The 70,169-nt window shown below is 48.3% G+C and overlaps 3 protein-coding genes across 12 annotated transcripts in view; 1 reads left to right on the plus strand and 2 right to left on the minus strand.

Moving 5' to 3' along the window:
* The first annotated feature begins 4,816 nt into the window (after positions 1-4,816).
* TMEM161A (transmembrane protein 161A) lies at positions 4,817-22,000 on the plus strand. The gene is made up of 12 exons (XM_035120576.2): positions 4,817-4,941; positions 7,061-7,164; positions 7,678-7,758; positions 7,996-8,093; positions 9,430-9,586; positions 11,795-11,946; positions 12,837-12,897; positions 16,739-16,882; positions 17,004-17,117; positions 17,707-17,881; positions 18,288-18,384; positions 20,621-22,000. The coding sequence occupies exons 1-12, from the start codon at positions 4,939-4,941 to the stop codon at positions 20,896-20,898; spliced, it is 1,464 nt and encodes a 487-aa protein (XP_034976467.1). The 5' UTR covers positions 4,817-4,938; the 3' UTR covers positions 20,899-22,000.
* A 6,137-nt stretch (positions 22,001-28,137) lies between these two features.
* Positions 28,138-57,982, minus strand: SLC25A42 (solute carrier family 25 member 42). Of its 9 annotated transcripts, XM_060275421.1 has the most exons (10): positions 57,922-57,982; positions 53,983-54,275; positions 45,332-45,432; positions 38,971-39,096; positions 37,955-38,066; positions 33,881-33,906; positions 32,407-32,573; positions 31,699-31,815; positions 29,494-29,645; positions 28,138-28,591 (listed from the first exon to the last, which is right to left on the minus strand). In XM_060275421.1, exons 4-10 carry the CDS (start codon positions 39,055-39,057, stop codon positions 28,266-28,268), a joined length of 987 nt encoding a protein of 328 aa, XP_060131404.1. In that variant the 5' UTR covers positions 39,058-39,096; positions 45,332-45,432; positions 53,983-54,275; positions 57,922-57,982; the 3' UTR covers positions 28,138-28,265. The 9 variants fall into 9 exon arrangements, with proteins under 9 accessions (XP_060131404.1, XP_060131405.1, XP_034974448.1 ...); XM_060275422.1 differs by lacking the exon at positions 53,983-54,275 and having other exon boundaries at positions 57,922-57,979; XM_035118557.2 differs by lacking the exon at positions 57,922-57,982 and having other exon boundaries at positions 45,359-45,432; positions 54,113-57,915.
* An 11,091-nt stretch (positions 57,983-69,073) lies between these two features.
* Positions 69,074-70,169, minus strand: part of ARMC6 (armadillo repeat containing 6) — a 14,250-nt gene continuing 13,154 nt past the window's right edge. The window contains exon 8 of one of the 2 annotated variants that reach the window (XM_035120408.2): positions 69,074-70,169. This exon is cut by the window's right edge and continues 952 nt beyond it. The gene's annotated coding sequence lies outside the window, so the exon portion shown is untranslated. The other variant, XM_035120409.2, reaches the window with a different exon arrangement.

Raw genomic sequence — 70,169 nt, forward strand, 5'->3', positions numbered from 1 at the left:
GTCTGTTCCATGACCAAACAACTCTTACTGTCAGAAAATTTTTCCTAAAGTTTAGTCGGGGTGCTCCTTTCTTGTGAGTTGACTCCACTGGTTCAGGTCCTGCCTCTGGGAAGTCCACAAGGAAACAGCCCCCGTTTCTTATTTCTTCCCCTAGCAGCCAGGATACAATGTGGTAGACTGTCTTGGGCTAGGGAGGCTCCATCTGGGTCGAATGGCAAAGCGCTGCTGACAAACCTTTCCAAGCATGTAAGGCCTTGCCTTTGAGGTGGTGGGGGGGGGGCGGTGATGGGAGTGCACGGAAAGTGAAAGGAGGGAAAGGAAGAAAGAAGATTCCAAAAGGAAATTGAGGCAGACGGCAAGAGGAAGCCCAGAGGAAAATGGGGGTGGAGGGACGGAGGGAGGCAAACCCTCCAACATTTCTACAATGAAAATAGGGACATCCCATTCCATCATCATCATCATCATCATCATCATTTTATTATTATTTATACCCCGCTCCTCTGAGTGGGTTGCCCCAGCCACTCTGGGCAGCTTCCAACATATATAAAAATGTAATAGAACATTATACATTTTAAAAAAAAACTTCCCTGTGCAGGGCTGCCTTCAGTTGTCTTCTAACGGTTGTCTAGTTACTGGTTTCCTTGGCTCCGGGGTCACATAACTAATCATACCCTCCAACATTTCTCCAATGAAAATAGGGACGTCCTAAGGAAAAGCGGAACATTCCAGGATCAAATCAGAAACCGGGATGGCTTCTGTATACCTGGGATGTCCCTGGAAAATAGGGACACTGGGAAGGTCTGGGAAGGAAGGGCAGAAACCAAGAGGGAAACTGAGGCAGATAAAAGAATTAACAGGCTTCTGGTAATGTTTTCTAATTTGCCATTCTTTCACTAAAGTTTTTGCTAAACAGTCCTCTTGAACTCTTTCCTATTTCTCTCTCTCTCTATTGCTTTGGAAGCTTTCCAAATACTAGATAGATGGCATTTAATCTTGATATTAAAGAGAGATGGAAAATGGCCACTCCCCCAATAAATGAAACCCTGTGCCCATATCGCGCATTGTCCCAGATTCCTGTACGAAGGGACCCTCTTCTCCAGGGCTGCGAGGAAAGGCCAAGGGTGTGTGTATTTGTGTGAGGAGGCCGACAACGACATGTGCCGGTTTGTTATGCTAAACCCTAAAGGCCCCCATTCATCAGGGCTCTCGGGCGGAGAGGTCTGGAGAGCAAGGAGTTCACAGGCCCTCTGGCATTGTGATGCTAAGTACCTCCTGCCCGCAGACGTGCGCAGGGCCGCACTATGCTCTGCGCCACAACTCTGGCCAGCTGCTCCTCAGACTGCGAAACCCTCGCCGGCGATCCGGGACAGGCTGGTCTCCTTGCTGTCGCCACACACACACACAACACACACACACCTCCGAGTCCCCGACTGGAGGAATGTCTGAGAGATCCCGGACAAAGGTGCTAGGCCTCCTTTGGGACGCCAGAGCAAAGACCTAACTCAGACCCACAGTGGAGAAGGGGTCCCTCTTCAGCTAACAGCTGCAGAGGGGGAAATGCAGCTATAAGTCACCCCAACCTCTGAGCAGCAAGAGACTCCGGAGGGGGCCAGGTGCTTACCCAGAGTTCAAATAGAGGTCAGCAGAGACTGCGGTGGCTTTAGGGTTTATTTACACATCTGTGCAACCCGAGCATAGGGTGGAAGGGCTCCTACTTCCTACCCCAGGAAACACAATCCCACTACTGACACCAATGTTGCACATGCCCCGGTCTCTGAACGGTGAGAGATTCCAGGGGTTCCCAGTGTTTACCCAGAGTTTGGTTTCCTTGCAGTTAGGATATATGGTCTTATTTGAGTATATGCACAACATAAGCCTAAGATGGAGGGGCTCACATTGGCCTCCCCTCCCAGTTTGGTGCCATCTGCAAATTTGATCCTCAATTCCCTGGTCCAAGTAGCTTATAGAGACGTTGAACACCAACGGGCCCAAGGCAAAATGTTTAACACGATAACATTAGCAAAGCCTGTCAGACAAGAAGATGCCCTAGTGAGAAGCCAGCTAGCAGGACCTGAGCAGAGCTGCAGAATTCAAAAAAGCTTATAGGCTTCGGTGAATAAATGATATATAAATGTTGTTAAATAAATAAAGTGAAAATGAAAAAAGAAGGTGGATGTTGAACCGTTTTGCTTCGAGTCTCTCCTTCCTTGGAGGTTTTAAAACAGAGGTTGGGTGGCCAACTGCCCAGTATACTTTAGCTGAGATTCCTGCATTTCAGGGGGTTGGACTGGATGACCCTTGGGGGTCCCTTCCAACTTTACAAGTCTATGATTCTATCATTCACTCTACCTCCATTGCATTGGTCACTGGAATAAAGACATAGGGATTGTCCTTTTACGCCATCCTCACCCCGCATGGAATCGAAACCTGCGTTTCTTGGGGGGATTTTTGGGGGGGTTGGTGGGGGGACACAGGGTAAACCGGTTTCCACAAGCTATTATTCATCCCTGTGATATTAAGTGGATATGCGTTACTAAGCATCACTTTGAATTCATCAGTCTTTTGCATAGCGGTGATTTTGTGTGACACTGAGTGACCAGCAAATTACTTGTTTTCCTGTTTTCCTAGGAACTTAGGAAACTCAGACCATTGCTTAGCCCAGGGGTCAGCAACCTTTTTCAACCATGGGCTGGTACACTGTGGTGGGCCGGACTATATTTTTTGGGGGGAATTGAACAGATTCCTATGCCCCACAAATAACCCAGAGATGCATTTTAAATAAAAGCACACATGCTACTCATGTAAAAACACCAGGCAGGCCCCACAAATAACCCAGAGATGCATTTTAAATAAAAGGACACATTCTACTCATGAGTGCTCACTGGAAGGACAGATCGTGAAGCTGAGGCTCCAATACTTTGGCCACCTCATGAGAAGAACAGAATCCTTGGGAAAGACCCTGATGTTGGGAAAGATTGAGGGCACTAGGAGAAGGGGACGACAGAGGACGAGCTGGTTGGACAGTGTTCTCGAAGCTACCAACATGAGTTTGACCAAACTGCGGGAGACAGTGCAAGACAGGAGTGCCTGGCGTGCTATGGTCCATGGGGTCACGAAGTGTCGGACACGACTAAACGACTAAACAACAACTCATGTAAAAACACCAGGTAGGCTCCACAAATAACCCAGAGATGCATTTTAAATAAAAGGACACATTCTACTCATGTAAAAACACGTTGATTCCTGGACTGTCCGTGGGCCGGATTGAGAAGGCGATTGAGCCGCATCCGGCCCACGGGCCTTAGGTTGCCTACCCTTGGCTCAGCCCTTCTGCATGCAAAGCAGCTGCTCTGCTGCCATCTGTAAACTTCACACCAAAAGAAATTCTGAAGCACCACCCAGTGGACAAGGACCAGAAGGAGCTCTCATCGCCCAGAGGCGTATCCATGGCAACCCTGCATCTCTCCCAGCCAATCAGAACCCCAACACCAGAGCCCTCTCCCCTCCTGTGGTTTCCAGCACCTGGGATTCAGAAGCATTGCTACCCTCTGGTGGTCTGGCGGTTAGGATTCAGTTCTCTCACCCCCCCAAGTTCAGGGAAGTTGCTTTTGGGAACATGCCATGCTCCTTCTGGGATCGTTTGTCCACCTTTGCTCCCCACCTCCACCCAGCTTTCACCTGTGGCTCCTGGAAGCTGTCAGCAGGCGACAGCGGCCACAATCTTGGGAATGGCTTTTAACTGGCCGGCTGAACCAGGTGAGGGGAGCCGGTGTGCCTTGAACGCTTGGTGAGTTAGGGACTCCCTCTGTATGCAAAGACAGGCTCTGGTGGAATGCAGGGATGAGAGCAATAGCCCAACAATGATCAAGAAGGCAGTTTCTGTAGAGGGAAGCGAGGGGAAGGTGGGGCTCGTTCACCTGGGAAGGGAGCCCATCTAGGAGAAGGAAAACTCTGGTCCTTAACCTCTGCTGCCTTGCCTGCGGTATATCTTTGGGGGAAGAAAAGGCTCAGGAGTGAACCCTGCAAAAATCCCTAAGGCGGTTGGATGGCACCTTACACGCGGCCTCCTTCTGGCAACTCCTGCTGCCCAGCTGGTGCCCAATGTCTTGCTCTGCTTTCTTTTGGACCCCGTCAGCAAGGCCGAGATTGGGGTCTTGTCCTCTGGGTAGCCTGGGACCCCCAGACACAGTGCCCAGGCTTGCGCCCCCCCGGGGAGGTCACTTGGGCGCTGCTGACGCAGCAAAAACAATGCAGGAGGCAGCAGTTACAAATTCACAGAATCATAGCATTGTGGAGTTGGAAGGGACCCCCAAGGGTCATCTAGTCCAACCCCCGCAATGCAGGGGTTACCGGCCTCTGCAGCCGCAGTCGGTGCTCTGTTTCCCCAGCGATTTGACCACCTCCGGAGGTGACAGACAGATGCCAACGACCAGGGGAAGGAGAACACAGCCATCCTGCCTAGTAGTTATAGTAGTAGCCACTGGATTTGTGAAAAAATCCCACGGATTTGTGCAATCCTCTTCTAAAGACATCCATACTGGTTGCAAAACGGCGTGCGTGATTTACAGGGAAGGAAAAACATTGTGATTTTTTGCAGAGGAAAACGTGCAAAAAAAATTCTCTCTCCGTTCCATCTTAAAGAACCTGGTCTGGGAAAGGAAACTACAAGCCCCGAAATGCAACGCGCTTGGCAGGCGACTGAAAACCGGAAGCAGGTGGGGGGATGGCAAAAATCCCCGCCTATCTTCAAACTTTTTTATTTTTTATTTTGCTTTGTCATTGGCTGCCTGGCTGGCAATCACGGGAAGTGCCCGCTTGTGATTGGCTGGGAGGGTCGCACTCCTTCTTTGGTCTGCAAGATCATAAGTGCAGGAAAACTTGCTTGCCTTGCCTGTCTTTTGATTTGGGGGCGTTTTTTGCTCGTGACCCTCCAAGAAAATGGTAAGTTTTTTTAAAAAAATTGCAAGAATGCATTGGTGGGCGTTTATGGACTTAGGGGACTGGAGTTGGGCTTGCGGGGCAAGTGGGTTTGCTTTCTGTATGAGAGAGAAGGTTTGCAAGCTTGCCAGGGTCCTAGGACCACAGAACTGTAGAGTTGGACGGGGACCCCCAAAGGACATCTAGCCCAAACCCGTGCAAGGCACGAAAAACAGCTGCAGAACCCCGGACAGGTGGTCATCCGACCGCAGTTGAAGAACCTCCAAGGAAGGAGAGATTGAGATCACCACCTTCCGGGGTCATAGAGCTGTAGAGCTGGAAGGGACCCCCAAGGGTCATCCAGTCCAACCCCCTGCAATGCAGGAATCTCAGCTACAGCATCCATGACAGATGGCCATCCAACCTCTGCTTACGAACTCCCAAGGAAGGAGAGTCCTCCACCTCCCGAGGAAGACCGTTCCACTGTCAAAAGGTTTTCCCCAATGTTAAGTAGGAATCTCCTTCCTTGAGGAACGGCTTAGGGAGCTGGGTATGTTTAGCCTGGAGAAGAGAAGGTTAAGGGGTGATATGATAGCCATGTTCAAATATATAAAAGGATGTCATATGGAGGAGGGAGAAAGATTGTTTTCTGCTGCTCCAGAGAAGCGGACACGGAGCAATGGATTCAAACTACAAGAAAGAAGATTCCACCTAAACATTAGGAAGAACTTCCTGACAGTAAGAGCTGTCCGGCAGTGGAATTTGCTACCAAGGAGTGTGGTGGAGTCTCCTTCTTTGGAGGTCTTTAAGCAGAGGCTTGACAGCCATCTGTCAAGAATGCTTTGATGGTGTTTCCTGCTTGGCAGGGGGTTGGACTGGATGGCCCTTGTGGTCTCTTCCAACTCTATGATTCTATGATTCTATGAAATTTGAATCCCATGTCCAGGCCACACAGCCAGCCGCCAGCTCCACTTCCTACTCTTAAAATAGAAAGGGACTCAGTATCTCTGCACTAACCTTACATGGGGTCTAGGGTTTTGGTACAGCTGCAGAGAGGTGCAAAGTGTAGGATTTGGGGCGGGGTGGAGCGCGAACGTTGAGGTGGATCCGAAAAGTGGGGTGAGAAATTCACTACCTGTTTCTAAAACTGAACTCAGGATCTCTGCTGGATCAGCCCAAAGGGGTAGAACTGTAAAGTTGGAAGGGACCCCGTGGGTCCTCCAGTCTGCCCAGGATGGGGTTTGAACCCATGACCCAGAGATTAACAGCCTCATGCTCTGCCAACTGAGCTATCCTTCACACAAAGGTATAGACCAGAATCATAAGAGTTGGAAGGGACCCTGAGGGTCATCCAGTCTAACCCCCAGCAGTGCAATAATAGGCAGCTGTCCATTGTGGGGATCGGAGCTGCCTGCAACCTTGGCGTGTGCACCTATTTTCCAGGGACAGTCTCGAATTTGCAGGAGCCGTCCCGGTTTCTGATTTGATCCCGGGACGTCCCACTTTCCCTTAGGACGTTGCTCTTTTTGTCGGAGAAACGTTAAAGGGAATAGTATTATTGGTAGTAATAATAATAATAATAATACTGAGGTCCAGCACTGAGGTCCAGCACCGAGGGCCTTCTGGCGGTTCCCTCGTTGCGAGAAGCCAAGTTGCAGGGAACTAGGCAGAGGGCCTTCTCGGTGGTGGCGCCTGCCCTGTGGAACGCCCTCCCAAAAGATGTCAAAGAGGAAAACAACTACCAGACTTTTAGAAGACATCTGAAGGCAGCCCTGTTCAGGGAGGCTTTTAATGTTTAATAGATTACTGTGTTTTATTTTTCTGTTGGAAGCCGCCCAGAGTGGCTGGGGAAACCCAGCCAGATGGGCGGGGTATAAATAATAAATTATTATTATTATTATTATTATTAATAATAATAATAATAATAATATGGCTGGGTTTCCACAGCCTCTCTGGGTGGCTTCAGTGCCATCCTCTAACCAACTAAGCTATCCGACTTATCATCATCATCATTGAATAGGATGTCTCTATTCTCATTGGAGAAATGTTGTAGAGGATGATGATGATGATAATAAATAGAACTTTGGCGAGAATAAAGCATTTGACTTGACCCAAGGCCTCTTCCTCTGCTTCTGCCCTATAGGCGGTGATGGGGGTGCAGCTTGTGGTCTCCCTGCTAGTTGCCAGCATCATGCAGAAGATGGCCCCTCACTGGTCCTTCGCCCGGTGGATCCTGTGCAACGGAAGGTAGCAGAAATTCCCTTTTTCCATGCTTATAATTCTTATACTTATTTTTCACATCATAATTCTACCTTGAGATCACAAATGCTACAACAACCCTGCTAATGTTTCCAGATTTTTACAGTGCTCTTTAAAGTAATCTACAAAAATTTCCCATTCATGATTAAATTTTTCTTCATCTTGGTGCCTGATCTGCATGGTGAGTTTTGCCATTTTGGCATAGTCTATCACCTTAGTCCTCCATTCTTCTTTCGTTGGGACGTTCTCTTCCTTCCACTTCTGGGCAAGTAACATTCTGGCAACTGTGGTCGCATACAGAAATAGTCTCTTTTGTTTCTTTGGCACTTCATCTCCTAATATTCCTAGTAAAAAAAGCCTCTGGTTTTTTAACAAACGTGTTTGTGAACATTTTTTCATTTCATTATATATCATTCCCCATCAATCCCAATGGGACTCCTTTTGAGTTGTGTCCGGCCCAATTTCTGTTTGGTGACCCCTTTCCCCCTCTTCTTCCGACAGCCTGCGCCGGTTCAAACACCCTTCGGAAGAGGAGCTGCTCGCCCTCGCGGGGAAACCGAGGCCGAAGGGGAAGAGGGAGCGGTGAGTGGAGTTGACGTGAGGGCGGCCATCTTGTCTGTCCAGCAGGCTGAGGGAGCTGGTGGCCGGCGGTGGGGCGGCAGCTGGGGGAAGGAACTACGAATCTCCACCTGCAGCACGGAGACACCTGGGAAAGGCGTGGGGGCAACTTAGATCCACCTTTGCCCCCCTGGCGCTGTCTTTGGACCACACAATTCCCTCTGGTGCCAACCGGCTGACGTTTGTCTGTTTATCTGACAGGAAGATCAACGGCGTCACCGAGGAAAAGCCTTCCTCCGTCCCCCGGGATATTGACCTTCGCTTGGACAGCAGCCCCATCACGGCCGTGGACGCTCTGGGTAAATGCACCGAGGTTGGATCCCCTAAGCCAGGCACCCCCAAACTTTGGCCTTCCAGATGTTTTGGACTACAATTCCCATCAACCCTGACCAATGGTCCTGATAGCTAGGGATCATGGGAGTTGTAGGCCAAAACATCTGGAGGGCCGCAGTTTGGGGATGCCTGCCCTAAGCTCTCTCTCTTTGGCAGAAATGGGGGGCTGTCTATCCTCCCCTCACTTCCCCCAAATAGCTTTGGGGATCAGGGAGGCCTGAGGTGGTCTGGTCTCCTCAGGGACACCCCAAGCCTTTCTTCCTGAGATTGTTTTAGCTTTTGTTTGTCAGAGCCAAGTTTCTAGTCCCTTTGGCGGATAGAGTTGTGCCCAATTTTCCCTGAAGCAAGCAAGTTTCCTGCCACTTGCCATAGGCTGCCCAGCGAGTTACGGGGATCGTAGACAGCATTTGTGTATTATTAGTTTTAGGTACTTGTTTATATATCACTTACATGCCAAAGGAGTTTCTCAGCAGTTTAATTATGATGATGATGATGTTGATGATATTTATATGCCGCCTATCTGACTGCAGCGGCTAGTGTGTTGGACTATGACCTGGGAGAGACCAGAGTTCAAATTCCCCCCTTCGCCAGGAAGCTTACAGGTTTATACTAAAAATAATAATTCATACCCCACCCATCTGACTGGGTTGCCCCAGCCACTCTGGACAGCTCCCAACAAATGCCCTCCCATCAGATGTCAAGGAATAAACAATTATCTGACTTTTAGAAGACATCTGAAGACAGCCCTATATAGGGAAATTTTTGATGTTTGATGTCTTAGTTGTGTTTTAATTTGTTGGAAGCCGCCAGGAGTGGGTGGGATATTATTATTATTATTATTATTATTATTATTATTATACATTAAAAATCTTCAGTGGTGCAGAATTCGGCAGCCAGGATGCACACTGGGGTAAAGACAGTTTGAGCATATTGCACCGATCCTGGCCCGACAGCACTGACTGCCAATTAGTTTCCGGGTCCAATTCAGTACTAAGCTGGGATGGCTTTAGATAAGGCAGGCTCCACGGTTCCTTGTCAGATCAACCATTTATTTGGAATATAACTCAGTCGGCAAACCGTAAGACTCTGAATCTCAGAGTAGTGGGTTTGACCCCCACGTTGTGCAAAAAGATTCCTACGTTGCAGGGGGTTGGGCTAGATGACTCTCAGGGTCCCTTCCCACCCGTTCTAGACCATTCCACGAGGACTGGGAATTTGCTGTTTCTTTTTGGAAGAGGCTTTTTGGGTGCAGCTCGTCAGGCTCAGGAGGCGATAAGAGCATCTTCCTGTCTCTCTTCTTAGTGCTGTGCTATTTCCTGGAATATCAGTGGTATGTGGACTTTGCAGCATATGCCACGGGGATCTACGTCTTCACTGAAGGCTATTACTGCCTGGTTGACCCCCGGAAGGAAGCCAACATCGGGATTCTCTGGTGCTTGCTGGCGGTCATCTTCTCCGTGTATCCTTTGGCCCCGGGGACGTCATTTGCGGCCACCAACTTGGGACGGCTTTAAAAGAGGATTGGGTCCAATTGAGGGACACTGGGATTCCTGCATGGCAAGGGGGTTGGACTAGATGACCGTTGGGTCCCTTCCGACTCTATGATTCTAAACTAGGAGAGGGCTCTCGAGGGCAGATGGTTCCCAAAGTGGCTGGGGAAGTCTGGTCAGATGGGCAGGATATAATCATCATCATCATCTAGGGGAGAGTTGTTCTTCTGATTGGATCCTGTTTCTGGGCTTCCCTTTCGGGCATCTGCTTGGCCCCTGTGACAGCAGGGTGCTGGACTAGAGGGGCCCCTGGCCTGATCCAGAAGGCTCCTCTTAGCTTCTTATGACCGCTTCCCATTTCACATGCTTTCATAAAAAAAAAAGTGTCTGCATATCATAAAATAATAATAATAATAATAATAATAATAATAATAATAATAATAATGATAATAATAATAATTTATTATTTATGCCCCGCCCATCTGGCTAGGTTTCCCCAGCCACTCTGGGCGGCTTCCAACAGAAAAATAAAACACAATAATCTATTAAACATTAAAAGCCTCCCTGAACAGGGCTGCCTTCAGATGTCTTCTAAAGGTCTGATAGTTGTTTTCCTCTTTGACATCTGTTGGGAGGGCGTTCCACAGGGCAGGCGCCACCACCGAGAAGGCCCTCATGATTTATAAGTCTGAGAAATTGAGCTTACGTTTAAGAAATGCGCCAAGTTTCCTGGGCAAGAGGCCTGGAGTCCTGTCTTCAGCTCTGGGCGCTACAGTTTGAGAAGGATGTCGACATGGTGGAAGGTGTGCAGAGGAGGGCAAATGAGATGATCAAGGGTCTGGAAAGCAAGTCTGATGAGGGACAGTTGAAGGAGCTGGGTACGTTTAGCCTGGGAAAGAGGAGACTGAGAGGAGATAGGGGAAGACTGAGATCTTCAAATATCTCAAGGGCTGCCGCACGGAAGATATAACATCTTGTTTTCTCCTGCTCTGGAGGGTAGGACTCGAACCCATGGCTTCAAGTGACAAGAAAGGAGATTCGAACGAAACACCTGGAAAGAACTTTCTGGCAGTTAAGAGCAGTTCAACTGTGGGGCGGAAGGTGGTGGACTCTCCCTCCTTGGAAGTTTTTAAGCAGAGGTTTTTAAGCATCTGTCCTGGATGCTTTAGTTGAGATTCCTGCGTTGCAGGGGGTTGGACTACATGACCCTCGGGTCCCCTTCCCACCTTGCAGTGTTATGCTTCTATGCTTCAACACCTCAGGATTTTAAAAAAAAGTTTTAAAGCATTTGAATATCCAGTTTATAGAGCTTGTGGTGGCAAAACAATCAGTATTTCTGCAGGAGGTGCCAGGAAGCTGACAGGCAGGGGATTAACCATTATTCCTCTTCCCAGGGAACTCTGCCCCGAGCAAACTACAGCTCCCAGAATTCTTTGGAGGGGAATGCCATGGTTGTTAAAGTTGCATCAGAGAGCTTTTAATTGCATAGAGTCAAGGTGGCCGAAGCGATACTCGGAATAGACCCAATGGGATTTAGGAACCCGAGTTACTTGCCGGGAGAGAGGGGCAGATTGATAGAGCACCCTGGGAACTGTAGTTCCGTGAAGGGAACAGCGGGCATGAAATAATCCCAAAAGTGAAGCTATTTCAGGATTGTGTCCCAACCAAGGAGGAGTGTCAGACTAAATGAATGGAAGAATAAGGAACCAAGAAGAAAGAAATTTCATCAAGGAACGGGGAAAATTTGTGGAATACTGTATCTGAATTAAAAATTTTTACACACAATTAAGTTCATTAGCAGGATTAAGGTAAAACAAGCAGTTAAATGTAACTTTAATGAAAAATCAGGGAGTAACTAATAAATGGAATAACGTGGGAAATGCTGTGTTAAAAATTAACATTATAAGAAACCTCAAGGGGGGGTGAAGGGAAGGGCCTCTTTCTCTGTATATATATATGTGTGTGTGTGTGTGTGTGTGTGTGTGTGTGTGTGTACACGCACACACACACGTATATGTGTGTTTATTGGAAAGTTATTTGATTTGTATGCCTGTAAAAAAAACTAAAATTGAAATAAACTGTATAGAGACGAATGAATGAATAAAGTGAAACCCTTGCCTTTCTCCGGAGAAGCGAGGTTTCCGGCATATGATCCTTAGCGCAACCCTTCCCTTCAGCAAAATCTTTTTCACGGTGATGACGCATTACTTCCGATCCAAAGAGGGGGGCGAGCGATCGGTCTGCCTGGCCTTTGCTTTCTTCTTCCTCCTCGTCGCCATGCTGGTCCTGGTCGTCCGCGAAGACTACCTTGAATTTGGCCTCGACGCAGGTGGGTGAGCTGGGGTTGAGCTCACAAAGCAGGGGTTATATAGAAATAATTTTACTTATTTCCTAAAGTGTATGCACCGCTCGATGGTCAGAAGAATGAAAAAATTAAGTTTTTCTAAAATTTTCTAGAATTCTAAAACTTTTAGATACGAAAAGGTTAGAATACCAAATCAGGTTACTACTACTACTACTAATAATAATTTATTATTTATACCCCGCCCATATGGCTGGGTTTCCCCAGCCACTCTGGGCGGCTACCAACCGAATATTAAAAACACAATACAGCATTAAACATTAAAAACCTCCCTAAACAGGGCTGCCTTCAGATGTCTTTTAAAAGTAAGATAGTTGCTTATTGCCTTGACATCTGAGGGGAGGGCGTTCCACATACCCTTCGCCCCCCACAATAAAATATTTGAGGGGCCCCTCCAAAGTTGATGGCCATTGCCTTCCAAATAGTGTGTGTGCACTGCGTCACGTGACTGATTATGCGGGGCTTACCTGCAGCCCCGCTCCCCAAAATTTTATTCCAATTGGCACCTCTGGCATCGTGCCTGCATTTTCATCCCCCCATAACTCAAAAAAATTAGGACCTAGGAGACCTTTATTCACACCAGTGGCTTGGCCTTTGTACAGCAATTTTTATGAAAATCTGAGATTGATTTTTTTTAAAAAAAAAATTGTGATCTGTCATGGGAAGAAGAAGATGACAGTCGTTACTGGTTACTGGTTGTGTTGGGGTCCCCGTGAAAATTCAATTTCTTTGGGGGGGGGGTAAATGTAGGTCCGTAAATGTAGGTCCGCCACTGTATTTTGATAAGGCCTCATTCCTGTCAGCAATCGTGCTGCAGCATTCTCCTGGATTCTCACCTGGCTCTCTTGTCCCCACAGGGCTGAATAGCGTCCATGACAACTTGGAGGTCTTCTTGAAGGGGCAAGGTTGGGACTGGACGTAAGTGTGTCTCTGAAATCTTTTTTTTTTTAATTAAATTTTTATTCACTTTTCTTTCTCTATCATTACATACATCCATAGCTGCCAAGTACCCCGTTTTCCCCGGGAAACCCCCGTTTTTACTTACCTTTTCCCGGTGGTCCCCCGTATCACTTCTTCTCCCGTTATTCTCCATTATTTTCTCCTGCCGGAGGCCAATTTTTTCTTTCCGATTTGCCCTTCTATGGGCACCAAAAATAGCCGCCGCTGGCTTCAAAAGTCGCATCTACGCATGTCCGGAAGTGCATAGACACGACTTCTGGTGTTGGCGGCGGCCATTTTGGTGCCCATAGATGGGCGGAGCAACACCGGAAGTTGCATCGACGCACTTCCTGACATGCGTAAAAGCGACTTTCGAAGCCGGCGGCGGCCAATTTTGGTGCCCATAGAAGGGCAAAGCGACACCGGAAGTTACGTTGACGCAACTTCCGGTGTCACACGGCTGCCGGTCCCGGATTCTGCAGTCCGGGACTTGGAAGGTAAGCATACATCCCATATCAATAACATTTATATTTCATTCCCTCTTCCCTTTCCTCCTGGGCTTCCCCCAACTTCCACTTCTGGTTTGTTCCCCCCTGGTTACATACTGCTGTTTCTTAAAGGTCCACTATACCATTGTCGTTTAAAATGTTCTTTGTTAATAAAGATGTGAGTATTTAAATCTTGCCATCAAGTCAATAGTCTTCCTTTGTTTCTGCAAGTATATTATAAATCAGGCATCCCCCAAACTTCGGCCCTCCAGATGTTTTGGACTACAATTCCCATCATCCCTGACCGCTGGTCCTGTTAGCTAGGGATCATGGGAGTTGTAGGCCAAAAACATCTGGAGGGCCACAGTTTGGGGGATGCCTGTTATAAATGGTTCCCACTCTTTTTCAAAGTCTCTGTTGTCTTTTTCTCGAAGTCTGTCTGTCAATTTTGCCAGTTCTGCATAATTCATCAATTTCTCCTGCCATTTTTCTTTAGTTGGAATTTCTCCAGTCTTCCACTTTTGTGCTATCTGAATTCTTGCCACCATAGTAACATACATAAATAATGTCCTCTTCTCTGAAATCTTAAGCCCCGCCCAGATTTATTTATCTTCGTCCACCTCCTACCGTCAAGTGGAGATCTGATGTGTGACATGAGGCCACTCCAGGACTGTTTTGGTCAGCTCACGTCAAAAGTGACATTCTAGAGCAGGCATCCCCAAACTTCGGCCCTCCAGATGTTTTGGACTACAATTCCCATCTTCCCTGACCACTGTTCCTGCTAGTTAGGGATCATGGGAGTTGTAGGCCAAAACATCTGGAGGGCCGCAGTTTGGGGGTGCCTGTTCTAGAGTTAGGAAATGTTGGCCAAAATGAGCCAGGTGATTTCCCTACAAGGAAAAGTTGCAGCGTTTAGGACTTTTTAGTTTGCAAAAAAGGTGGGGAAGATTGTTCCTAAAATTTTCATTTGGCTCAGCTGGACAAATCAAGGAAAGTCATAGTCCTGCTCTGTTCGGCCTTGGTCAGACCACACTTGGAATATTGTGTCCAATTCTGGGCACCACAATTTAAGAAGGATGTTGACAAGCTGGAAGGTGTGCAGAGAGAAGGGCGACCAAGATGATCAAGGGACTGGAAATCAAGCCTTATGAAGAATGGTTGAAGGAGCTGGGTATGCTTAGCCTGGAAAGAGGGGATATGAGAGCCATTTTCAAATATCTCAAGGGCTGTCACATGGAAGAGGGAACAAGCTTGTTTTTGCTTGCTCTGGATGGTAGAATCATAGAGTTGGAAGAGACCACAAGTGCCATCCAGTCCAACCCCCTGCCAAGCAGGAAAACCATCAAAACATTCTTGACATATGCCTGTCAAGCCTCTGCTTAAAGACCTCCAAAGAAGGAGACTCCACTACACTCCTTGGTAGCAAATTCCACTGCCGAACAGCTCTTACTGTCAGGAAGTTCTTCCTAATCTTTATGTTTACATTCCTCATTATGTTTACATTTCCAGGATTTGTTTGATACCATCAATAGGGATTGCTTCTCAGAGGGTGGGTGGAGGCATCCATTGCTGAGAGTTAAGTAGAGCTTCCATGTTCAGGGGCAGTCCACCACCAAATGCCAGGCGTGTAGTCCTGTCCTGGGAAAGAGAGCCGCAGCTTCGTGGCAAAGCTCCTGTTTCACATGCAGGTCCAATCCCTGAGGGCATCTCCAGGTAAGGGCTGGGAGAGTCCCTTGCATGAAGCCTAGGGCAGCTGCTGCCATTCAGCGCAGGCAGTCCTGAGCTTCCTATTGGCATCAACCTTCTAGGTCACCTGGTTTCGCATTCAGGGCTGAGGGACCAATGGTCTAACTCTAAACTAGGGAGGTCAGTTTGATTTTTGCATGAAACTCAGGTGAAATTATCTGGGGGTCCCTGGAGCAGGCTTCCAAGCAGAGTCAGCAGTGTGATGCAGCAGCTAAAAAAGCCAATGCAATTCTGGGTTGCATCAATAGGAGTATAGCATCTTCTAGATCAAGGGAAGTAATAGTACCACTGTATTCTGCTCTGGTCAGACCTCACCTGGAGTACTGTGTCCAGTTCTGGGCACCACAGTTCAAGAAGGATACTGACAAGCTGGAACGTGTCCAGAAGAGGGCAACCAAAATGGTCAAAGGCCTGGAAACAATGCCTTATGAGGAACGGCTTAGGGAGCTGGGTATGTTTAGCCTGGAGAAGAGAAGGTTAAGGGGTGATATGATAGCCATGTTCAAATATATGAAAGGATGTCATATGGAGGAGGGAGAAAGGTTGTTTTCTGCTGCTCCTGAAAAGCGGACACGGAGCAATGGATTCAAACTTCAAGAAAGAAGATTCCACCTAAAGATTAGGAAGAACTTCCTGACAGTAAGAGCTGTTCGGCAGTGGAATTTGCTACCAAGGAGTGTAGTGGAGTCTCCTTCTTTGGAGGTCTTTAAGCAGAGGCTTGACAGGCATATGTCAAGAATGCTTTGATGGTGTTTCCTGCTTGGCAGGGGGTTGGACTGGATGGCCCTTGTGGTCTCTTCCAACTCTATGATTCTATAATTCTATGATTTTATGATTTTATGATCTGTATGATGGCTCTGTAGGGAGAGGATTACCCCTCTCTTCTGCCTTGCTCAGACCACATATGGAGTCCTGCTCCAGTTCTGGGCACCACAATTTAAGAAGAATGTTGACAAGCAGTAAGGTGTGCAGAGGAGAGCGACCAAGATGATCAGGAGTCTGGAAACCAGGCCTTATGAAGAACGGTTGAAGGAGTTGGGTATATTTAGCCTGGAAAAGAGGAGACTGAGAGGAGATAGGAGAGCCATCTTCAAATATCTCAAGGGCTGTCACAGGGAAGATGGAGCAAGCTTGTTCTCTCCTGCTCTGGAGGGTAGGACTCGAACCCATGGCTTCAAGTTACAAGGGAGGAGATTCCAACTCAACATCAGGCAGAACTCCCTTAGGAGGTGAAGGGCTCTCCTTCTTCGGGGGTTTTTAAGCGGAGGCTGGCTTCTGTCCTGGATGCTTTAGTTGAGATTCCTGCATTGCAGGGGGTTGGACTACTCTCAGGTCCCTTCCAACTCCTACAATTCTATGATTCTCTGGCACCCACCGAACCTCCATGGAGGGAGCATTCCACAAAGGGGGAGCCACTGCAGAAGAGGCCCTGTTTTTGTGTCAGGGATCCTTTAGCTGCGATGCCTTGCCTTGCAGGGATGGCCCTTGGGGTCCCTTCCAACTCCACCGCTCTCTGATTCTGTGACCCAGCATCTCCAGCAGCCTTAGCCCTTCCCAAAAGACGCCCCCTTCTCTCTTCCCTCCAGGGTCCCCGTGACCAAGCTGACCGTCAAGCTTTGCCTGGTGGCCTTCTGCTCGTTCCTCGGCGCCTGCCTGACCTTCCCGGGGCTGCGGTTGGCGCAGACTCACCTGGATGCCCTCAAGATGGCCGCAGACCAGCCGGCGGTCCAGTTGCGTAACGGCTTGCCCCAGTCCTGAAAGACGGGTGGGGGGGATAAGTGGCAGGGATGCGGAGGGAGGTAGCCTGTGGGGGGGCCTGACCCTTCTTCTCCTTGACCCCTAACACGGCAGGCTGCTCCTCCACGCCAGCTTCCTTGCGCCCGTGGCTGTCGTGCTGATGTGGGTCAAGCCCATTTCCCGGGACCTCCTGCTCAACGCCCCCATGGGGAAAGAGACCGTCCAAATGTAAGTGCTTCTGCGATCGCCAGGAAGGAGAGGCGGCCCTTCAGAGCTCTCCCTTTGGCCCCCGGAGCTCTCCCTAGGCCACCGCCACCCCACCTCCCCGCTCCTCTCTCCCCGGCATCATCCTTTATAAATAACCCTCATATTAATTTTTACAAATTTTAACCTAAACCATAAGTTACTTTATCCCTTGACTTCTCATCTTCCCCCTCCATGGTTTCCATAAAGGTAAAGGGACCCCTGACCATTAGGTCCAGTTGTGACCGACTCTGGGGTTGCGGCGCTTATCTCGCATTATTGGCCGAGGGAGCCGGCGTATTTTGTTTTGACTACGCCAGACCAGCTTGGCTACCTACCAGAAAATAATATAGACTTTCGGGGTTGGTGTGTTGTGCGACAAGCACACAGAGTGCCATGAGATTGAGTGTTTGGGGGGGGGGGAGGCTCGGTTAATTTCATTGTACACAGGTTGTACGTTGACAATAAAGTTGTTGTTGTTGTTGTTACAACACACTTAAGACTTTTATTTGCGGCTGTACAGTATATCTGCAGTCTCTTGTATGTGTGTGTCTGTTTTTCTTTCTGCCCGCAGCCTTTCCAATGCTTCCTATAATTCGGTGCGCCTCTGGACCATTGTAGCTCTGTGCCTCCTCCGCCTGGCTGTCGTACGCTACCACCTGCAGGCCTACCTGAACCTTGCTGAGAGATGGGTGGAGCAGATGAAGAGGGAGGCCGGGAGGATTTCCGTCCTGGAGATCCAGCGGAAGGTGCGGAGGCAGAGCAAGGCGGGGGGGACATCAGGCGTACATAAAGGGACGACTTTGTGGGACAAGTTGGGACTTGCTGAAGGTTCCCCCACCCCACCCCTGTATTAAAAGCGAAGGCGATCCCTTCCCTGCTGTACGCTGGTAGGCGAACAGACGCAGCATGAAAGGAAAAAGGTATGCAGAGGGAAGAAGAAACTCAGGTGTCATCTGGCTGGCAGATGGGACATTTCGCTGCAGCGGCCATAAGTTCCAAACAAAGTATTGGAGGGGCTTGATCCTGGGCAAAATTAAATGTCCTGTTTATTTTTAAGTTCCATTCCTCCAAATGGCAACGTTACTAAGATGGTGTTTTTGTTCTGTTTTGGAGTTTGTTTTTTATATTATTATTATTATTATTTAATTACAGATCACCAGAATCTACTGCTACGTCACCGTGGTCAGTTTGCAGTACCTGGCCCCAATTCTCCTCACCTTGCATTGCACGTTCCTCCTCAAAACGCTAGGTAAGTGAATTCATTATAATAAATTCAAAAAGTTGTACTTTTATAATAAATTGGAAGCTGTATATTTTGGGATAAAAATGGACTCGGAAAGGAGGGGACAGGGAAGTCGGAATTGGTTATAATTATGGGATATAAATTAGATTTTTCTTTCTTTCTTTTTTGAAGTGTTTTCTTTTGTGTTTTTTCCCCTTTTTTCTCTTTTTGTTTTTCTGTTTTTTCTTCTATATTGGCTATGTAAAATTGTTTTTCTTTTATTCTGTATGAAAAAAAACTTTCAATAATTTTTTTTTTTTTAAAGTAAGTGGTGGCAGAGGGGAGGCCTTCAAGGAGCTGAATGGGGCTGCTGCATAGCTAAATGCCCCCACTTTAGTTTCTAGCCGGACACATGCATTTATTATCAAATACTAGCACAGGAATTGGGGGGGGGGTACATCCATGGTCCTGCTGGTGTTTGCTGAACTTTTCCTCCCATCATCCCTGATCGTGGGGTGTGTTTGCTGGAAGTTCAGCAGTATCCAGACAGGTTTCCCCTCCAGCATCTAGGAAGAGACCTTCCCTGCTTTCTCAAGATGGGAAATGCCTCTTTGAAATAGAGCCAGCCCCCCCCCCAAATATATATATATATATCTGGCCTGCGGTGTGCCATGCTACTGGTTAAGCAAGGGAGGGCAACTTTTGTGGCCCTCCAGACGTTGCTAGGCTCCAACTCCCAGCAGCCAGCATGCCCAGTGGTCTGGGATGACGGGCATCCAGATCCCAGCAACATCTCAAGGGACCCAGGAGTTCCCCGTCTCTACAAGAGAGTGTCAAAAGCAAGCCGGCAGCAAATCACACAAATAAATCATTATTCATAAGACAGGATCTGCACAGACTTGGCTAAGCACCAGGCCTAAGGAGCAGAGCAGCTCATCCCTGGTAGGTCTTGCCCCCCCATGAAGCAGTTGCTGAGACTGAAAGTCCCCGTCTCCCAGCGGCTGCCTAAGTTCCCTCCGCTCTAGGGTTTACCCCAAGCAATTGGAGACAGTGCCGTCATGCAGCCAACCTCTCCTCTGCACTTTTCATGCCTCTCCTGGTTCGGGCAGGGCAGCTTGATGCAGCAGGAGGTGGAGACACCTGTGACTCTTTACCAGCCAGGCTCCCTTCTTCTTCTGCTCCAGTTTCTGCCACTGATTCTGGACTGATTCTCTGCCACCGACTCTCTCCACTCACTAAGCCCTGTTGCCTCTTCCGCTTCCAACACCTCCTCCTCAGTCTCCTCCCTCTGACCACTCATCATCGTCCCACCACCCCCCCCACCCCAGACTCTGAGCTTCTTCCATTTGGGGTTCCGCAGTTGGTCATTCTTCTGCCTCCAGCGAGGCTGTTGACAGAGAGACGATGGAATGTCCCCCATCCCAGTGCCCACTTTTGCCACCCTCTGCTGGGGAGGCCCAGCCCGCCGGGTGGCAGCCTGCTTTGCTGTATGCTGACCCACTGGCCCCCTTGCTCGCCTGCACGCAGTTCCTGCTTGCCTGTGGCGACCAGCAAAGGGCTTGAATACTAGGCTGGGTTAGGAGTTGTGTGTGAATCATAGAATCATAGAGTTGGAAGAGACCACAAGGGCCATCCAGTCCAACCCCCTGCCAAGCAGGAAACACCATCAAAGCATTCTTGACATATGCCTGTCAAGCCTCTGCTTAAAGACCTCCAAAGAAGGAGACTCCACCACACTTCTTGGCAGCAAATTCCACTGTCAAACAGCTCTTACTGTCAGGAAGTTCTTCCTAATGTTTAGGTGGAATCTTCTTTCTTGTCATTTGAATTCATTGCTCTGTGTTCGCTTCTCTGGAGCAGCAGAAAACCTTTCTCCCTCCTCTATATGACATCTTTTTATATATTTGAACATGGCTATCATATCACCCCTTAACCTTCTCTTCTCCAGGCTAAACATACCCAGCTCCCTAAGCCGTTCCTCATAAGGCATTGTTTCCAGGCCTTTGACCATTTTGGTTGCCCTCCTCTGGACACGTTCCAGCTTGCCAGTATCCTTCTTGAACTGTGGTGCCCAGAACTGGACACAGTACTCCAGGTGAGGTCTGACCAGAGCAGAATACAGTGGTACTATTACTTCCCTTGATCTAGACGCTATACTCCTATTGATGCAGCCCAGAATTGCATCAGCTTTTTTAGCTGCTGCATCACACTGTTGACTCATGTGTGCCTTGCCCTGTTTCTCACCTGTGTGTCTCTTTAAAAGGCGACTATTCCTGGGGGCTGTACCCAGAGTCCGCCCTGACCTCGCCAGCAGTGGATGCGGTTCGTGCCCCCCAGGCCTCCCCCTCGAACGACGGAGGAACGGAGGACATCCAGGCAGCGGTGGAGCAGATCACGGGGGCCCTGGAGGCTTTCAGCACGGTCTTCACCCCACTTTTCTACCGGGGGCTTCTGTCTTTCTTCATCTGGTGGGTGTCCGCCTGCCAGGTCATCGCCACCCTCTTCGGCCTGTATTTCCACCAGCACCTGGCTGCATCCTAACTGCAAGTTTTCTGTGGGGAGCGCTCCCTGGATGGGACAAACCAGAAGACCACCCAACCCCTTCGGGGTGTGACTGGCAGGAGAGCAGGCCGTCGCAATTGGTCAGTTCCTGCTCAGGGTGCTGCCAACTTGGTATTATTGCGCAATGCAGGCAGAGACCTTTTGAGAAAACTCTTCTAGTGCCTGCTGCCAATTTTGATGGTCCACAGAGAGTTGGGCGGGACTTCTGCAGGAGGATTTTGGCTGCCCCACGGCCGGATCCTGCACACACAGATCTTTATGTGTGCTGGGGAGATTTACAGCTGTGTTGCAGGCTGCTGATTGGAGAAGTCAGCTGGCTGGGGAATCTTAACTTTCATTTAAAAAAACACAATGGTATCAAGTTTCTAGACCTTATGGTGGGTCCCCAAAGGGCTTTAAAGCATCTGTATAGCAAGTTTCTAGATCTCATGGTTGCAAAAGGGATTAAAAGTCTTTGTCTGCTTGGCTGCAGCTGAGAACACAATGCTGGAGTTGATAGGCCATTGGTCTGATCCTGTGTGTGTGTGTTGAAAAATAAAATGTACAAAATTACAAGTACACAGAATAAGATAAGACACAAAAGAAAATGAAACAAGAAATAGTACCCATGTAGAGAACAAAACAGAAAAAAGATATTGTGTACATTACAAAAAAAGAGGGAGGGAATTGTTATTGTAGTTAACAAGACCGAAACCTTCTACGCCCTACAGTATTTATAAGAATGAATTCCAAATATTGTTAAATTTGCCCATGGCAGGTCTACATTTGTATACAGCTTGTTCATGTGTAGCGAGTTTGTCCATATATTCAATTCTTGCATTCTTTAATATTCCAGTTTCCAGATCTTGTGGTTGCCAAAACACAAGGCCTTAAAAGCAGTCAAGTTTCTGGATCTCATGGTTCCAAAAGAAGCCAACCTAGTTGCGGGAGGCCCCAGCATCTCCCAGTAGGACTAGGGCTGGCCTGTCTGAAATTGTGGAAATCTGTCCTTGAGTTTAGGTTAGATAGACTCAGTGATCTGACTCGGTATAAGAGAGATTCCGGCATTCCTGTATCAAGTTTCTAAACTGCACAGGAAAAGGGGGGGGGTTGGAGAATAATAGGCTTGAAATTCATATATCAGAATTCTTGTAAATCTCCTTGCCTACCCCGCAATACTGGCAAAATTGGGGTTGGTGGCAGAGGCGGGGAGGGGGGGGGTCCTGCAGAACAAATGATGCAAAACAAAGAGGATTCTTTGCATAACTGACGGCAAAGGTTGACATTTGCATCTAGGCTGCAGTCTTTGCAGTTTCTAAAGCAAATCTAGCCGCAAAAATGAGAGCAGATTTTTCTACAAGGCAGAATTTGGGGTGTGGGTTGTTTGAGGAAGGGCTGTAGATAATTCCATTCCCCTAGAGGGATTGGGGGTTTTTTGCCTCTCTTTTTACAAGATTTTTTTTATATAAAAAAACAACTTAAGTCGTGGCTTACCTTTCCTCCTTCCTCTTCAACCCAACTTGAAAGCATTTTGCCTGTCTCTTTTGAGAGAGAGAGGAAATGTGTCCTGTTCATTGCAGTGGGCTGGGCTGGATGACCCTTGGGGGTCCCTTTCAACCCTATAGTTCTATTGTTCTCATTGCTCCTACAGGGTGCCTACAAGTCGGGCCAGAGACCTCACCCTGGGAGCAGCTCTGTAACCGCTTCAGACACGTCCTCTCTGGGGAGAGAGATCCACTCTTTAAAAAAAGTGTCTGATCACACAAGCCAGACCTGTTTGGTCCCAACTGTGTAACAAGACAGTGAGCTTCAAACCGTCCCTCTAGGTTTTGAAGCGCGACACCCCCCCCCCACTCCACCCCTTTCCAGGCCCCAAATAAAAGGCACCATCTGCCCCGTCTCTCCCCTAAGAAGGGACCTCGTGGGTTTCGAGCGGAAGCCCGGTACCTCAAATGCAAACACAAGCAACTTCACTTTGCCCTCTATGCTTGTTTTGGGGCAAAGAAGAGGCGGGGGGGGGACTGGCACTGCTCCCCTTAACCCCCCCACCAGCATTTATCTATGCAGTGTTTACATCCCCAAACTGTAGCCAAAAAGGGGCCTGCAAAAATCAGTCCTAAAGACTCGTGCTCTTAAAAAAGACATGGCAGCGGAGGAAAGAGCAGGGAGGAGGGAAGAGGAAAAAAACGCCGGTCCACAGGGCAGCCCCTACAAATTTCAGATAATGCGAGTGGCATTTCAGGCCTTCATTACCTCGAGGTGTGAAATCTCTCACCAGAAGGAAGCTGCTCCCCCTAAGCTTCCCACCAGCATTTATTGACGGTATTTATAACCCCACCCCACCCCGGCCGCCCTCTCAGAGCGACTTGCAAAAAGCCAGTACTAAGACGTGCGCTCTGAAAATATGAGACTGGAGGAAAGAGGGGGAAGGAAGCTCAAGTTCTTGAAATTTCAGCTCTTGAAAATCACAGCTCTGGCCGCCTTCCTGCTCGCCTGAAGCCCCCCAGGAGCAGGACTGGTGGAAACGTCGGCTCCTGCCCCATAGTTGTTGTTTCAGACAGCTAAGTATACTTACATTGGGTATACATTTAGCCTAGCTAAGAGGAGACCGAGACAGCTAGGGCTGGGCGACAGATTGATATATCGTCCAAAACCGGTTCAAAATCTGTATCATTATATTGGTTTCGTAGTTTTTGAGCCAGCAATATATCGCCAATCATGTTAGGTATGTGTATGTGTGCTGTGCAAAAATCACAATGCAGGAAAAACCGTGAAGCCAGCCAATGGCTCTCGAAAGCTCCAGAACTTATTTCAGACGTTGTGATGTATTGGTATATCGCAGTGTTGAGCTGGTGATACATCACAATGTTGAAAACCAGATATTGCCCAGCCCCAGAGACTAATATCTGAAGGAAGGGGTGTCCCATGGAAGATGGAGCGAGCTTGTTTTCTCTGTTTTTTTTAGGGGAGGGGGTAGGACCCGAACCAATCAGGTCAAATGACGAGAAAAGAGATTCTGACTAAACATCAGGAAGAACTTTCTGACAGTAAGAGGAGTTTGACAGTGGGAAGGGAATCCCCTGGAAGGTGGGGGGGGGCACTCCTTCATTGCAGGATTGCCCCCTGCCTGGCATTATTTAGCTGCAATTCCTGCATTGCAGCGGGCTGGACTAGATGACCCTCAGAGGTCCCTTTCAACTCTGCAGCTCTACAAAAACAGGTCCGCCCCAGCACCTACAACAAGAATTGAGAGGGGGCGGCCGTTGGGTGGGAGAAGCAAAGGCGGTCGTTCGAGAGACAGAGCAGCCACACACAAGCCTCGATAAATCATCTCTTTATTATTAAATATACATCATTTCTTGGCACAGATCTTTGTACAAGTTATGTCACTATAGACACACGTTTGTGTGTGTATGTATATATATATATATATAAAACAAAAGGATCAAAAATCCACACACGCACAGGACCCTCGGGAGGCAACCAGGCATAGGCAACCTTGGCTCTCCAGATGTTTTGGAACTACAACCCCCATGATCCCTGACCACTGGCCCTGTTAGCTAGGGATCATGGGAGCTGTAGTTCCAAAACATCTGGAGAGCCAAGGTTGCCTCTGCCTGCATCAGACGCACTCGCTTCGAGAGACACAAAGGCAGCATTTGACAACGGACCGCACAAACACTCCTGCATAGAGTTACCCACCTTCCCTGCAAAAAGCCATCCTGGTTAATACATTATCATGACGAGAGGGAGGAGGAGAGGGGGGATTGGCTGGGGACACTGTTTGCAGACTCGCTATTCTGGGGACCTGCCCGGAAAAAGTACTCACCAGGGATCACCAGTGGCAGACAAAGGCCCCCGGATAGCTTTTTGACCCTCGCTATCAATTTGTACCCCATAGTATCAAGAATGATGAGCTGGGGGAGTGTTGGCCCCTGCCCCTTGTGAAGCGAGCAACAGATTCTTGGATCCCTTCCCTGGAATGGGGAATGAGTGCCCCCATGGCGGAAGGTCTCGGTTCTTAGGGAGGGGTGGTGTTTAAAGCACCGCATTTCCAGCAGCCGGGAATGAAGGGCAACTGCAACACAGCTGGAAAAGGCTCTCTCGGATCCCAGCTCCGTTGTGCATCAATTCAAGTGCTGCAATTACGACTTCTCCTACCTGCCAAAGAAACGCCACCCTTGGGTGCTGGGGAGCAGGGCGGCAGCGAGCATCTGTGTCCCTCCAGGTGCCCAACTGATGGGGGCTAGAAAGGTGCAGATACCCCCACCCATGTCGCCGTAGCACCATCTTGAAGCCAGAGAGCAGCCAACCTCTGCTGGTACAGGGACCCCCGGAAATGACCTCTGCCCCCTCTATGTTATGAGGAACACTGGTAGGAAGGGGAGCTAGGTCAGTGTTTCCCCAACTTGGGTCTCCGGCTGTTTTTGGACTACAGTTCCCATCGTCCCTGACCACTGGTCCTGCTAGCTCAGGATGATGGGACTTGTAGTCCAAAAACAGCCGGAGACCCAAGCTGGGGAAAACCCTGGGCTAGATTCTAGGGAGGGGAAAGCTCTCTGGGATCGCTGCTTTGGAAAATCTGGTTCTCTGCAGGCTGGGGCAAGGGGTTGGCGGGGGGGGGGGTCTGTATGTATAACCCACAGCCCAGAGAAGCCCAGGAAAGATTCTCTAGCCGTCTGACGCCCATCTTGGGGTAGGGAGACCTCACACCAAGGCCGGCAGGATGGCTTTCACCGATTAAACTGCTCCTTGCCAACTTTGTAATTTGCAAAAATAAACCCAGCCCCACAGCTCAAAGCTATCAGGAAGGGGGGAATATGGCCGACTGGGAAGGGGATGGTGCGATTGTGGGTCAGGAAGGGAGATGGGATGGGGAGATGCTCAGGTCTTCGCTTCTGGAGTCTGGTTGGTGGCAGAAACTCAAAAGGGAGAGGGAAGAAAAGGTCACCCCAAGTACTCAAAACCTTGCAGGAAGCTATGTCACTGGACTACCAATCCCATCAGCCCTGATTGTTGGTCCGAGATGGCAGGGGATTATGGGAGTTGTAGTCCAGCCATCAAAAGACACTAGCTTGCAGCCTCTTAAACGCGAAAAAGGAAAGTCATCTTCCCCAGGCTTCTTGTTCTATTCTTACCTTACGGTGTTAGGATGTGCAGGCAGATGTTTAAAAGGAAGTACCCCAGACTCCGAAGGAAGGAGCAACTCGAGACTTAGCACATCAGCAAGCCACCTTCTTTGAGTTGGCAATCTATCTTCAAAATATATCTATATATATGCTCCCAAGATCTGGGTTTGACACAGTGAGATGAGCATTATCTCGCTGGCGCCTGCCGTCCCTGTGGAATTCTCTCCCCCCGACAAAAGCGAAACCCGCTGAGCCACAATTGCGATCCATCACAACTGCTGATGGCACGGAGAATTAGAAAAATGAGAATTGGGGAAACAGGGTGTGTGTGTGTAGACCAGGGTTTCCCAAACTAGGGTCTCCAGCTGTTTAGGGACTACAACTGCCACCCCACCCCCCAGCTAACAGGACCAGTGGTTAGGGATGATGGGAATTGTAGTCCCCAAGCAGCTGGAGTTTGGAAACCCTGTGTAGGTTCTGCTCTGCCGGTGGTAGTGCATCTTTTCCAGAATGTGCAAAACACTCCAACCTGCATAACCAGAGTCTTGGGGGCCGGGGGGGGGGGGTACATGAACTGAGCTTCCTGTTTAGGACATGCATCACCCCGTTCAATCTATTTTCATACCGGGGAGGTAAAAGCTCTTGAGGTTTGCATCTGGTGGTGGTGGGTGAATCCAAGGTGCGGTTTTGTCGAAGGCAGGCACTGTGCTTGCTAAGGGTTAGGAAGCAGTACGGGGAAGCGACGGGCAGGTGACAGAGAGGGAGAGATTAGCAGGGTTAATTGAGCATGGTTTCCAGGAAAAGGGCTGGGTCAACATCTGGAGGGACACAGGATCGCTGCGCTGTTCTAGGAGAGTGGGGAGTGCCTGAGCTCGTACACGGCGAGAGACCCAGGACTCTCTGGCAAAACACCCACTCCTCTTCCCAGGAGGAGACCTGCAAAATGCCTTCTCCGATCTGACTCCTCTCTAGATGTTCGAGGCACCTGGCTCTCATCCTCACCATCCCTGGCTGCTGGAAGTTCAGCAACATACGGAAGTCCATTTTTAGTTGTCATCCCTGACCGTCGGGATGAAAGTTTCCCCATCTCTCCAATCTGAGACGAGGCATCTATGATTCTATGATCTCCCGCTCTGGGCTAGGAATGCCTCTTCTAAAGAGTCCTTATTCCTGCCATCTTTTCCTTGCAGTGGGGAATCCTGCTTCTCAGAGCACGGGTGGGAAACATCTGTGGGGCCCTGCAGAAGTTGCTGGATCTCCCCGTGGGGCCAGGGAGGGACCCACTTTCAATACTGACATTTAATACTGGAGGGGGGAGCCCTGCTAAAAAGCAGAGACAATTCGGAGGAGCAAAGGTTAGCTCGACCGGATGCCATCTTCCGAAGCTGGAGCTCTGAAATATGTGTGCATATCTAAATACAGATCATTAAAATAGTCTCTGAAACGCAAGGAAAGAAGGCTGCAACATCCCAAACTTCTGGTCCCATCTCGGAACCAGGAGCTGCCCGGATTGCAGCAGCGAGAGAATTCAAGATTGCACTGCGGCCTCTCTGCCTTGGACAAACCCCAAGGAAAGGAAAGAATCAAGTCTTTGGTTGTTTTTTTCTCCCCGGGGGCCGGTTGGCCCTCTTCCAGGAGGTTTTGGGGCAGAATTTTAAAAGCATTTGAAGTAGGAAGAGGGGAGATGAAGGGCCCCATTTTCCAGGTATTGGAAAACAAACCATTTGCTGGAAGGAGGGGGGGAGACCGTAGGGGGCGGAAACCACAAGACAGACACACCCCACGTGTTAAACATACAGATAAGTTCGGCTTCCTACAAAATAAAGGGTGCAGGAGACTTAGAGGCAGGAGATGTAACGGGACTGTGTCGCCATGGTTTAGAACGACGAGGCAAAATCGAGTAAATAGCACGTCTGCAGCCTTCTGGAAGGACCCCTTGCCTGCTGCCCAAATCCAAGCAGAATTCAGAGGAATTTCAACCACTTCGGTAGGAAAAGGAGAGGGAAAGCAAGAAAACAACACCAGCAAAGACGCGGCGGCTTCTCTTTCACAAACGCAAGCTCGGGGAAGCAGGGGGCAGGATGCTGCAGTCGCGGGGACCTAACGGAGATTGCCCTGGATTACTCAGCTCTGCCACGAGAACCCTCTGGCTCGGGGAGGGAGGGAGGGGAGGAGGAAGAGGATGCCTGCCCACGTTTCCACCAACATTTGTACCAACCGCCAGCCACCGGCCGGCCACTACCTCTCCACGTTCACCCCTCGCTCCCACTTCCGGAGGAGGATCTGCGTGAGGTCGAAGGTCGTGAAGCTGATCCCCACGGCGATGGGGCCCTTGACCCAGTTCATGCTGAGTCCCTTGTAGAGGCCGCGGACGAGTCCTTCCTCCCGGATGATGTCCCGCATAGTGCGCAGGATGGAGCCGTAGATGTGGCCCATCACCCCAGCCGTCTGCATCCGCCGCCGCACAACGTCCAGCGGGTAGGAGGCGGACTGCCCGATCAGGCCGGCGCAGGCCCCGAAGACGAGCCGCTCCGTGGGGTGGGGCTGCGTCCTGCCGCTGCGCTCTGGAGGAAGAGGAAACGCTGGTGGGCAACTGTGGAGGGACAGCGCAAACAGGTCTCCCTCTCTCCCTTCCGCCACGAGGGCCTCAGGACCCCCAGAGTGCAAAGCCCTTAGTGCAACAGCAACTCTCCCCAGTCGCAATTGCCAGGAACCAGGAGGTAGGCTGCCTCCAAACAGTGGAGGGAGTGCACAGCCATCCGGGTGGCATGGATTTGTTACGAGGCAGAGGAATGGTGGGAGGAACCAGCTGGGGGACCCCCAAGGGAGGGAGGCTCAGAGCCCAGGGAGCTGCAGTGGGGCGATGATGAGTGACCGGGGGGAGAAGACTGGGAGGCGGAGGAGGAGGTGTCAGAAGCGGAAGAGGCAACAAGGCTTGGTGAGCAGGGAGAGTCTGTGGCAGAGAGAAGTCCAGAATCGGAGGCAGAAGCTGAAGCAGGAGAGGAAGCAGGCCAAGAGGCAGAGCCCCCTCCTGCTGCAACAAACTCCCCTCCCCCTGGTCTCCCAGAACCAGGAGAGGCACGAAAAGGGTGGGGGAGAAGTTGGCTGCATGCAGGTGCGTTCTTCGATTGTTTGGGGGAAATCCTGGAGGGACTTGGATGGAGGTGGGGAGGCAGGGACCTTCAGTCTCAGCAGCTGCTTCAGGTGGGGGGCAAGACCTACTGGGCGTGAGCTGCTGTGCTCCTTAGGCCTGACACTCCTGTTCAGATCATGTCCTTGCTAATAAAGAGTTAACTCCCAATTGTATGGTGTGATTTACTGCCGGCTCACCTCTGAGACGTGGCTAGTAGCCACTGCTCTTCCATGGATTGGCCTAATCTTAAAAGCCATTCCTAAGAGTCCATCTTCAGGATGATGCCCAAAGGAGCTCCCATCAAGCCTGGCATCCTGGCCCCACTGCTTTTACCTGCGTGAAACTTCTTCAGGGTCTCGTAGGTGAAGAAGCTCAGCCCAGCATATGGAATCACCCCCAGGATGGTGGGGGCAAAGCCCCGGTAGAGGGTCTTCAACCCTTCCTCCCGGGATATCCGAATGAAGACATGGACAATGTTGCTGTACCTGCCGGGAGAGCGGAGCAAGGGAAATCATGCCTTGTTATCATGCCTCTCGAGCAACAAGCCTTGTTGGCTACCAAAGGGTGTGGCCTGCCACACCGGTGCGGCAGGAGAGGGCGGCAGGAGTGGCCAGACGATTCGGAGACAATCAAAGGAACCTTAGAACATTTCAGTGTAGTATAGCCTAACATCTGTGGGGTTGATTTAGGGAAGTGGCGTGGCATACCCGCCAATCCTCTAGGATTAGGAAGAGTAATACTGGCAAGCCAGTACAGTGACCGGTCAGGAGGTGAAGGTATGGGTCAGCTGTACTGGGAGAGGCTTGATGAATCTGGAGAGAGTAGGATAGAACTGGTTGGTACAGGCTTGACAGGGGAAGACCGGGATGGGTCAAATTAGGGTTAGGAAGAAACAATGGAAACAGGTAGAGTGCTTGGAAAAGTACTCGAGATCACAGGATTAGAAGGAGGGGGGTGTTTGATGAGTGAGACATGTGACAGGTACATGATGTGAGGGATGTGCAGTCCACCACTTCCTCTATGGCGGAAAGTTTGGGGTGTTGGCAGGAAGTGACCCGTACATGTTTATGCATGAAATTTGCTCTGTGATTGGCTGGAAGTTACATCGTGAGTTAATGTTTACCTGTCAAAGCTGCTGCTAATAAATACAGGCTCCCGAGCTCCGTCTTTGTGGAACTCAGCCTTGTCTCATTTCCTTATTGGATTTAACCGTTTACTGCAAACATCGTATCGAGATTTTTAAAAATCTGAATACTCAGGGTGGGCTCCCTTGCCAAAGCTTCGACATTCTCTCCCCCCCCCAAGCCATAAGAGAGACAACACACAAACACACCAAGGGCCCATATCACAACTTAACTATTTTGGGCACCCGATGACACCTGGTGTGGAGACCGAGAAGGACCCAGGCTATTTTAGACGCTGGACAACAGCCATGTGGGGCGTTGGAGGAGGGGAAGAGGAACACTGAACAAAACACTGAGAGGAAAAGCCAGCGGTTGTTGGGCAAAAGGCCCCTTCATTAGAGGGGCTTGGACTAGATGGGCCTCGGGGATCCCTCCCAACACCACCGTTCTAGGATTCTACTTCTCAAGCCAGGGCTGGTCAGTTCCATGCACCGAAGGGTGGGCTGACTGGTACTTTTAAAGCAGGGAGGAGATCAGGAGTGTGCGTTTCCTTTCGGGTAGGATGTATGGCAATTCATGGGGGGCACCCACAGATAGCCCTTCGCTTTGGTACCAGAGACCACGTTTCAGCCGGAGGGAGCGCCTTCTCTGCACAGAACCGCTCATTTATTGAGATCTGCAGGTCAAATCCTGCCTGGTTGTGTTGCAGGCACATTAATATGTCTTGCAACAATCCCACGAGAGGAAAACCTTGTTTGCTGAGATCCCCACCCCCCAAAAGAAGACTTAGGAACCCACGTCAACCTTATCGGCCTCTGTAAAAAAACCTGTCTTTGTCATCCAGCGTTTCATCCCCTGGTGATTTAGCCTTTTGCTACAGTTGGGGTCGATGGAGAAAATAATAATTTCATGAAACTGTGTCGTTTTGGTATTCCGTTTTCGTTTGAGCCTCTAGCCCAGGCATCCCCCAAACTTCGGCCCTCCAGATGTTTTGGACTACAATTCCCATCATCCCTGACCACTGGTCCTGTTACCTAGGGATCATGGGAGCTGTAGGCCAAAACATCTGGAGGGCCGCAGTTTGGGGGTGCCTGCTCTAGCCCATCTAAACCCAACAGGCCTGTGCCTGCCTACCTTTTTACAGTGCAAATCTAGCTGCTTTGAGGTGTTGCTTTTAGGCAGTGGCGGGGGAAGAGAAGTGCACCGCCCCTGGCAGCGCGATCCCGGTGGGGTGCCATTGCAGCTCCTCCCCCGCCCGCGCTGGGCGCCACGCCCCCAGGACGTGCGCCAGCCCCGCCCCCGCCTGCTCTCCGCTCCCCCCCTCCCGGTGCCAGAGCATGAAGCTCTGCCACTGCTTTGAGGTACTCCCATCCCACCCAAAAATCCCACAGGAGCATCCGCAGCGCCAACTCACATTTCCTTTGGCGTGACGGCCATCCGGGCGCGGACCAGGTCCAGGGGGTACGTCAACATGGCAGCCGTCGTGCCCGCGAGCGACCCAGCTATGAACCTGGGCAATGGGGTAAGTGCCCTGGAAGCAGAAAGGAGAAAGAGAGGCTCCGGCAGCTGAACAAAACTGGTTTACAGTTCCACTGTGGGCAGGGAAGGATCGGGTTTTTTTAGGGAAAGTTTCCTGGTGGATCATAGAATTGAAGCATTGGATGAGACCCTAAGAGGCATCTAGCCCAACCCCCTGCGATGCAGGAATATGATGCAGCTGTCCCACAGGGGGACTGAACCTGCAACCTTGGCATTATGCTCTCACCAACTGGCCTATCATGAACACTGAAACTATTCAAACCAAGTGCTAAGTGCTCATTCCCAGTGGGGTCTTACTCCATGAAAATCTGTTGCTGAAACTGAAAATCTCCATCTTCCCACAGCCATCTAAGTCCCTTCCTATCCAGGGCTTTCCCCCAAGCAATTGGAGACTGTGCCAGTGTGAAGGCAACCTCTTCTCCGCCTTTTCATGCCTCTCCTAGTCCTGGGAGACAAGGGGGGAGAGGGAGCTTGTCACAGCAGGAGAGGGAGACCCCCGTGACTCTTCACCCGCTGGACTGACCAAGGCCTGAGGTTCCCCAACCCTGTTGCAGAAGACCCCCCAACCCCAGCAGCCACTTACTTCCCCTGGAAGCCGTAGTAACTGCCCAGGATCTGCTTGTACTCCTCGTGGGCGCAAAACTGGATGGCGGCATAAGGGATCACGCGGACCATGGTGGCAGAGTTCCCCCGCCAGAGGCTGAAGAAGCCCTCGTGGAGGTAGGTGCGGTAGATCAGGCGGTAAGCCTCCTAAGGAGAGCGGAAGCAGAGTTATTGGAAAAGAGAGACCGAGAGAGGCGGAGCGCATAATCTGAACCAGGGGCTCTTGGTTTGCCTCGCTTTTGACAAACCACAAACTGTAATCCCAAAAAGGAGGTTTTGTTCCAGAGGTGGGGTGTGCTGCTGCTGCTGGCGTCTGTCTGCCTCAAGAGACAATGGAGTGTGCTTCTGGGGGTGAAGCCGAACTGCTGGGTTTGCAGCACTCAAGTGCCCTCCCCGGGACACAGGGGAGGTCCTGGGTTACCCAGACGACAAGACGCCCCTCTTGGGCTCACTGAGGGGGTCCAAAGGAAAGCAGAGCAAGACGTTTGGCACCAGCTTGGCTGCAGGAGTTGCCGGAAGGAGGCATACAAGGCGCCATCCAACCGCCTTAGGGACTCCCCTCAAGATTTGTGTAGCCTTTTCTTCTCCCAAAGATGTCCCACAAGGACCAGCGTCTTCTTTCTCCTAGATAGGCTCCCTTCCCAGGTGGGTGGGCCCACCTGCCCCTCACTTCCCTCTACAGAAACTGCCTTCTTGGCCATTGGATCCCCTCTTAGTCTTGTCCACTCCATCCGCTGGAGCCTGGCTTCGCATGCAGGGGAGGTCCCTGACTCACTGAGGGTTTGAGACCCATCGGCTCCCCTCACCTGGTTTGGCCGGCCAGTTGAAGCCGTTCCTGGGATTGTGGCGACTGTCGCCTGCTGGCAGTACCTAGCAGCTGCAGGTGAGAGCTGACTGCAGGGTGGGGCCAGAGGTGGACCAACTGCCCCTGAAAAAGCACGACGTGTCCCCCACCAGAGAGACTGCCCTCCCCTAACACCCCAGCAGGTAAAGGGACCCCTGACCATTATGTCCAGTTGTGACCGACTCTGGGGTTGTGGCGCTCATCTCATGTTATTGGCCGAGGGAGCCGGCGTATGGCTTACAGGTCATGTGGCTAGCATGACTAAGCCGCTTCTGGCAAATCAGAGCAGCACACGCAAACGCCGTTTACCTTTCCGCTTTACCTACCTATTTATCTACTTGCACTTTGTGCTTTCGAACTGCTAGGTTGGCAGGAGCAGGGACCGAGCAACGGGAGCTCACTCCGCTGCGGGGATTCGAACCACCGACCTTCTGATCGGCAAGCCCTAGGCTCTGTGGTTTAACCCACAGCGCCACCCGCGTCCCTAACCTGTATACAGGGGGTGTACAGGTTAACAATCTGGGAGCAGGCGACTTTATTAAGTGAAAACCCAAAGCTGCTCAGCTAAGCAACAGAGCAAAGAAAGGAGGGTTGTGCTTTTAAGTCTTACCTTGGCAGAAAACCGATTTGATGATACTGAAAGAGAAAAGCAGACAAATTAAAAGCAAGCATGCTTTGACTCATTTGCAGGTACAAATCAGTTCATCTGCTAACACTCATGGATCAATGAACTAGGATTTCTCTAAAAATCAAATAAGAGCCCTAACTATTTCTTTCAAAGCTCTTTATCAATACTGGAGCCTAGAAGGATTTGAAGATCAGCCGCATTCTCTTGTGATTTATACTTCAAACAAAAAAGCCACCAGAATTCTCCCCTGCTTTCCCAGTTTCCCCCACCCCATATAGCTGTATTGGTTATCTCTTGGGCAATTTGCAAACACCCCAAAACAATTCTCTCTCTCTCTCCCCCCCCCCAATCTCAGTTTGCCTGCTCCCGATTATCCCAGCCGGGAGATAAGCCAGTCCAAAGACAAGCAAACAAACCCTGAAACGAGGCAAATCTCTTTCCAGCAATAACTCATTGGAAGATTAATCCTCAAAACAGAAATATATATATATATATATAGAGAGAGAGAGAGGGAGGGGGGAGAGCTTTTAATCTGAGCTGCAAACCAGGCTTTAAGTTGGGGGGGGGGGTTCTCTGCCCTGTCGATGGGAGTTGAAAGTCCACAGCATTAAAAACAGGATTGTCCACCTAATTAAGTTTTCCCTGCAGGGACCCAAGTGGCACAGTGGGTTAAACCACAGAGTCTAGGGCTTGCTGATCAGAAGGTCGGCGGTTCGAATCCCTGCAACGGGGTGAGCTTCCCAGCTCCTGCCCACCTAGCAGTTTGAAAGCACATCAAAGTGCAAGTAGATAAATAGGGACCGCTCCGGCGGGAAGGTAAACGGCATTTCTGTGCGCTGCTCTGGTTCGCCAGAAGCAGCTTTGTCATGCTGGCCACATGACCTGGAAGCTGTCTGTGGACAAACGCCGGCTCCCTCAGCCTATAGAGCGAGATGAGCGCCGCAACCCCAGAGTCAGACACAACTGGACCTGATGGTCAGGGGCCCCTTTACCTTTACCTATATAATATGTATTAAATTTCCACAAATTTAACACAAAATTCCAACACATATTAAATTTTTCTTCGGTTTTATCAACTTCCCATCCCATTGTCTGCTGTGCTTTTTTCTCATTGCTGGACCCAATCTTCACTCCCTTATATCATAACCATAATACAATAGTCACTAATTATTTCTTGTTGCTCATAGCTCAAATCCTGCTCGTGAATTCATCGTATCAAAATATTTCTTTAAATACGGTAGTCCAAAAAAGACCTTCCCATTCTTCCAAGAAACAGCCATCATTATGTGCTCTTATTTTAGCTGATTGATTGATCAATCGATTTCCCTCTGATCTCAGGGCAGTTCACAACATGAAACCACAATATACAAAACACAAAATGAAAGTAAGAACAAACCAATAATTCTCCCCCCCCCCAATGACGTTGTGTAGGCCAGTGTTTCCCAACAGGTGGTCCGCGGACCCCCAGGGGTCCGCGAGCTATGCCAGAGGGGTCCGCAACTTGGCAGAGCCAGAATGGAGGGGCGCTGGCCAGCCTGCCCGCCACCCGCCGCCCAGTGCTCCCCGCGGCTTTGTACAAGTGAGGATAGCAGGTTTTTGCCCTGCTTCACGGCGGCAGCGCCCGTTGGCGAGCTTGGCTTTCGTGCGCTTTTTCTCCCCTCACGAGGCGGAGCAAAGAGAAGCTGAATGAGGCGGAGGCGGAAAGGCTCTTCCCTCCTTTCCACCTCCGCCTCATTCAGCTTCTCTTTGCTCCGCCTCGTGAGGGGAGAAAAAGCGCACGAAAGCCAAGCTCGCCAACGGGCGCTGCCGCCCTGAAGCAGGGCAAAAATCTGCTGTCATGGCCGGGTCGCTGGGCGCCCGCCTCGCCCGGAGCCGCTTTTTCGGCGGCTTCGTGTGCGGGGCGGCGCTGGGAGCCGCGGCCTCCGCACTGACTGACCGCAAACCCCTCGGGGAGCCCCGTCTCCCACCTGCGTCCCTGCAGAGCTCCGTGGCCGTCACCGCACCTGGGCAAAACAGCAAACCCTGAGTGACTGAGCTGATTATCACCCTTCCCCAAGGTCAGATCAAAGGCTCATTTAGCCCAGCATACTGTTTTCTACAGGCCAGCGGCTGAAAATGAAATGTTCCTCAAATGCTTACATTTCTCTTCAACACTTAAACTGATTTTTAAAAGATATTTATCTAGACTCCACTTTTAAGTGGGACTCCTGGTGGTCTCCCATTCATATCTATCTATCTTTAGTTAATTTCCCCCCCTTCTATAGCCACTAGAACCCTGTTAGCAATTTCTAAACAAAAAAAAATTTGCACAAATTTACAGTGAATTTGCCTTTCATTAATATGGCATTTTAGGTCCTTAGGAGTCCTGCTAGTTACATTTTACAGCAGGTCTGAAAAAACTGTGCACAAGAGAACAAAGTATTGGTTTCTTTTCTCTCTCTCTCTCTCTCTCTCTCTCTCTTTCTCTCTCTCTCTCTCTCTCTCTGTGTGTGTGTGTGTGTGTTTTAAATCTCTCCCCCATTCTCAGCATCCCTGGGTAGGACAGACATTAACAAAATAACTAAATAAAGCATGCTAATATCCAGCCATTGGTGACCTCTGACCAGTGATGTTGGCAAGCTTCAGAGTTGGGTTGATGAAAAGAACCACCCTCAACAAGTGTTTCATGGTTTTGAATTCAGAATCCCTTTGAATTTTGGCTAGGTGTGCTGAAATGCTTGCGGCGTTCCAACCTGCTTCTGTTCCTCCCCTTTCCCCGAAATGACTGGGAATGGGAATGATGCTCTTTAGGCCTTAAAAGCCTTTAGGCTCAAAGCCTTATGAACAGGGTATTTCCATGGCAAAGGCTCCTTTGTAAGGACCCATATTTTATTTATTTATTTTTATTTTATTCCACCTTTATTTTTTCTAAAAAAGGTCAACAACTCTGGAAAATTGGGGGGGGCGCCAGAAGGTGATCTCGCCTAGGGCGAAAAAAACCCTAGCACCGGCCCTGTCCGCAAGATGCTATTAGAATAAAAAATATATTAAATATATTTCGTATGATAACAGGTTTTTTGTTTTGGCCGCTTCCTGCATGAGCAGAGTCTAGCGCAAAACTAGAATTAGATAGAGGCAGTAGTTCTGCTGTATGCCGTTAGGTGGCGCTTTAAAACACTACTGTTTTGCAAAGAGGCAGCGCGCGCATTCTACTAACGCTCACCTTCCCAAGATGCTTTGCGCGTGTCGGCTTCATTTGTGCGCTACTGCGCAGGTACCCTGTCTTTTTAATTTTAGGATTAGGAATTAATGGGGGTCCTTGTCACAATAGCGGCTCGATGAGGGGTCCTCGAGAAAATTTTGTTGGGAACCCCTGGTGTAGGCTATAGCTCTTATTTATTTTCCTGCTGCCAGTTCTCCCCAGTCTAATGCAACTGGGTGGTTTCCAGCACAGATAAAAACACAATAAAGCATCAAACATTAATAACAACAATTTAACCCAATACAGAAAAGCCGCAATAACTTTAAAACAAACAACTTATATCAAATAAAGCATTCAATACAGTGGTGCCTCGCTAGATGAATTTAATTTGTTCCACGGGTCTTTTCTTATAACGAAAATTTCGTCTAGCGAATCCCATAGGAATGCATTGAAAAAAATTTCGAATTTTTTTTTTGCCCATAGGAATGTATTAATTGAATTTCAATGCATTCCTATGGGAAACCACGATTCGCTAGACGAATTTTTCGTAAAACGAATTTGTCTAGCAAGGCAACCTCCACTAGAAAAAACCTCTTAAGTGGAAATTTTGTTAAGTAGGGCATTCGTTAAGCGAGGCACCACTGTAATCCATTATCTCACAGGAAACAGTAAAATTAAATATCAGCAAATAATAATTACGCAGTTTACACTTATCAGTTACAATATAGAATTACTAAACTATAATCAACAACAATAACGGCAAGTCGCAATTCATAAAATACCACAAAACATAGGAAACCATTTAAACGTTCAACCTGAGAAGCAAGGACACACAACTTATAAAATTATAAAAAGCTGCCCCCTCCCAGAAATACCTTGGAATATGATTTTCGTCCTGTCCAGAGGCGCCACTGCAGTCTTGGCCACAGCGCCGGCAAACGCCCCAGATACCAGGGAGTTGAGGACGCTCTTTCTCTCCTGGGCAGCCTGGAACCGAAAACCAAAGGCAGGTTGGCAAGGAAGCAGCCTGGAGACTCACAAGCCGTAGGCGATCAGGCCTGCCCCTTTCTTTCACACCTTGAGATTGCAAATCTATATGGATTTATGTGGGATTAGTAAATTTGGCTGGTTTAACTGCAAGGCTGTTCTAGCGCAGCATTTGCCAACCTGGTGCCCCCTCCAGATGCTCTGGGCCCTTCATCCCTGAAATTCTCTCCACCTACAATGCCCACCGCCCGTCCACCACGCCCCACCCACCCACTTTGAGACCAGCACTAAACTCTCTTTTATTAGTCGTAACCTTGGTTTTCAAACACCTTGGGAGTCAGACGTTTTGGCTCGCAAATGATCAAAACCCGGAAGTGGTTGTTCCAGTTTTTGAACGTTATTTGGAACCCGAACGTCCGGCGCGACTTTCGCAGCTTCCTGCAGCCAATTGGAAGCCATGGCTTGGTTTCTGAATTTTATGGAAGTTGAACGGACTTCCGGAACAGATTCCATTTGACTTCCAAGGTACCACTGTATTATAGTTTTTTATTAAGTTTTCAGTTTTGCATCCCAAACTAACATCTTACAATCAGGCATAGGCAAACTCGGCCCTCCAGCTGTTTTGGGACTACAATTCCCATCATCCCTGACCACTGGTCCTGTTAGCTAGGGATCTTGGGAGTTGTAGTCCCAAAAACATCTGGAGGGGACGAGTTTGCCTCTGCCTGTATACATTTGATGACTTCCCTCTTTCCCCTTCCACGGCTCATTTAGTTTATCCACCATTCCTGCATTTTACTGTAACCATTTTATTCAGTTCTCCTATCTTACATCTCTCAAGTATTTGTCATCCTGTTGAACTGACCCTCACGCTGCCAGCGTTCTCAGCAAGACCAGCACTCACCTCTGGCAAAATCGGCACGTGGATCTGAGGCTCTACATCTTTCTGCTTGAAACCCACTTGACCTCCTGCTGCTCGACCATTCCCCATACCAGGCTCAGGGGCTGCCTAGGAAAAGAACCAGACCTCCTGAGGAAGAGAAGGGGAGCGGGGAGGAGTTAAGGGCAGCAGCTGAAAACCTAAATCGGATGAACTTGTTAGGAAGTCAAAGAAGTACCCTAATTTAGAACAACAATGACAACGACAAAAGGCTCCCAGGGCAGCCAACAAATTACTCAAGAAAAAGCTTACAATCTAAATAGACACAGCACAAAAAGAAAATGAGCTTGGAGGGAGGAGGAAAGAGGAGAGTTCCTGCACACCCCTCTAACTGGGTTGGCCCCAGCCACTCTGGGCACCTTCTGATGAAATGTTAAAAATGCAGTAAAACACCCAAATTCAAAAACTCCCCTGTACAGGGCTGCCTTCAGGAAGCTGTGCAGTTGTTTATTTCCTTGGCATCTGACGGGAGGGCGTTCCACAAGGAGGGAGCCACTGCCAAAAAGGCCCTCTGACTGCTTCCCTGCAACCTCACTTCTTGCAGTGAAGGAACGCCAGAAGGTCCTCGGAGCTGGACCTCAGCGTCCGGGCAGAACGATGGGGGTGGACACACTCCTTATATGTTTTCATATATATGTGCTTGTGTATTAATGTTTATTTGTGTTTTTTTACAATTCTTTCCCCCCCACCCAATATTTTCAGCTATTTCTATTTAAGCTGTAATCTACCTTGAGTCTCTGTTAGACAAAAAGGCAGGATATTATTATTATTATTATTATTATTATTATTATTATTATTATTCACACAGAGCTGGGTAAGGAACTGACACATCAGTGGATGGCTAGACAGACAGACAGACAGACTTGAAGAAAGAATCATTCTTCTCTTGAACTACTAATTTCACTTTGGGGAAAACAGGCCTGTGGTTACAACACACCCCTCTGCTACCCCCCTCCCCTCCTTCATCCCTTTTCCATCCTAGCTTATTTTTGGCCACGAAAGGATCGCAACAGGAAGCTTCCAGGCCAGAAACGCTCTCTGACATCCCGCTTTCAGCAATGCACAACTGCACAGGGAGAGGAGGAGAGGAGCGGCGGAGTCACCAGAACGAAGCTCAAGGTCGAGAATAAAAAACCAGGGCAGGGACAACACAAATCAGGTTTCAGAGCAGCAGCAGAGCAAAGAGGACCTCACCCCTGCTCTTGGACTAGAGGGATTTCTACTTAGGTTTTTAAAAAAACATGCACACGAACATTTCCATGATTAACGCAGCACATATTATAGACCCTCCAACATTTCTCTGATGAAAATAAGAATCATTACCGAGCACCTTCTCGGTGGTGGCGCCCACCCTGTGGAACATCCTCCCACCAGATGTTAAGGAGATAAACTATTTGACGTTTAGAGGACATCTGAAGGCAGCCCTGTCTAAGGAATTTTTTAATGACTGATGTTTTAATGTACTTTTAATCTTTTGTTGGAAGCCACCAAGAGTGGCTGAGGAAACCCAGCCAGGTGGGCGGGGTATAAATATGTTGTTGTTAAATCAGAATTGGAAGGGAATCCCAAGGGTCATCTAGTCCAACCCGCTGCAAGGAAGAAATCCTTGGATGCCCTATTTCATCATCAACATCATCATCAGTACTTTTCTTCTAGAGTATTTTTGTAAATTCTAATTATCATGAATTATTGTAATACGTAATGTTTTGATTTCGTAAAAAAAAATTTTTTTGGTTAATCTGTTTGGAATTTCAATAAAGTTTATTGAACACACACACACAAAAAAATAGAGAGAAAAACCATGCCAGTACTGCGTACACTTGAGTACCCCCAAAAAAACCCACTGAGCCCGGTTTTTGACTGGGGAGGGCGGGGTATAAATAAAAAATTATTTATTATTATTATTATTATTATGAAATAATAATAATAATAATTTTATTATTTATACCCCACCCATCTGACTGGGCAGCCTCAGCCACTCTGGGCGGCTTCCAAAATGTATAATAAACATAATAGAACATTAAACGTTAAAAAACCTTCAGATGCTTAACTCCTTGGCTAACGAAGCTAAATTCTGGGAGATTCGGGACAGATGGAAGAACAACATATAGTTGCAACACATAGTTAAACTATGGAACTCCTTGCCACAGGAGGCAGTATGACCACCAACCTGGATGGCTTCCAAAGAGGATTGGATTAACTCACAGAGGAATGGCTACTAGCCAATGGGGAATGCTCAGAGGGAGAAATCTTTCTGCATCCCAGATGCAGGAGGGGAGAGGGCTTGGGGGTTCAAATCCTGCTTGCGGGTTTCCCGTCATGGGCCATGGTGAGGAGAGGATGCTGGCCCCTGGGCCTGATCCGGCAGGCTCTCCTTGTGCTGTTTTTTTTTTTTTTACTCACCCGCCCTTCGCCCTCAAGGGCCAGGGCTGCTCACAAGCATCTGTGCCAGCTTTCGAGCACTGGCACGGGAAACCTTTCTATTCCGCCAGGCAGCCTGTGGCAACTTAGTGCCTCTCGGCTTAGCCTACCTCGCAGGGCTGCAGTGGGGATTAAATGAGGAGGGGGAAGAGGAGAACCACATACGTCGCGTTGAGCTCCTTGTGTAGGGCGAAAGGGGGAATGAAATTAATTCCCTGCAACAAAGAACTCAGGCAAAGCAGAAACCAGTACTGATATAGGGTGGTTTTTTTTCCTGCAAACAACAGGCTTACTTGGAATGTCACCGGCTGCCCCACTTACTGAGAAGGGCTGAGGGCGGCAGGCACAATATTTTTCACATTATTATCATCACTCAGAGCTTCAGCTTGAGTGCCTGCCAAGGAGAGACGGCAAGATTATGTGGGTGGGAGTAGTCTGAGCTAACCTCCCGGCTGCTATCTTAATTCTCCCGCTGCAACTTGAGCAGGAGAGATCTTAATCTCAAGCACAGGACATTATGACGCTAGCCAGAGCCGCGCACACAGGGTTAGAAACTCAGATATATCAGCTAATCGCCAATCGGCACTTTAAATCTAGTTGCGTTCACCGTGACAGAATGTCCAGGCACCTTTTGTCTTTTTTGCAATGAACATTATTATTATTAATTTTATTATTATTACTATTAATTATTATAATAAATTATTATTATTATTGTTATTATTATTATTATTATTTTCATTTCTATACAACTTCACATTTTAAAGAAAAAAAATTGCCAAGCAGTTTACAATACATTAAAACACCAAAAAGAACGATTCAGAATAAAACAGCTCAGTTGGTAAAGCATGTGACTCTTAATCACAGGGTTGTGGGCTTGAGCCCCACGTTGGGCAAAATATTCCTTTTGTTCCTGTGTGATGTTTTACAATACTTTTATATATGTTGGAAGCCACTCAGAGTGGCTGGGGCAACCCAGTCAGATGGGTGCGTTATAACAACAACAACAACAACAACAACAACAACAGCTGTTTTATTACAGAAAAATTTCAGGAACAGACTGGAAAGAGAAGTTGCTGAATTGGAACTCATTACCAAGCTTAAAACCATGGAGCCACCTGGGATGAATAAAGACATTGGATTCTTATCTTATTATGCATGATCAAGCTTTCTTTAGCGCCTCAGCCCTTGCTTTTTTCCCCCAGGACCAATTGCAGTCATCAGCAGTCGTTAACAGCCATCTACAGGTTTACCACTCCCATCAGCCCATCACCCATTCCCATCACCCCCACCCCCCACCCTCTGAATATACATAAGGGTTTGGTGGATTCTGTTTCAGTGTATCTGACGAAGTGTGCATGCACACGAAAGCTCATACCAAAATAAAAACTTAGTTGGTCTTTAAGGTGCTACTGAAGGAATTTTTTTATTTAACAACAACTATGTATTATTATTATTATTATTATTATTATTATTATTATTATTCTAGATGACCCTCATGGACGCTATGATTCTATGATTCCTACAATGAAACTCATGCTTCAAGGAAAAGATTTCAGATCCTTCTCTAAGGGACACTTTGCTTACCCCATATTTATTTGCCTACTTAACTCTGGGAAGCCAGTGGGGTGTAGTGGTTAGAGTGTCGGACAAGGACCTGGGAGATCAGGGTTCAAATCCCCACTCTGCCCTGAAGCTCCCTGGGTGACCTTGTGAGTCAGTTCATAGCCTCTTAACTTCCCTCCCTGAGGAGGGGGGTGAACCATGTACTCCTTTGAGGAAAAGTTGGGAGATAAAATGCAGTACAGTGGTACCTCGGTTTAAGTACACAATTGGTTCCAGAAGTCCGTACTTAACCTGAAGCGAACTTAACCTGCAGCGAACTTTCCCATTGAAAGTAAGGGAAAGTGGATTAATCCGTTCCAGACGGGTCTGCAGAGTACTTAAACTGAAAGTACTCAAACCGAAGCGTACTTAAACCGAGGTATGACTGTAAATATGCTGACCTGCTTAAGAAAGTCGGAGGGGCCAGCCCGAGGGAGAAGTTGGGTGCCAAATTGACTCCCTGAGATCTCCACAGGGTCACAATTGGACCCAAGCCAGCCGCAAAATGTGCCTGTTGCCAGGGGGATTTTGTGTTTTTTTATAATAATTTTTATTAATTTTTACAGATATTTTAAACATAACATTCAACTTATATATAATATAAAAAACATTTGGCCACAACACCCTGAGACTTCTGTCCTCCTCGACTAATGGTTTTCCCACTTATTATCTAATACTGCATTTTGGGATTATAATTATTACTATGGTGACAGCAGTCACGAAATTAAAGATGCCTGCTTCTTGGGAGAAAAGCAATGACAAACCTAGGCAGCATCTTAAAAAGCAGAGACATCACCTTGCCGACAAAGATCCATATAGTTAAAGCTATGGTTTTCCCAGTAGTGATGTATGGAAGTGAGAGCTGGACCATAAAGAAGGCTGATCGCTGAAGAATTGATGCTTTTGAATTATGGTGCTGGAGGAGAGTCCCATGGACTGCAAGAAGATCAAACCTATCCATTCTGAAAGAATAAAAATAAAAAATCCTTCCAGTAGCACCTTAGAGACCAACTAAGTTTGTCATAGGTATGAGCTTTCGTGTATCTGAAGAAGTGTGCATGCACACGAAAGCTCATACCTATGACAAACTTAGTTGGTCTCTAAGGTGCTACTGGAAGGATTTTTTATTTTTATTCATTCTGAAAGAAATCAGCCCTGAGTGTTCACTGGAAGGACACATCCTGAAGCTGAGGCTCCAATACTTTGGCCACCTCATGAGAAGAGAAGACTCCCTGGAAAAGACCCCAATGTTGGGAAAGATGGAGGGCACTAGGAGAAGGGGACGACAGAGGACGAGGTGGTTGGACAGTGTTCTCGAAGCTACAAACATGAGTTTGACCAAACTGCGGGAAGCAGTCGAAGACAGGAGTGCCTGGCATGCTATGGTCCATGGGGTCACGAAGAGTCGGACACGACTAAACAACAACAACAACATTAAATCCTAATCATAGATCAACAATTTTTAAATAATACTTTGCAATAATTGATAAAGTCCACCTTGCAAAACTTCTTGCAACCCTACTAGCGAAGTTAGTTGTTTACAATTGTCTTTCAAGTATTCTGTAAATTTATTCCAGTCTTTCGGGAAAGTCTGGTCTTGCTGGTTCCGAATTTTCCCTGTTAGTTCCACCAACTCGCATAGTCCATTAGTTTTGTCTGCCCCTCTTCTTTCGTTGGTATCTCTTGTTGCTTCACCTCCTAACAGACCCTCCATATATGGTAAAAAGTAGTCATACCTCGGTTTGAGTACTTTCAGTTTAAGTACTCTGTGGACCCGTCTGGAACGGATTAATCCACTTTCCATTACTTTCAACGGAAAAGTTTGCTTCAGGTTAAGTACAGACCTCCGGAACCAATTGTGTTTGTAAACCAAGGTACCTTTTCTTTACATTTCCAACAATGATTACTTGTTTTATACATTGCCAGGGGGATTGTGAACACTGCATGCAGCCCGGCAGGTTTCCTCCATCCTTCTCCCCCGCCAGCACGTTGAGGTGCCCAGCACCATCGGCTCCCCAAAAATTAAACTGGAAGAAACCAGACCCAAATACAGAGAAAGGAGCGGAAAGACACGGGTTCCTCCCACAAATTCCAGCCGGAAGAAACTTAACATGAAGCACACACAGCAGGGGGAAGAGAGGAGAAATATTCTTGCCTGGGTCCAGAGGTGGGGCTCGTGGCAGGGAAGATCCGAGAGGGAGGTTGGCTGAGCTCGGCAGGAGAAAGGATACCACACACACACACACACACACACACACACACACACACACACGGGCACCGCAAGGAAATGGACAAAATTGACCTTCGTTGCTCAACTCGGCACAGAGACCTGCCTTTGTCCGTTCGAAGGAGATCTTCCTGGCGTGCTCGGCGTCCCGGTGAGATTGGTCAAGTGTGGCCAGCCTTTAAATAATATTAACAGCAATAAATTAACCCAATGTTACTAAGAACTTTCTGGGGGGGACTGACAGCTGGTCAATGTACAGTTGCAATCAAAATTATCAAACCCCCATTGCAAATCAGGTTTATTATCAAAATTTACAGACTGGAGAAGCCAGTACAAGTTGCAGTTTCAGCTGAATTTGGCGGAATAATTTTGATTACAACTGCGGGTGGGACTCTTTGTGGCCTTAAGTCTGCCAAAAGATGGATGCTGATTCACTGGAAAGATAATATTATCCTTCATTTAAGGGAGTCTTTAGCTGTGATTCCTGTGGTCTCTTCCATGCTCAGTGATTAGAACATTTGCATACAGAAGGGTTCCAGGTTCAACAGGGCAATGTAGCAAAAACAAAAGCTAATGCTACTCTAGGCTGCATCAACAGAAGTCTAGTGTCCTGGTCAAGGGAAGTAAAAGTACTGATCTCTTCTGCCTTGCTCAGACCACACCTGGAATTCTGGGCACCACAATTTAAGAAGGATGTTGACAAGCTGGAAGGTGTGCAGAGGAGGGCGACCAAGATGCTCAAGGGTCTGAAAACCAAGCCTTATGAGGAATGGTTGAAGGAGCTGGGTATGTTTAGCCTGGGAAAGAGAAGACATGAGAGCCATCTTCAAATATCTCAAGGGCTGCCACATGGAAGAGGGAGCAAGCTTGTTTTCTCCTGCTCCAGAGGGTAGGACTCAAACCCATGGCTTCAAGTTACAAGGAAGGAGATTCCGACTAAACATCAGGAAAAACTCAGGAGGTTGCACCCCCCCCTTGGAGGTTTTTAAGCAGAGGTTGGATGGCTGTCTGTCATTGATGCTTTGGTTGAGATTCCTGTATTGCAGGCAGTTGGACTAGATGACCCTCAGAGGTCCCTCCCAACTCAACGATTCTATTATTCTATGATTCTTAGCTTAACCTACCTAACAGGGTTGTTGTGAGGATGAAATGGGCACTTCAATTTAAAAGCATTCCTCCATTGCCAACATACCAGGAAGAAGAGTCCAGACAACCCAGTGTTTTAAAACATAAATGTTTTATGTTATGTTATGTTATGTTATGTTATGTTATGTTATGTTATGTTATGTTATGTTATGTTATGTTATGTTATGTTATGTTATGTTATGTTATGTTATGTTATGTTATGTTATGTTATGTTATGTTATGTTATGTTATGTTATGTTATGTTATGTTATGTTACGTTACGTTACGTTACGTTACGTTACGTTACGTTACGTTACGTTACGTTACGTTACGTTACGTTACGTTACGTTACGTTACGTTACGTTACGTTACGTTACGTTACGTTACGTTACGTTACGTTACGTTACGTTACGTTACGTTACGTTACGTTACGTTACGTTACGTTACGTTACGTTACGTTACGTTACGTTACGTTACGTTACGTTACGTTACGTTACGTTACGTTACGTTACGTTACGTTACGTTACGTTACGTTACGTTACGTTACGTTACGTTACGTTACGTTACGTTACGTTACGTTACGTTACGTTACGTTACGTTACGTTACGTTACGTTACGTTACGTTACGTTACGTTACGTTACGTTACGTTACGTTACGTTACGTTACGTTACGTTACGTTACGTTACGTTACGTTACGTTACGTTACGTTACGTTACGTTACGTTACGTTACGTTACGTTACGTTACGTTACGTTACGTTACGTTACGTTACGTTACGTTACGTTACGTTACGTTACGTTACGTTACGTTACGTTACGTTACGTTACGTTACGTTACGTTACGTTACGTTACGTTACGTTACGTTACGTTACGTTACGTTACGTTACGTTACGTTACGTTACGTTACGTTACGTTACGTTACGTTACGTTACGTTACGTTACGTTACGTTACGTTACGTTACGTTACGTTACGTTACGTTACGTTACGTTACGTTACGTTACGTTACGTTACGTTACGTTACGTTACGTTACGTTACGTTACGTTACGTTACGTTACGTTACGTTACGTTACGTTACGTTACGTTACGTTACGTTACGTTACGTTATGTTGCTGTTATGTTGCTGTTATGCTATGCTATGTTAGTATCCAATCACTGATATGCGTAGAAGTGACTTCCGGTGCCGCTCTGCCCAATTTTTGGTGCGCAGACATGGGCAGAGCGGCACCCGAAATGGAGCCTCCCGGGCAGGTAGGAAATCTGGGGGATTTCCGGGATTTTTTTCTATTCGGGATAACAGCGGGAAATGGATTAAAATCTGGGGGTTTCCCGCGAAAAACGGGAAACTCTGCAGCTATGCCTCTGCCTGGTTTCTTGTAACCTCACTTCTTGCAGGGAGGGAACTGCCAGAAGACCCTCGGAGCTGGACCTCAGTCTTTGGGCTGGATGATGGGAGTGGAAATGCTCCTTCTGGTATACAGGGCTGAGGTCGTTTAGGGCCTTAAAGGTCAGCACCAACACTTTGAATGGTGCTCAGAAACATACTGGGAGCCAATGTAGGTCTTTCAGGACTGGTGTTATGTGGTCCCGGCGGCCGCTCCCAGTCACCAGTCTAGCTACTGCATTCTGGATTAGTTGTAGTTTCGGGGTCACCTTCCAAGGTAGCCCCACATAGAGCGCATTGCAGTAGTCCATGCGGGAGATAACCAGAGCATGGACCACTCTGGCAAGACACTCAGATGGAGCTGGCAGGAAGCTGCCCTGGACGCAGAACTGACCTGTGCCTCCATGGACAGCGGTGAGTCCAAAATGACCCCCAGGCTGTGTACCTGGTCATTCAGGGGCACAGTTAGCTCACGAAGGACCAAGGAGTCCCCCACACCCACCCGCCCCCTGTCCTCCGGAAACAGCCCTTCTGTCTTGTTGGGATTCAACCTCAAGACAGACTGAGACCAGTTTCCCTACGAAAACCTCTCCAAAAGGCAGAGGTGATGTCACAGGCAACCCATTCTGCACTGCCTAATACTTCCTCAAACCCAAAGCCAGCCATAAACCCCAGGATTCAAACAGAAGGGGAATCAAGCCACATTTCGCTTTTGAAACTGGAGTGCTAAGACTTTAAACACATCAAAACCAGCAGCATAGCAACACTCCTTGGAATTCAGTAACCAAGCAGATTCTCTATAAAACGAAGAGGCATTTTTCACAAGCCAACAAGAGAGGGTGAAACTGGGCACAGAAGCTTTCAGCTGTTTTTTAAAAAATTATTTTTATTGTGCGATTATAACTTGCCGCACTGGGATTTGCAGAAGATGCATTATATATATTTTTAACAATTTCACTGAAGGTTTTTAAAATATCGAGCACTAAAATCCAAACACACTTATAAAAATAAAATAAACAACAATATATTATTACAAAACACAATTTTGTAGGTAAGAGAAAAGGCAAGAAAAGAAGAGGAATTTTTTTTTCTTTCCTTTTTATAATCTTTTTAGAAATGTTTTGGGATTTCAGTGCTCAATATGTTAAAAAAAACCTTCAATAAAACTGTTTTTTTTAAAAAAAATCCCCCCCTTTTTTCTATATAATTGCGTTTTGTAAGGAAATTGCATTATCAAACCACTGGTCCATCTAGCTCTGTATTGCCCACAGTGACTGGCAGCAGCTCTTTGCCATTCCCAGTGACAGACCTTCCCAGTCCTATCTGGAGATGCCGGGACCTGAACCCGTGATCTCATCCACGTATACAGATTTTTTTGTGGTTTTTTGGCAACCATGAGATCTAGAAACTTGACAAGTTAGTGGTTGCAAATAGTGGTTTGTATTGCCCACCAAGGAATATGCTAACCTGGTGCTTCTCAAAGGGCGGCAGGAGAGGATGACAATTGTGCTGCGAAGATTCAAGGACAATTAAAGAAACATTTTAACTTTTCTGTGTTGTACAGCATGGTATCGTATCAAAATATACACACACACACATACACACACAAAAAAACACACACCATAGAAACAGTATCCATGCCTCTCTTCAAGACTATTAGCTATTCTTCTATAGTTATCCACATCATATTGTTGTGAACAGGGATTTTCCTACAAATATGAAAGATCAGAAAAGAGAAAGGCTTCTTTGTGTTGATGAGTGTTTGTTTGTCTCAAATTTGGGCTAATATAAATGAGATTACCTGGCAAAAAAACAAGCTCACACCTCTCACTGAGTTTATATGTAAGGTCAGTGTTTTATTCTATTAAAAAAAAGATGTTTAGGGGTATGTGTCCCCCTGCCTCCCCCAGAAAAAAAGCACTGTTGAAGGTTCATATGTAAGAACCTCGCTTACAATTATATTTTGGGAATGATGTGTGTCCTTACATAGCTGCTATGTTTAATACTTTCCGGGTGTCCCATGATCATATTATAAAGTAACTGTGCTCTACGTTACAAATCAAACACAGCCAGAAGTTGTTTCTTTTTGTTTTCCAATATCATAGAATCATAGAATCGTAGAGTTGGAAGAGCCCACAAGGGTCATCCAGAACGGCTTAGGGAGCTGGGTATGTTTAGCCTGGAGAAGAGAAGGTTAAGGGGTGATATGATAGCCATGTTCAAATATATGAAAGGATGTCATATGGAGGAGGGAGAAAGATTGTTTTCTGCTGCTCCAGAGAAGCGGACACGGAGCAATGGATTCAAACTTCAAGAAAGAAGATTCCACCTAAACATTAGGAAGAACTTCCTGACAGTAAGAGCTGTTCGGCAGTGGAATTTGCTACCAAGGAGTGTGGTGGAGTCTCCTTCTTTGGAGGTCTTTAAGCAGAGGTTTGACAGCCATATGTCAAGAATGCTTTGATGGTGTTTCCTGCTTGGCAGGGGGTTGGACTGGATGGCCCTTGTGGTCTCTTCCAACTCTATGATTCTATGATCCTTTGCAGCCACAGTAAACAAGATTTCCTCCTGTTCTCTTGGGACCAGGCTAGGCACCAGTTCAACCACGTAGAGAGAAGCCCTCACCATTATTATTTCTTTTAAAAGGGGTCAGCCTCCCCACCACTCCAAGAACTTTTGGGATTTTTCCCAGCTGGGAGATCAGGAGCCAGGCTCTTCCGCTGTCTCTTCACAAAACCACAAAATTCTCACTGCCCACCACCAAGCAGCGAAAGGATGGTGAAAGGAAAACCTCTCTTCGCTTGCCCACTCCCCTCCTCGGCCAAAGGCAGCTGGCTGGCAAGCTGTAAGATAATCCTGAATGGCTGTTTTCCCAAAAAGGCCTTGACCTATTTCTTTTTCCCTTGGGGAAAAACTCAGAGCTTAACGGGTTTCCTCAGACTTCTTGGAGATGGAGACCTTGTATTTCCTGAACTGAAAGGTGCAAAAAGAAGATGCAGAGCAAGCGAGACCCAGCTGCTTTCAGAGTCTGCCCGCGTCTCTCTGTGCGAGTATCTGATATGCAATTTTATTCATAAAATGAGGACCAGCTGGCTTCACAGGAGCCCACCCATGTCCCTCTGTGTGAGTCTCCGAGCTATTACTGTATTTTGTAAGATCAGTGTTCAAAATTAGCCAGGCGCTCATTTGTGATCTCCTCAGATTTATTGTTAGAGGGAGCAATTTCACGGAACATGGTAAAACAGTAAAATGTTGCCTATCGCTAATAATGTGTCCATACTGGACTACTGCAGAGTGCTCTCTGTGGGGCTTGACTTGCACTCGACCCTGAAGATGCCTTTGAGGCACCTAGTCGGCCACTGTGAGAGCAGCATGCAAGACTAGCTGGCTCTCCTTTGGCGTGATCCAGCCCTTCCAATAACCATTCCCCATCATGCTCCAGTGGGTTCCCTTCCCCAGGGGTGAGGGTCCCACACCCAGCCAACTTCAGCAGAGTCAACCAGCTTTCTCTGCTAGTTCATCCTGTTTGCTGACCCTGTCTGCCTACCAGGGGAGAATTCCTGCAGAGGTTCCCCACCTGGAGCTCTGTCCAGAACCAGAGTGTTCAAAGTCTACCTGCTGGGCAGCTCCTTAGGCAAACATACTATTTCTCCTCAAGATTAAAAGTCCTCTTTGCAGCACTGCAAGTAGCACATCGAAAAAACATCAGTGCTCCCTAGCTATTTTTAAGGATTCCGGTAGAGTCTCCAGGCAAAAAGATGTAGGACTTTTAAAAAAGAGAGCGGAACGGCAATGTTTCGGTCCTGAGTTCAAATCCCTGCTATGCTATGAAATTATCCCCTGCAGCCTCAGTTTTTCCACCCACACTTCTATCAGCCACATGAAGAGAGAACTCCTTGCCTACCTTACAGGGCTGGTGCAAAAAGTGACGAGAAAGTCTTGGCTCCCAAACACCTGGGAGTCATAGAATCTTATAATTGTAGAGTTGGAAGGGAGCCCAAGAGTCATATAGCCCAACCCCCTGCAATGCAGAGGGTCGTTATTTTACCAGTGCTCGTTTTCTTGGAAAAGAGGTGCTGGAACTCACTTTGAATGCCTCCCTCATTCTCTTAAAGTGGCAAAGGCAACGGCCCGAGAGGCACTGCAACTGAGTTCCAGCTGGGGGGGAAAGCCTTGCTTTTGCTCATTGTGGGGCTTGAACCCACAACCCTGAGATTCGAGCCTCATGCTCCATCGACTGAGCTCATCCGTTGCCAGCAGGCGTTCCACGCAGGAAAGCAAGCAGACTGGGCAGGGGGTGGCTCCTTTCTGCCACCGCCATGTTATACACTAAGGACTGGGCGCCTTCCTTTACATTGGCGAGGCTGGAAGATGAGCCCTGCTTGGTCGGGGATAAAAGATGCAGAAGTCCTCCGCCCTTGCCACCCCCCCATCTACAAGGCTGCCAGGGTGCCCGGTTGGTGGTGACCCAAGACGTGGCCTCCTTGGTGCTGGCTTCCTGTTTGTGAGACACCCTCACTCATGAAGTGTATCCATCTCCCTCACTACCTATTAGCTTCCAGGAGAAATTTAAAAGCAAACCAGGCATTTGGGAGCTGAAGTTGTTTTGAGAGCTGCCGGTTCCTTTTAGGAGTTGTTATCTGCTTTTATCTGCTTTTAATCCAGCTTTAAGTACTTAAAGAAAAGCCATTACACAATTCTTGTCCTAAAATTTCAGTCAATTGATCAACAAAAGCTCCACAATGGTCCACAAAACCTGAAGTGAAGTTATGGAGGTTTTTTACAATAAATAAGGCTACTTTTTTGCATATGTAGTTGGACCTGTTTTGGTGTGGATCAGGATTTCCCAAACTTGGGTCTCCAGCTGTTTTTGGACTACAATTCCCATCATCCCCGACCACTTGTCTTGCTAGCTAGGGAAGGGAGTTGTAGTCCAAAAACAGCTGGGAACCCAAGTTTGGGAAACTCTGGTGCGGACCATCCTTTGTCAACCTGATGTCATCCAGATGTTGGGCTCCAACTCCCATCCGGAGGTGCCGGCACTGTCAGGCTCTGCCTCAATCTATATACACAGGGGAAAGCAATGCACCTTTGCAAAGAGTGTGGGGGGGGTTGGGGAGAAATCTAGCTCCAGACTGATGTGGTTTTTCTGTGGGTGGGCTTATTGTGCAGCATAAACACAGGCTTCTGGATCCAGCCTACAGCCCATCAAGAAACTGAATTTTAGCATTGGATGGCACCCTGAGGGTCATCTAGTCCAACCCCCTGCGAGTTGCCCCATATGGGAATCAAACCTGCAACCTTGGTTCTAACCAGCATCCTGTTGTCACTGTGCCCAACCAGATGCCCCCAATGGGAAGCCCACGAGCAGGACCCAAGCTCAAGAGCCCTCTCCCCTTCGGTGGCTTCCAGCAACTGGGATTTTGAAGCCTTGCGGCCTATGAACATGGAAGCAGAGCATAGACATGGTGGCAAGTTGCCACTGGTAGTTTTCTTCTCTTCCCTGAATTTGCCCAATCAGCTTTTAAAGCCATCAAAGTTGGTGGCCATCCCTGCCTCAAGTGGGAGGGAGTGCCAGTTTTAAGGACTTGCTTTTATCTGTCCTGGACCCGCCTCTTACCTGCCTTTTCTCCTAACTAAAAAGTCCCAGGCGCTGAAGAAACCTTTCCTCCTCGGGGAGTTTGCTGCAACTGATCAGGTCATTTTGCAGGATTTCAGCAAGAAATTACAGAGCATGCGCCAATTAGGAGCATCTGCCCTCAAAACTATGCAGGGACAGTATCAAACACAGGATTGCAAGCGGTATTCATAGAATCATAGAGTTGGAAGAGACCACAAGGGCCATCCAGTCCAACCCCCTGCCAAGCAGGAAACACCATCAAAGCATTCTTGACATATGCCTGTCAAGCCTCTGCTTAAAGACCTCCAAAGAAGGAGACTCCACCACACTCCTTGGTAGCAAATTCCACTGCCGAACAGCTCTTACTGTCAGGATTTTTGGTTTGGTTTCTTGCCCTGAGGTATACAGATGTAGGGCAATATACAAACTTAATTAATTAAGTGGCCACCCTGATACCAGCACCACCACAAGAATAAGAATAATGTAACCACACCAATTATCACCATGAACACAAATCCCAATGGATTCATGTTAAATAGGGCTTGGGGGCGGGGGGCACAAGGAACTCAGCTGGTCCTTAGGGACACAGGAAGCTTACAAAGTCAAACCGCTCGTCTGTCTAGGTCAATATGGTCTGCACTGGCTGGCAGCAGCTCTCCACCATTTGATCCAGGAGACATCAACTGAAGTCTAGTGTCAAGGCAAGTCATTGTCCCACTCTGTTCTACCTTGGTCAGACCACACCTGGAATACTCTGTCCAGTTCTGGGCACCACGATTTAAGAAGGATGTTGACAAGCTGGAAGGTGTACAGAGGAGGGTGAACAAGATGATCAAGGGTCTGGAGACCAAGCCTGATGAGGAGCGCTTGAAGGTGCTGGGGATGTTTAGCCTGGAAAAAAGGAGATATGAGAGCCATCTTCCAACATCTCAAGGGTTGTCACATGGAAGAGGGAGCAAGCTTGTTTTCTCCTGCTCTGGAGGGTAGGATCCAAACCAGTGGCTTCAAGTTACAAGAAAGGAGATTCCGAATCAGCCTCAGGAAAGACTTTCTGACAATAAGAGCTGTTCGGCAGTGGAACAGGTGGTGGGCTCTCCTTCCTTGGAGGTTGTAAAGCAGAGGTTGGATGGCCATCTGTCATGGATGTTTGAGCTGAGATTCCTGCATTGCAGGGGGTTGGACTAGATGACTCTTGGGAGTCCCTTCCAACTCTACAAATCTATGATTCTATGGCATTCCCAGTCCTATCAGGAGATGCTGGGAAGTGAACCTGGGACCTCAGCAAGCAGGTTGATGTTGATTTATTTTTATTTTTATTTTGCAATCTAGAAACTTGGTATGCTGCCTTATGCAGAGCCAGACCTTCCATTACTCCACGTTGCTCAGTATCATCTACACTGACCAGCAGCAGCTCTCCCAGTCCTACCTGGAGATGCTTGGGACTGAACCTGGGATCTTCTGCATGCAGAGCAGGTGTCCTGCTGGGCTATGACTCTCTTGGTATTCTACTATAAACTCTCCCCAGATACTTTGGAGAGGATAATCAGGAGGAGAAAACATCTATTTTACAGGTTTTGCTGAATTTCAACTCCCAACATCGCCCCTGACCATTCCTGGCTGCTGGGAGTTGGAGTACTGCAACAGCTGGAGGGCCATGGGTGCGAATTCCACCAATATTTTGCCCAAGGAAACCACGGATTCCAATAGGTGAATCTGCCTTATTCCAAATCAGGCCATTGGCCAGTCTCTCCCAGTATGGTGCATTCCTCCAAGAAGCAAATGTCTCCCCCCCCCACACACACACAGTTTTAAGATCTCACTTGAGGCTGGATAGCTAAATTGGTAGAGCATTAGTTTCTCAATCCCTGGGTTGAGGGTTCAAGCCCCACATTGGGAGACAGATTCCTGCATTGCAGGGGGTTGGACTAGATGCCCCCCGGTCCCTTCTGACAATATGTTACTATGATTTTTTCCCATCAGGGAGCAGCTTTTTCAACCCAAAGGACACCAGCAGAGCAATGTCTGAGGCTCTTAACCTTTGTACATTCCAGCTGTGCCAGAGATATTTCTCAATCTCTCTCTTTATGTACTGTGGAACCTCGGAAGCCAAGCGCCTTTGAACTCGAACGTTCCGGCTCCCGGACAATCAGAAACCAGAAGTAATTGTTCTGGTTTTCGAACGATTTTCGGAAGCTGATCAGAAGACGCCCCTTGGTTTTCAAACTATTCTGGAGTTGAACGGACTCCCGGAACGGATTGAATTCAAAAACCAAGGTACAACTGTATCCAATATAGCAGGGGGAAAGCAGGTAGATCACTTGATGTCTGTGGTAGATCACTGGCTCCCCCCAAACAAGCTCAACAACTTTGGCTCCCCTAAAGAAAGTTCAACAGTGGCACAAAAAAAACCCAGGGCTTTCCTTTCCTTCCTAAAAAAAGGCTCAACAACTTTGACCAACAACTACCCCAAAAAAGGGAGTAGATCACTGCCAGGTTTTAACTCTATGAGGTAGGTCACAGTGTCTTGGGCAGGGCAGGGGTCAGCAAACTTTTTCAGCAGGGGGCTGGTCCACTGTCCCTCAGACCTTGTGGGGGGGGGGGCGGATTATATTTTGAAAAAAAATATGAACGAATTCCTATGCCCCACAAATAACCCAGAGATGCATTTTAAATAAAAGGACACATTCTACTCATGTAAAAACATGTTGATTCCCAGACCATCCGCGGGCCGGATTTAGAAGGCGATTGGGCCGCATCCGGCCCCCGGGCCTTAGTTTGGGCACCCTGGTCTTGGGAGTTGGCCACCCCTGCAATATAGAGAGTTGTTTTGTTGGCACCCGTCTGTCTCGATAAACAGTTAATATATACACACCCATATTATACATTTTTAGCAGAAAAGGACAAGGGGGAGAATATTTCTTTTAAAAAATAACTTTGCATGCATTGATGTTTGGAAGAGGTATCTCTTTTTTTTACCCCCCAAACTGGCTTATAAATACTTTAAATCAAGGGTGGCCAACTCTCAAGAGACTGCGAGCTACTCACAGAGTTAAAAACTGGCAGTGATCTACCCCATTTTGGGGGGTTCAGGTCAAAATTATTGAGCTTTTTTTTAAGGAAGGAAGGCACTGTTTTGGGGGGCTAATGGCTTTTTTTAGGGGACCCAAAGTTGTTGAGCTTCTTTGGGAGGAGCCAGTGATCTATCACAGACGTCCAGTGATCTACCGGTAAATCATGATCTACTTGTTGGACGTGCCTGCAATAAATAAATTTGGAGTGGGTGGGAGGAATGCCAAGGAGAAAGGAAGCCAAAACACTTTTCAAAAAAACTCTTCCGACCCCTAAAGAAACAAACCTCTTCCCATTTTTTGTCCTTCAAAGTTGTTCTCTACTCCCCAGCCTCAAACTCTGACCAGGAAAACAAAGTCACCTTCCACGCCCCCCACCCCAGAACTGAAATTTCCCAGAGTCCTTGAAAGGTTAAGTGTTTTCAAAGCCCCCCCCCCTTTCAAGCCAAGTGGTGGCAGACAAATGGGGAGGAAGCAGAACTTAACCCTTTTTCGACCCCCCCCCTTCAAGCAGAGTTAATGTATAAATAAGTGGGGGAATTAACCCCTTAATGCCCACAGAGGACGTTCATTCTCTACCTGTTTGGGGGGGGGAGAGACAAGGCAGAGAAACTTTTTATTTGGAGGGGGTCATACCAGGGGGTTTTTAGTCCGAAGATCTCCCCCCCCCCACGCAACCCACCGAAAAAAACACCCATAAGCACTCAGGCTTGATAAGGAGAAATTAAGCCCCCTGCCCCATTGCTTGCAGGGCAGGGTGGGGCACTAGGAAGAGAAACGAGTAAGCCAATTCACTTTTAGAGATAGATCTTTCCTAATGGGTGGGTTGTGGATTTTTTTGACAACTACCCCTCTCCCCACAAACAAAAAGGATCTCAGCTCTTCTGAAGAGGCGAGGGACTCAACCTCTGAACCCCAAAAATTGTAGGGAGAGTTTCTTTTCTCCCCCAAATCCGTATCTCAGAGACTGCCCCTTGCCCCACTTCAGTTCCAAAAAAGGGGAGGTGACAGAAAGTAACCATTTGAGCCTCCCTTCTTTCAGACAGCTAGGGGAGCAATTAAGCTCTCTACCCCCTTACTTTAACCCTCCCTGATTTCACATTGGGGGGAGTGTCACATTTATAAGCCCCCCAATATATCAGCAAAGGCATAAGCCCCCCAAGCAGCTTCAACCCAGAGGGGAGGGAGGCCAGGAATCAAGCCTTCCCCTCCCCCCAAGTGGGGTGGTGGTGGAATTGGCCTTTAAAATAGGGAGGGGTCAGAGCCACAGACTTTAAGCCCCCTAACCTATTGGAGCAAACTATGGAGGGGAGAGCAAAAATAACTCATAATAACATTAAAGATACACTTTTTTATAAGGGGGGTCCATCTCAGTTACCCCTCCCCACCCATTTCCCCCCTTAGGTGAGGAGTGGGGCAGCTGTCCCGTGCGCATGCGCGTCCCGCCGCCGACCACGCTGAGAACTCACCCCCTCCCCTCAGGTGCGCTCGCTCGCGCTCCTTCCTCCAGCTGCTTCTGCCGCCGTCGCCTCGCCTCCCTCCGGGCTAGTCCCGCCGAGCCGCGCCCCTTACGCCCCCGTCTCGGCCAATCAGCGCGGGGCAAGGGCGAGGGGCGGGGAGGGCGAGGCAAGCGGGAAGAGAGGGGAGCGGGGAGCTCCGGCGCTCGCGGGAGTGGCAGTCCGCCTGCGCCAATCCGGGAGAGGCATTGTTGAAAGGAGGCGGGGAGAGTGGAACTGGGGAAGGCAATAGGTCGCGAAAGGCGGGGGGGAGGGTTAGTTGGGTGGTCACGCCCAATGGGCGGGGCGGGGCGAAGCTGGGAGGAGCCTCTGGCTTAACTTTATTATTACAGTACAGTAGTACGAATATTACGGTAATTAGTCCAAGCACTGAGTTACTGTACTATAGGATACTTCATTTATTTATGTGTTTATATTTTATGAAATATGCATTTTAATAGTACAGTATTGCACATTGATTATTATATTAACAATGCACTTAAAATGACCACACACAAAAATGAATAAGTGATTGCAATGTACACACAGTTAAGCAGTATAAATATGTGTGAACAATGTTCTTAACACCCAATATGCCAGCAAGTTTGGAAAACTCAGCAATGGTCAGAGGATTGGAGAAAATCAGTCTACATCCCAATCCCAAGGAAGGGCAGTGCCAAAGAATGCTCCAACTACCGTACAATTGCGCTCATTTCACATGCTAGCAAGGTTATGCTTAAAATTCTACAAGGCAGGCTTAGGCAGTATGTGGACCGAGAACTCCCAGAAGTACAAGCTGGATTTCGAAGGGGCAGAGGAACCAGAGACCAAATAGCAAACATGCACTGGATTATGGAGAAAGCTAGAGCGTTCCAGAAAAACGTCTACTTCTGCTTCATTGACCATGCAAAAGCCTTTGACTGTGTCAACAACAGCAAACTATGGCAAGTTCTTAAAGAAATGGGAGTGCCTGATCACCTCATCTGTCTCCTGAGAAATCTCTATGTGGGACAAGAAGCTACAGTTAGAACTGGATATGGAACAACTGATTGGTTCAAAATTGGGAAAGGAGTACAACAAGGTTGTATATTGTCTCCCTGCTTATTTAACTTATATGCAGAATTCATCATGCGAAAGGCTGGACTAGATGAATCCCAAACCGGAATTAAGATTGCCGGAAGAAATATCAACTACCGCAGATATGCAGATGAAGTGAGGAGGAATTAAAGAACCTTTTAATGAGGGTGAAAGAGGAGAGCGTAAAATATGGTCTGAAGCTCAACATCAAAACAACCAAGATCATGGCAACTGGTCCCATCACCTCCTGGCAAATAGAAGGGGAAGAAATGGAGGCAGTGAGAGATTTTACTTTCTTGGGTTCCATGATCACTGCAGATGGTGACAGCAGTCACAAAATTAAAAGACGCCTGCTTCTTGGGAGAAAAGCAATGCCAAACCTAGACAGCATCTTAAAAAGCAGAGACATCACCTTGCCGACAAAGGTCCGTATAGTTAAAGCTATGGTTTTCCCGGTAGTGATGTATGGAAGTGAGAGCTGGACCATAAAGAAGGCTGATCGCCGAAGAATTGATGCTTTTGAATTATGGTGCTGGAGGAGACTCTTGAGAGTCCCATGGACTGCAAGAAGAGCAAACCTATCCATTCTGAAGGAAATCAGCCCTGAGTGCTCACTGGAAGGACAGATCGTGAAGCTGAGGCTCCAATACTTTGGCCACCTCATGAGAAGAGACGACTCCCTGGAAAAGACCCTGATGTTGGAAAAGATGGAGGACACAAGGAGAAGGGGACGACAGAGGACGAGATGGTTAGACAGTGTTCTCGAAGCTACGAACATGAGTTTGACCAAACTGCGGGAGGCAGTGGAAAACAGGAGTGCCTGTATAGATGGCATTTAACTCCAGTTAAGATCCACAAAATGTATAGAACTAAGGACAACCTGTGTTGGAAATGCCAGAAGGAGACGGGGACATTTATACATGCGTGGTGGCACTGTGGGGAAATAAAGAATTTCTGGAACCAGGTATTTGAGGAAATTTTAAAAATATTCAAATATAACATAAAGAAAAGCCCCGAGTCTTTTCTACTGGGGATAGTGGACAACTCAGTTAAAAAACAAGATGGGACATTGTTCTTGTATGCTGTGGCAGCGGCAAGAACTCTAATTGCAGCACATTGGAAGAGTAAAGAAGTACCCAAAATTTCAGACTGGCAAGAGAAATTATTTGGATATTTGGACTTAGATAATTTGACCAATTCAATCAGAGGGCATTCCAATAAGAAATTTCAGCATAATTGGGAAAAATTTGGAGAATACATGAAAGCACATTCCCCCACGATAAAATCCTGGGTCTATTTCTAAAGGTCTCATATAGATCTGTTTTGATTTGATTTAATCTATGTTATCAATTTTGAATGACGGTGAATTGTCTAATTTTCTTTTTTTTCCCTTGTATAGTACGAATACTTTCAGGAATTATAGGACATAGATTTATAGACTTGAGGGGAAGCAGTACTGGAATATAGTTTCTGATAAACCTGGGAGTGAGATGAGGGGAAGTCGGACAGGAGAGGAGGAGGAGGGGGGGGGATAAGAATATGTAATTGAAAGACATTTAAATTGTCTCGATTATTTTGATTAAGGATATGAATGATTATCTGAATGTATATACTTGATTGTTGATTCTTTTTAGTTAATTTTTTTTCCTTTTATGTTTTTCCTTTTTTGAGTGTGTATGTGAAGGTGTTTATATTATTGTATTTTTATTTGGAATTTAATAAAGTTTATTTTAAACCAAAAAAAAAAAAGGAAAACAGGAGTGCCTGGTGTGCTATGGTCCATGGGGTCACGAAGAGTCGGACACGACTAAATGACTAAACAACAAAACAATGCCAATAATAATAATACCGGTAATTTATTAATTCCCCAGCCACTCTGGACAGCTTCCAACCGAATATTAAAAACACAATACAGCATTAAACATTAAAAACTTCCCTAATATTACTATCTTTCCTATTGTGATTAGTGTTACCTTTATTGCTACTAATACCAGTGGCTTACAAGATCAAGCCCTGTTCTGAGGTCCAGAAACCAAGCCTTATGAGGAATGGTTGAGGGAGCTGGGTTTCTTTAGCCTGGAGAAGAGAAAACTCAGAGCAGACAGTAGAGCCACACAGAACTAAAAGATTTCTCTGCTTTTCTCCTTCGTTTTCTCTTGGGTGGTGTGTTAAGTGGTCACCCTAAGGGGAAACAGCCCCCCCCCTTGGTGAAAATGGACTGATCGGAACCTGTCTATGACATTAGCTCAGAATCTCAGCCTCACTTTGCAGTTGAGTGCCCCCCCCCCGGCCTTGGGTCAGCAGCCTGTGGGTGGCTTGGCTGGGACAGAATCAGAAAAACGGGGGGCTTAAAAATCACCACATATTAGCCGGAGTGACCATCAGCAAAGCCTGAATATTAATGGCTGGAAAACTGGTGAGGGGACCAATCTCTATTACTAATGGGCGTATGGGGGCGTTTTCAGTCCTTATTTTATTCTTATTTTATTCTGTTGTTTCAATTATGGGTACCTTGAGTTTTAATGTGGTTTTTTAAAATGTCTTTTGCATTTTAATGTTCATGTTACTTGTTTTTATATTTGGGAATAAGCTGCTTATGGCACACAAATCACGAAATGTATAATAATCATTCTCTTTCTCCCTCTGCTACAACCATTCTTTCTTGAGACCCCCTTGTTCTCCGTGGCTTAGATCCCATTAGCTTGCACCCAGCGGAGACCTATTCAGAGTCATGGGCCGGAGTTATTCCTTCTCATTCATTTCAATGGGTCTACTCTGAGCATGGCTGATGTCAGATACAATCCAGAGCCCCAAGATTACATTCCTGGACAGCCTTTTGCCTCTCTGATCCACCGCTGCCTCTTCCTTATGCTGACACCCTCCCTCATGTCAGCCTCCTATTGTAGCTTCCTTGAGGCAGAGACCTGCTTGTGCGGCAGATGCCACACATTCTCTCCCCTCATCCTTCTCCCTCTTCCCCCACAGTTCCTCGAAACAGATATTGGTGATTCCGAGGATGTGTGCAGGAGGAGCCCCCTGAGCTTAGAAACCATGGGGAGCTCTGAAGACATCAAAGAGGTACGTAGCAGAGAGAGGAGGGAAGCCCAGGCACGGAAGATTGCCGGCCGCAAGCAAGGGGGCAGGCAAGCAGGGGGCTTGCTGCCCCACTAGTCCCAATGGCACCAAGGCTTTAGGGCTTCCCTGGCAAGCCAATCAATGTGGGCCTCTGGGTTTGGCTTCTGGGTTCCTGCCTGTCTCATTTTGGGCTTCTGTCTTTTACTTCGCTTTCCCCCACCCCACCCACCACCTCTGGGGTCCTGACTCTGCCAGCAGTCAGCATCTGAGGGCCAAGAACCTCGTGACAAACTGGCTGGTCAGGGGGACAAGCCAAAGGAAGAGCTGGGCAGCCCCCCGGAAGGAGAAGGAGAAGGCAAGAAGGAGACCCCGAGACCACAGTGTACAGATTTGCTTGATTTTCGATGGGTAAGTGACAGCAGCCTACAGGGCGATTGGCAGAAGGGGAGGGGGGCGTATCAACCGCATGAATGAAAGGCAGCTGGAGGCCTTTGGAGGGCAACCTACCCCCCATTATATTAATTTATTAATTAATGCTACCAGAATAATCACTTCTAACCCCCTCTTCAGTAAAAAGGCTCCCAGAGCAGCTTGAAGCTCAGTAAAATGCAAGGCACTTCCTCTGCCCTCAGCCTGGCAAATACAGCACAACACATCCTGAAAGACGCAACACAAAAGGAAAGAGGGATGAGGAGGGAAGAGGGAAACAAGCAAGCTCAGGCTCCAACTCTTCAACTTGTAGTTTCTACAGTCCCCAGATGTAATATCTGGTTACACAATGTGAGAAACATGAGGCTGGACTAGGCAGATCTTTCCTACGAATTATTTAGGAAATAGAGACCCTCTCAGGACATCTTTGCATGCTCTTGTTATAAGAAAAAAGCTGCGCCTTTTCCCTTATGGGGTATCCAAGAGCCCATATACGGTAGAGTCCTTAAGTGGGTTCCCTATCAGTAGGAGAAAATAACAGAGGCCAACCAGAGAATATTGAGAAGCAAAGCAGCTAGCAAGCCTGATCTTTATTAAACTGTTGCAACAGGGTCCTCACCACCTACAGGAGGCAGGAGGAACCCAGAACAATGGTGTGCAAGCCCTTATATAGACTTTTGAAATTGCCCACCCTGTAGCTCAAGACCCCCCCCCAAAAAAAAACATCCCTCCATCACAGAAGAAGGTGGTCTCCAGCTGACATACATCACAGGAGGCGGTCTATAGCAGAAATCCTGTCTGTCAGGATACCTGTTAATGGTCACTGATTGCATTGCCTGGGCAGCCTGGCCATACTTTTGTAATGGTAAATACCGCTACAGTACTTTAGTTCCTGAATCCAGGTCACAGGCTCACCCTATTCATGCACAAATATGCCCTTAAGACAGGATTTGTGAGCAAAAAGACAATGGGGAGGCTTTCCCAATTCCTTCCTCACTGCAGAGGAATATTTGAGGTCACTGAGAGAGTCAAAATGGTTTCAGGATTCCTCTCCTCTACTATTTCAGACACGTGGTTTATATACTTATGTTTGTGTTTGCCTTGTACATTTATGAACAGGTATTTTATATTTGAGACCTTAGAATTCTTATAACACTGTTCTTCAAACTTCTTCATGCTGTTATTTTTGTTTTGAATTTGTCCCCCAGCTGCAGGAAAAGGAAGAAGAAGAGGGGTCTTTACAGGAGCAGCCTGGAATCACCCCAGAAAACAACAGCAGCCAAGGGCCGCCCTGCATAAATTCACCTACGGATGCTGTGGAGGGGCTGTGGCCCCCGTCTGGCGACAACAAAGAACAACAACTGGAGCCAAGAGTGAATGAGGTCAGAAACACGTAGTAATTGAGTCCTAGGAACTGCCTGCCACCAGAGCTGGTGAGATGGCAGGACTGGGTGGCCCTAAAAGGGACACTTAAGTTGGTGTGGGTGGCCCTTTAACACAACTCCAAAGAAAAGAGTGCGCAAATTTCTATGGAACTGGACTGGGCTTGCGTCTAAGCCAGGCATGGGGAAGATGTGACCCTCCAGATGTTGCTGAACTGAACTGCAACTCCCGTAGTCACTGCATGCTCGCTGGGAGTTGTAGTTTTGCAACATCTGGATGGCCAAAGGGATAGATTTAGGAATAAGGGCTGGAATTTAAATCCGTAGAAACACAACCCATCACTCCACAGTAGAGGGCGCTGAGAACTAGGATAGTACAGGGTTATTACTTCTAAGGTCAAACAATGGAGCATTAGTATTTCACTTCTTGCTTGGCAATGATGGTTTCTACCCATCCACACTTTAATGCAGAGAAAAGGGTGTGCATGCCCCTATCTCCAGGGGTTCCAGGCAGGGATGGTCAAGATATGCTTTTCAACATCAGGATATATCACCAGCTAAACAATGCGATGTCTGAAATAAAGTGTAGGGCCCTTGGCCGGTTTTGCATAGCACACGAACACACACCTCATGATTTGCAATATATTGCCAGGTCAAAAACCATGAAACCTCAGGAAAAGCGGGGTATTCCGTTCTGAGAACAAATCGGGAACAGGGACGGCTTATCGAAATCCGGGACTGTCCTGGGAAAATAGGGACACTTGGAGGGTCTCAATTCACCCAAACCAACCCTGCAATCCTACAGATCTAACACTCCAGTGCGATTCCGTTTCATTTCATTAGATTGCAGTCTTGTTTTCTTTCTTCTTTGAAAAATTAAAGGTCCTCCCTTCTGACCCGACTAAGCCAGACCGACCGGAAAGTGCTGTAGTGGATCACGAGGCTTACTACCTGGCCGATGACGAGGAGACACTCCTGAGCGACTCGTGCGCCTCCACGGGCTACTTCCCCTGCTACCGGACCTACGAGGAGTTCCCCCGCTACCAGCCCCCCGGGCGCCCCGAGGACAGAGAGAGTGGCGCCCCCCGACCAGCCAGGAAGAAGATCCCACACACAAAGGGACCCCACCACAGCCCTCCATCGCCTCTGCCAGCGGCCAGTGTGAGCAGGAAGTGCCCCCAAAAGAGAAAGAACCGAGGGGGCCCAGAGAAGGAGCAGGCCACAGAAGGGGGGCTGAAGCCACGCCTGCAAGACCAGCGCTCTCTGCCCCCCAACCCAGAAGAGGAGGGGAAGCAGGTAGGGTGCGATGTGAGTTCAAATTCTGGGAGGTGCCCAGCAAGCATACCCTCCAACTTTTATCCAATGAAAATAGGGATGTATTATTCAATAATATTATTAATAATTTTATTATTTATACCCTGTACATCTAACTGGGTTGCCCCAGCCACTCTAGACACCTTCCAGCATATATAAAGAGCATTGAAAAACTTCCCTGTACAGGGCTGCCTTCAGATGTCCTCAAAAGGTTGTAAAGTTACTTATCTCCTTTGCTTGGGGCTCATATAAGCTCCATGCCCTACAGAATTTCCTCAATGAAAACAGGACGTCCTAAGGAAAAGCGGGACATTCTGGGATCAAATAGAAAACCGGGGCAGCTTCTGTATATCTGGGTCTGTCCCTGGGAAAAAGGGACACTAGGAGAGTCTGCAGCAGGGCTTGTGGCACAGCGGTCGAGTGCCGTGGCTTTGCAGGGTATGAGGTCCCAAGTTCGACCCCCAGGTGTGCAGGTGCCTTGTGGGAGCAGCTGTTAGTTCGCCATACCTAAGCTGTGTGGATCCTCAGAGATCTCCTGCTCCCTGCAGAGCAGCTCCTTCCAGAGTCCCTAGTGTCAGACGCAGGCGAGCAAGGCTCTGTTGTCCGTGAAGTTGACTTCATTCAGGGAAATGAACAGACAACTTGGCCTAGTGGTCTTAGCAAGCCTTAACAGCAGGTCTTGCCCCTATGGAGCCTTTGCCAGGACTGAAGGTCCCTGCCTTCCAAGGCTTCCCCTCCACCAGATGTTTCCCAAGCAATTTCCAACTATGTCTGCGCACAATCTCTTTCAATTTCTCTGTGCACCCTTGGAGAATGAGGGGAGGGGAGATTGTGGCTGCCAGAAAGGGAGACTCTTCTGAATTGCTCCCTGTCGCAGGCTCTCCCTGCTCACTAAACCCTGCTGCCCCTTTGGCATCCGGCACCACCTCTCATTCCTCTGACCTCTCCTCGGTGTCCCACCACCAGACCCCTGGCTCTGGGCCTTCCTCCTCGGGGAGGGGCTCCCCAGCTGGTTCCTCCCACCAGCCCTCTTGGCTCTCTCAAAATCGGAAGTGTGCCCACTGCTCTGTACTGGTTGGCGAGGTCGCAGCTGGCACAGGGAGTGGGAAGCCCCTGCCACCTTCCACAATAAAGAGGCCTCGGCAGTTCTTCAGTATGCAACCCTGCCTGTGCGCAGCCCAGCCATAGGCCCTCCTGACCTCAATCGAGGAATAGTAATAATTTATTATGTAGAGGCCGCCCATCTGAGTGGCTCCCAACCCATATGAAAACATTACAAAACGTCAAACCTTAAACACTTCCCTCTACACGGACTGCCTTCAGATGTCTTCTGAAAGTCAGATAGATGTTTATTTCCTTGACATCTGACGGGCTGGGTGCCACTACCGAGAAGGCTCTGTGCCTGGTTCCCTGTAACCTCACTTCTCGCAGTGAGGGAACCAGCAGAAGACCCTCAGAGCTGGACCTCAGTGGCTGGGCTGAACGATGGGGAGGTGCTGCTTCGGGTATACTGGGCTGTTTAGGGCTTTAAAGGTCAGCACCAGGCCTTTGAATTGTGCTTGGAAACGTACTGGGAGCCAATGTAGGTCTTTCAGGACCAGTGTTATGTGGTCTCAGTCACTAGTGTAGTTGCCGCATTCAAGGTTAGTTGTTTCCAAGTCACCTCCTAAAGTAGCCCCACGGAGAGCGCATGGCAGTAGTCCAAGTGGGAAATAACCAGGGCATGGACCACTCTGGCAAGACAGGGATCAGGCAGGGAGGGTCTCAGTTGGAGCTGGCAGACAGCTGCCCTGGACACAGAACTGACCTGCGCCTCCATGGGCAGCGGAGAGTCCAAAATGACCCCCCAGGCTGTGCACCTGCTCCTTTAGGGGAACAGTTATCCCATTTGGGACCATCTGAATAGTAACCAGAGTTTCCCAGAATCCCTTGGGCTGGAGGTAATTTGTTTGCTTTTCTCGCAGGTCAGGCTAGAGACTGAAAGAGGGAAAAGGAGTCCCCAGGAGGAGCCTTCTGCTAGGAGTTGCACCCCAGCCAAGGAGACTCACAACACCCCGTCAGAGCCCCACACGACTCCCTCACGCCTCAGCCTCCGGTCCCTCATATCCTGGGTCCGGAAGGTCTTCAGGAAAGCGCCACAGCCTCCACCACAACCCAGCACCAGTAGTGGGGCGCAAGTGGGGAGACCGCTGGCTGGGCGGCTGGGGCGGTGGATTGCCCAGTACCGTGGTCGCATCCACCCCCAGTCGATGTGACTCTGGCGCACCCTGCTTTGGAGAGGATTCAGACCTTGGGGGCCCGGTTGGGGTGTGCTGCAGGGTATTTTGCAGAAACCAATCATTTCTATTAAAATTCCCACTTTCTTCTTGGCTCACAACACAGAACTAAAACCTGAGAGTCATTTCACATCGCCACATGGGCACCACTGGGGGTTGGAGCATTGGCTGGGATGACCCTGCGATTGCAACCCTTTTTATACTACGCCTCTTCCAGTGTACACACTTGGCCTCCGCCCCTTTGGGGAGGTGCTATGGGGAACGATTTAGGATTTTCACGGCATTGAAGGAGGGGGGTGTGCTCAAGGAGCCAGCCAGCAATAAACCACGCGGAGTAAGTGAACTGTTTATTAGAAGAAACAGGGCTTCCTCAAGGGTGCCAGGCCCATTGAGCACAGCAATTCTTCTCGGCCGATCTTACCCCAAGGAGGCAGTTGTGGAGACTAAAGGTGGCCACTTCCCACAGCTGCCTGTCTCCTTCTCCCATGGGGCTTTCCCAAGCAACCGGAGACTTTGCCAGTGCGCCTGCCTCTGCCTCTTCATACGTCTTCTGTGAGACCAGGGGAGAGGGGAGACATCCTGGCTCCTTCACCAGCCTGACTCATCTCTGCCTCTTGGCACCTCTCCTTTCAAGGCTGAAACGCACCCATGCTCACTGTTGGAGGCAGCAAGCTCCTAAATACCATATGCTGGGATCGCAGGTGGAGAGCCTTGCCGATTTCTAAGACTTCCCACTGCGAGGCCAGGATGCTGGGCCAATGATTCCTTGTCCTGATCCATCAGGGATCTACTTAGGCCTCTGCGTACATAGTCCTACTATTGAGTGAACAACCCTTTCGGAGGGAGTGTCACCTCGCAGCCAGTTGGGATGAACCTGGAAGCATTCTGGGAAGCAGCTTTTGGATCTCCTTAAGCGAGACCTAGCTCAATAGTGGAACATTTGCCATGTGCGCAGAAGGCCACAGGCTCAGGCTCCAGGGGAGATGGAGGAGAGCCATAGGCAAAACCCAAGGCAGCTTTTGACAGCAAGTACCGCGGCTCCCTTGGCCAGTAAAGCGAGATGAGCGCTGCAACCCCTGAGTCGTCCGCGACTGGACCTAATGGTCAGGGCTCCCTTTACCTTTACTGAGCTAGACAAAACAAGGATCTTAGTTTTTGTGTGTGTGTGTGTGCACGTTCACACGACAGGTTTACATAGCCCAATGGGTGGGGTGGCTGCAACCCTTCAGATAATGATGGGGTGGCAGGGGAGGGGTGGTACCTCTGTGGGGTGTGTGTCATGTAGTGCTCTTTCTGGGGTAGTCTGTACACCTTCGGTCCCCACCTGGACCCAACTCTCACCTGTCGCTCCCAGACACTGTCAGCAGGCGACAACGGCCACAATCCTGGGAGCAGCTTTGATTGGCTGGCTAAATCAGGTGAGGGGAGCCGATGGGTCTCAAACCCTCAGTGAGTCAGGGGCTTCCCCTTGCATGTGAAGCCAGGCTCCGACGGAGGGAGTGGACAAGACCAAAAGGGAGTCCAATGGTCAAGAAGGCGGTTTCTGCATGTGCTATAGAAGAAAGTGAGGGGCAGGCGGGGCTCGTCCACCTGGAAGGGAGCCTGTCTAGAAGAAAACTCTGATCCTAAACCTCCACTGCCTTGTGGGACATCTTTGAGAGAGAAAAGGCTCAGGAGTAAACCCAAGACAAATCCAGAGTGGAGACCCTAAGGTGGTTGGAGGGTGCCTTGTCTACCTCCTTCTGGCAACTCCTGCAGTCAAGCTGGTGCCAAACGTCTTGCTCTGCTTTCCTTTGGACCCCCTCAGTGAGACCGAGAGGGGGGGTCTTGTCACCTGGGCAGCCCAGGACCTCCAGACACGCTGCCCAGGTATGTGCCCTGGGGAGGTCACTTCCGCACTGCCAACACAGCAATCTGACTTCACCCCTGGAGGCGCACTCCATTGTCTCTTGAGACAGACAGATCACACACACACACACACACACACACACACACACACACACACACCCCGCCATCATCTCAGACCACTGGCTGGGGCAGATGCGAGCTGGAGGAACTTTCAATGGGGCTCCGGAGGTTCCCCATCCCAGCTCTAAGAGACATTCCCTGCTCTTGGAAGGGCATGCCTCTTCCGATTAGAGGCATTTTCCTTCCTTCCTGCAGCCAGTAGGGAATGTCTCCTCTTAGGACCAGGGAGGGGAAACCTGCGGAGTCTGGGTGTTGCTGGATTCCGTCTCCCACCACTCCCGACTGTCTGCAATGCTGGCTGGGGCTGAGGGATGCTGGAGTCCAATGACATCTAGAGAGCTCCTCCCTGTCTCAGCCAAGCAAGCTTCTTCAGAAAGAAAGACTGAATGCCTTCAACTTGCATCTTTTATGTTCATTCGTTCACGCTGCTCCCTGCTTGCATCATACCCTCCAACATTTCTCTCATGAAAATAGGGACCTCCTAAGGAAAAGCAGGAAAACTTGACTTTTAAAAAAAGAAAGAAAACAGAGGATGTGAGAGAGCCAACTTTTATCCAATTGGAATGAGAATTGTTGAGTTGGAAGAGATTCCCAGGGTCCTCTAGTCCAACCTTCTGCAATGCAGGAATCTCAGCTGATGGCCATCCAAGCTCTGCTTCAAAACCTCCAAGGAAGGAGTGTCTGCAACCTCCCGAGGGAG

Source organism: Zootoca vivipara, chromosome 6 (assembly GCF_963506605.1).
Source record: "Zootoca vivipara chromosome 6, rZooViv1.1, whole genome shotgun sequence".
Classification (NCBI taxonomy): Eukaryota; Metazoa; Chordata; class Lepidosauria; order Squamata; family Lacertidae; genus Zootoca; species Zootoca vivipara.

What these genes read in the sequence shown, in the direction of transcription:
- TMEM161A (XM_035120576.2), top strand. An exon ending in GGGCAAGGTTGGGACTGGAC is followed by an intron (nt 12,898 to 16,738) that starts GTAAGTGTGTCT and finishes TCTTCCCTCCAG; the next exon opens with GGTCCCCGTGACCAAGCTGA. An exon ending in GGGAAAGAGACCGTCCAAAT is followed by an intron (nt 17,118 to 17,706) that starts GTAAGTGCTTCT and finishes TTCTGCCCGCAG; the next exon opens with CCTTTCCAATGCTTCCTATA.
- SLC25A42 (XM_060275421.1), bottom strand. Translation starts at nt 39,057, where the DNA reads ATGGGGAATGGTCGAGCAGCAGGAGGTCAAGTGGGTTTCAAGCAGAAA. An exon ending in ACGTGCCGATTTTGCCAGAG is followed by an intron (nt 38,067 to 38,970) that starts GTGAGTGCTGGT and finishes TTTCGGTTCCAG; the next exon opens with GCTGCCCAGGAGAGAAAGAG. An exon ending in GACGAAAATCATATTCCAAG is followed by an intron (nt 33,907 to 37,954) that starts GTATTTCTGGGA and finishes TTTCTCTTTCAG; the next exon opens with TATCATCAAATCGGTTTTCT.